Below are 72,089 nucleotides of genomic sequence, written 5' to 3' on the forward strand. Positions count from 1 at the left end.
GTCAGAAACGATGTTCTCCGGAATGCCATTTAACGAACCACATGCTGGAAGAACAATGGCACCAAATCAGAGGAGGAAGGCAATTTAGACAAGGGTACCAAATGGACCATCTTCGAGAAGCGATCACAAACAACCCAAATGACCGACATTTTTTGAGAGACGGGGAGATCCGAAATAAAATCCATAGAGATATGTGTCCAGGGCCTCTTCGGGACTGGCAAGGGCAAAAGCAACCCACTGGCACGAGAACAGCAGGGCTTAGCCCGAGCACAAATCCCACAGGACTGCACAAACGAACGCACATCCCGCGACAGAGACGGCCACCAAAAGGATCTAGCCACCAAATCTCTGGTACCAAAGATTCCAGGATGACCAGCCAACACCGAACAATGAACCTCAGAGATAACTCTACTCGTCCATTTATCAGGGACAAACAGTTTCTCCGCTGGGCAACGGTCAGGTCTATTAGCCTGAAATTTTTGCAGCACCCGCCACAAACCAGGGGAGATGGCAGACAAAATTACCCCCTCTTTGAGAATACTCGCCGGCTCAGACAAACCCCGAGAGTCGGGCACAAAACTCCTAGATAGGGCATCCGCCTTCACATTTTTAGAGCCCGGAAGGTACGAAACCACAAAGTCAAAACGGGAGAAAAACAGGGACCAACGAGCCTGTCTAGGATTCAACCGTTTGGCAGACTCGAGATAAGTCAAGTTCTTGTGATCAGTCAAGACCACCACGCGATGCTTGGCTCCTTCAAGCCAATGACGCCACTCCTCGAATGCCCACTTCATGGCTAGCAACTCTCGATTGCCAACATCATAATTACGCTCAGCAGTCGAAAACTTCCTGGAAAAGAAGGCGCATGGTTTCATCACCGAGCCATCAGAACTTCTTTGCGACAAAACAGCCCCTGCTCCAATCTCAGAAGCATCAACCTCGACCTGGAACGGGAGCGAAACATCTGATTGACACAACACAGGGGCAGAAGAAAAACGACGCTTCAACTCTTGAAAAGCTTCCACAGCAGCAGAAGACCAATTGACCACATCAGCACCCTTCTTGGTTAAATCAGTCAACGGTTTAGCAGTACTAGAAAAATTATTGATGAAGTGACGATAAAAATTAGCAAAGTCCAGGAACTTTTGCAGACTCTTCAGAGATGTCGGCTGAGTCCAATCATAAATGGCCTGAACTTTAACAGGGTCCTGTTGTGAATTCTGTGGCCAAGCTCCCTCCGGTCATTGTTGCGGAGATACGTGGCACCTGTGGTTCCATCTATTGATCCTACTGCTCCGGTTTTGGTTGAAGGGGAATTGGAGTATATAGTGGAGAAGATTTTGGATTCTCGTGTTTTGAGACGGAAACTCCAGTATCTGGTTAAGTGGAAGGGTTATGGTCAGGAGGATAATTCCTGGGTCTTTGCCTCTGATGTCCATGCTGCCGATCTGGTTCGTGCCTTTCATGTGGCTCATCCTGGTCGGCCTGAGGGCTCTGGTGAGGGTTCGGTGACCCCTCCTCAAGGGGGGGGGTACTGTTGTGAATTCTGTGGCCAAGCTCCCTCCTGTGGTCGAGAGTGGTACTGCGGCTTCTGAGTTTCCTTCCTCAGGTGATGAGGTTAAGTCGTTAGGTGCTGCTCTATTTAACTCCACCTGGTGCTTTGATCCTGGCCTCCAGTCAATGTTCTAGTATTTTTCTTGCTTCCTCCTGGATCGTTCCTGTGGCCTGTCTATCCTGCATAAGCTAAGTTTTGCTTGTGTTATTTTTTGTTTGCTATTTTTTCTGTCCAGCTTGCTATGTTGGTTTTTCTTGCTTGCTGGAAGCTCTGAGACGCAGAGGGAGCACCTCCGTACCGTTAGTCGGTGCGGATGGTCTTTTTGCCCCTCTGCGTGGTTGTTTGTAGGTTTTTGTGTTGACCGCAAAGCTATCTTTCCTATCCTCAGTCTATTCAGTAAGTCGGGCCTCACTTTGCTAAAATCTATTTCATTTCTGTGTTTGTATTTTCATCTTACTCACAGTCATTATATGTGGGGGGCTGCCTTTTCCTTTGGGGAATTTCTCTGAGGCAAGGTAGGCTTATTTTTCTGTCTTCAGGGCTAGTTAGTTTCTCAGGCTGTGCCGAGTTGCATAGGGAGCATTAGGCGCAATCCACGGCTACCTCTAGTGTGGTGTGTTAGGATTAGGGATTGCGGTCAGCAGAGTTCCCACGTCTCAGAGCTCGTCCTTAATTTTTGGTAATTGTCAGGTCACTTGTGTGCTCTGTACTTCTATGTCCATTGCGGTTCTGAATTATCTGTTCATAACAGTACTGGAGGCCAAAAGTACTAATGCTTCTCAATAGAGGGAAAAGAGAACTTTTGAGACCATTTTTTTTTCTTTGCACTGTGTTCTGTCTCTCTTTTCCCCTTTACATCAGGGTGGTTCAGAACACAGGTGTGGACATGGACATTCAAGGTCTGTTCTCTTTGATGGATAATCTCGCTATAAATGTACAGAATATTCAAGATTTAGTGGTTCAGAATCCTATGTTAGAACCTAAGATTCCTATTCCTGAGTTATTTTCTGGCGATAGAGCAAAGTTTTTGAATTTTAAAAATAATTGTAAACTATTTCTGGCTTTGAAACCCCGCTCCTCTGGTGACCCAGTTCAACAAATTAAGATCATTATTTCTTTATTACGTGGCGACCCTCAAGACTGGGCATTTTCCCTTGCGCCAGGAGATCCTGCATTATGTAATATTGATGCATTTTTTCTGGTGCTCGGATTGCTGCACGACGAACCCAATTCAGTGGATCAGGCAGAGAAATATTTCCTGGCTCTGTGTCAGGGTCAGGATGAGATAGAGATTTATTGTCAGAAGTTTAGAAAGTGGTCCGTGCTCACTCACTCTAATCAGTTTTTATGAAGAGGTAAGCTATAGGCTGGACCACGGTGAGTCATTGGACGTGGTATATCTCGATTTTTCCAAAGCGTTTGATACCGTGCCGCACAAGAGGTTGGTACACAAAATGAGAATGCTTGGTCTGGGGGAAAATGTGTGTAAATGGGTTAGTAACTGGCTTAGTGATAGAAAGCAGAGGGTGGTTATAAATGGTATAGTCTCTAACTGGGTCGCTGTGACCAGTGGGGTACCGCAGGGGTCAGTATTGGGACCTGTTCTCTTCAACATATTCATTAATGATCTGGTAGAAGGTTTACACAGTAAAATATCGATATTTGCAGATGATACAAAACTATGTAAAGCAGTTAATACAAGAGAAGATAGTATTCTGCTACAGATGGATCTGGATAAGTTGGAAACTTGGGCTGAAAGGTGGCAGATGAGGTTTAACAATGATAAATGTAAGGTGTAAGGTTATACACATGGGAAGAAGGAATCAATATCACCATTACACACTGAATGGGAAACCACTGGGTAAATCTGACAGGGAGAAGGACTTGGGGATCCTAGTTAATGATAAACTTACCTGGAGCAGCCAGTGCCAGGCAGCAGCTGCCAAGGCAAACAGGATCATGGGGTGCATTAAAAGAGGTCTGGATACACATGATGAGAGCATTATACTGCCTCTGTACAAATCCCTAGTTAGACCGCACATGGAGTACTGTGTCCAGTTTTGGGCACCGGTGCTCAGGAAGGATATAATGGAACTAGAGAGAGTACAAAGGAGGGCAACAAAATTAATAAAGGGGATGGGAGAACTACAGTACCCAGATAGATTAGCGAAATTAGGATTATTTAGTCTAGAAAAAAGACTGAGGGGCGATCTAATAACCATGTATAAGTATATAAGGGGACAATACAAATATCTCGCTGAGGATCTGTTTATACCAAGGAAGGTGACGGGCACAAGGGGGCATTCTTTGCGTCTGGAGGAGAGAAGGTTTTTCCACCAACATAGAAGAGGATTCTTTACTGTTAGGGCAGTGAGAATCTGGAATTGCTTGCCTGAGGAGGTGGTGATGGCGAACTCAGTCGAGGGGTTCAAGAGAGGCCTGGATGTCTTCCTGGAGCAGAACAATATTGTATCATACAAATATTAGGTTCTGTAGAAGGACGTAGATCTGGGGATTTATTATGATGGAATATAGGCTGAACTGGATGGACAAATGTCTTTTTTCGGCCTTACTAACTATGTTACTATGTAATGTGCACTGGCAGCTATTTTCAGAAAGGGTCTCTCTGAAGCCCTTAAGGATGTCATGGTGGGATTTCCTATGCCTGCTGGTCTGAATGAGTCTATGTCTTTGGCCATTCAGATCGGTCGACGCTTGCGCGAGCGTAAATCTGTGCACCATTTGGCGGTATTATCTGAGCATGAACCTGAGCCTATGCAGTGCGATAGGACTTTGACCAGAGCTGAAAGGCAAGAACACAGACGTCAGAATGGGCTGTGTTTCTACTGTGGTGATTCCACTCATGCTATCTCCGATTGTCCTAAGCACACTAAGCGGTTCGCTAGGTCTGCCACCATTGGTACGGTACAGTCGAAATTTCTTTTGTCCGTTACTTTGATCTGCTCTTTGTCTTCCTATTCTGTCATGGCATTTGTGGATTCAGGCGCTGCCCTGAATTTGATGGACTTGGAGTATGCTAGGCGCTGTGGGTTTGTCTTGGAGCCCTTGCAGTGTCCTATTCCATTGAGAGGAATTGATGCTACGCCTTTGGCCAAGAATAAGCCTCAGTATTGGACCCAGCTGACCATGTGCATGGCTCCTGCGCACCAGGAGGATATTCGCTTTCTGGTGTTGCATAATCTGCATGATGTGGTCGTGTTGGGGTTGCCATGGCTACAAGTCCATAACCCAGTATTAGATTGGAAATCAATGTCTGTGTCCAGCTGGGGTTGTCAGGGGGTACATGGAGATGCTCCATTTCTGTCTATCTCATCATCCACCCCTTCTGAGGTCCCAGAGTCCTTGTCTGATCACCGGGATGTATTTGATGAGCCCAAGTCCAATGCCCTACCTCCGCATAGGGATTGTGATTGTGCTATCGATTTGATTCCTGGTAGTAAGTTTCCTAAGGGTCGACTGTTTAATTTATCTGTACCTGAGCACGCCGCTATGCGGAGTTACATGAAGGAGTCTTTGGAGAAGGGTCATATTTGCCCGTCATCGTCGCCATTGGGAGCGGGGTTCTTTTTTGTGGCCAAGAAGGATGGTTCACTGAGACCTTGTATTGATTACCGCCTTCTAAATAAAATTACGGTCAAATTTCAGTACCCCTTGCCGCTGCTATCTGATTTGTTTGCTCGGATTAAGGGGGCTAGTTGGTTCACCAAGATAGATCTTCGTGGTGCATATAATCTTGTGCGTATTAAACGGGGCGATGAATGGAAAACAGCATTTAATGCACCCGAAGGCCATTTTGAGTACCTGGTTATGCCATTCGGACTTTCTAATGCTCCATCAGTGTTTCAGTCCTTTATGCATGACATCTTCCAAGAGTACCTGGATAAATTCCTGATTGTATACTTGGATGATATTTTGGTCTTCTCGGATGATTGGGAGTCTCATGTGAAGCAGATCAGAATGGTGTTCCAGGTCCTGCGTGCTAATTCTTTGTTTGTGAAGGGGTCAAAGTGTCTCTTTGGTGTTCAGAAGATTTCATTTTTGGGGTTCATTTTTTCTCCTTCTACTATCGAGATGGACCCTGTTAAAGTTCAGGCCATTTATGATTGGACTCAGCCAACATCTCTGAAGAGTCTGCAGAAGTTCCTGGGCTTTGCTAATTTTTATCGTCGCTTCATCGCTAATTTTTCTAGCATTGCTAAACCGTTGACTGATTTAACCAAGAAGGGTGCTGATGTGGTCAATTGGTCTTCTGCTGCTGTGGAAGCTTTTCAGGAGTTGAAGCGTCGTTTTTCTTCTGCCCCTGTGTTGTGCCAACCAGATGTTTCGCTTCCGTTCCAGGTCGAGGTTGATGCTTCCGAAATTGGAGCAGGGGCTGTTTTGTCACAGAGAAGTTCTGATTGCTCGGTGATGAAACCATGCGCCTTCTTTTCCAGGAAATTTTTGCCTGCTGAGCGAAATTATGATGTTGGCAATCGAGAGTTGCTAGCCATGAAGTGGGCATTCGAGGAGTGGCGTCATTGGCTTGAAGGAGCTAAGCATCGCGTGGTGGTCTTGACTGATCACAAAAACTTGACTTATCTCGAGTCTGCCAAACGGTTGAATCCTAGACAGGCTCATTGGTCGCTGTTTTTCTTCCCTTTTGACTTTGTGGTTTCGTACCTTCCGGGCTCTAAAAAAGTGAAGGCGGAAGCCCTGTCTAGGAGTTTTGTGCCCGATTCTCCGGGTTTGCCTGAGCCGGCGGGTATTCTCAAAGAGGGGGTAATTTTGTCTGCCATCTCCCCTGATTTGCGGCGGGTGCTGCAAAAATTTCAGGCTAATAAACCTGACCGTTGCCCAGCGAAGAAACTGTTTGTCCCGGATAGGTGGACGAATAAAGTTATCTCTGAGGTTCTTTGTTCGGTGTTGGCTGGTCATCCTGGAATCTTTGGTACCAGAGATTTGGTGGCTAGATCCTTTTGGTGGCCGTCTCTGTCGCGGGATGTGCGTTCTTTTGTGCAGTCCTGTGGGATTTGTGCTCGGGCTAAGCCCTGCTGTTCTCGTGCCAGTGGGTTGCTTTTGCCCTTGCCGGTCCCGAAGAGGCCTTGGACACATATCTCTATGGATTTTATTTCGGATCTCCCCGTCTCTCAAAGAATGTCGGTCATTTGGGTGGTTTGTGATCGCTTCTCTAAGATGGTCCATTTGGTGCCCTTGTCTAAATTGCCTTCCTCCTCTGATTTGGTGCCGTTGTTTTTCCAGCATGTGGTTTGTTTACATGGCATTCCAGAGAACATCGTTTCTGACAGAGGTTCCCAGTTTGTTTCGAGATTTTGGCGAGCCTTTTGTGCTAGGATGGGCATTGATTTGTCTTTTTCCTCGGCTTTCCATCCTCAGACAAATGGCCAGACTGAACGAACCAATCAGACCTTGGAAACATATCTGAGATGTTTTGTTTCTGCTGATCAGGATGATTGGGTGTCCTTTTTGCCTTTGGCTGAGTTTGCCCTTAATAATCGGGCCAGCTCGGCTACTTTGGTTTCGCCGTTTTTCTGCAATTCTGGGTTCCACCCTCGTTTCTCTTCAGGGCAGGTTGAGTCTTCGCACTGTCCTGGTGTGGATACTGTGGTGGATAGGTTGCAGCAGATTTGGACTCATGTAGTGGACAATCTGACTTTGTCCCAGGAGAAGGCTCAACGTTTTGCTAACCGCAGGCGCTGTGTGGGTCCCCGACTTCGTGTTGGGGATTAGGTTTGGTTGTCATCTCGTTATATTCCTATGAAGGTTTCCTCTCCTAAATTTAAACCTCATTTCATTGGTCCATATAGGATTTCTGAGGTTCTTAATCCTGTGTCTTTTTGTTTGACTCTTCCAGCTTCTTTTTCCATCCATAACGTGTTCCATCGGTCATTGTTGCGGAGATACGTGGCACCTGTGGTTCCATCTATTGATCCTCCTGCTCCGGTTTTGGTTGAAGGGGAATTGGAGTATATAGTGGAGAAGATTTTGAATTCTCGTGTTTTGAGACGGAAACTCCAGTATCTGGTTAAGTGGAAGGGTTATGGTCAGGAGGATAATTCCTGGGTCTTTGCCTCTGATGTCCATGCTGCCGATCTGGTTCGTGCCTTTCATGTGGCTCATCCTGGTCGGCCTGGGGGCTCTGGTGAGGGTTCGGTGACCCCTCCTCAAGGGGGGGGGTACTGTTTTGAATTCTGTGGCCAAGCTCCCTCCTGTGGTCGAGAGTGGTACTGCGGCTTCTGAGTTTCCTTCCTCAGGTGATGAGGTTAAGTCGTTAGGTGCTGCTCTATTTAACTCCACCTGGTGCTTTGATCCTGGCCTCCAGTCAATGTTCTAGTATTGGTCTTGCTTCCTCCTGGATCGTTCCTGTGGCCTGTCTATCCTGCATAAGCTAAGTTTTGCTTGTGTTATTTTTTGTTTGCTATTTTTTCTGTCCAGCTTGCTATGTTGGTTTTTCTTGCTTGCTGAAAGCTCTGAGACGCAGAGGGAGCACCTCCGTACCGTTAGTCGGTGCGGAGGGTCTTTTTGCCCCCTCTGCGTGGTTGTTTGTAGGTTTTTGTGTTGACCGCAAAGCTATCTTTCATATCCTCGGTCTATTCAGTAAGTCGGGCCTCACTTTGCTAAAATCTTTGCCGAGTTGCATAGGGAGCGTTAGGCGCAATCCACGGCTACCTCTAGTGTGGTATGATAGGATTAGGGATTGCGGTCAGCAGAGTTCCCACGTCTCAGAGCTCATCCTATGTTAGTAACTATCAGGTCACTTTGTGTGCTCTTAACCACTAGGTCCATTGTGGTTCTGAATCACCTGTTCATAACAGTACTGGAGGCCCAAAGTACTAATGCTTCTCAATAGAGGGAAAAGAGAAGTCCTGAGACCATTTTTTTTCCTTTGCACTGTGTTTTGTCTTTCTTTTCCCCTTTACATCAGGGTGGTTCAGAACACAGGTGTAGACATGGACATTCAAGGTCTGTCCTCTTTGATGGATAATCTCGCTATAAGTGTTCAGAACATTCAAGATTTAGTGGTTCAGAATCCTATGTTAGAACCTAAAATTCCTATTCCTGAGTTATTTTCTGGAGATAGAGCTAAGTTTGTGAATTTCAAAAATAATTGTAAACTATTTCTGGCTTTGAAACCCCGCTCCTCTGGTGACCCAGTTCAACAAGTAAAGATCATTATTTCTTTATTACGTGGCGACCCTCAAGACTGGGCATTTTCCTTTGCGCCAGGAGATCCTGTATTATGTGATATTGATGCGTTTTTTCTGGCGCTCGGGTTGCTTTATGATGAACCTAATTCAGTGGATCAGGCAGAGAAAATCTTGCTGGCTCTGTGTCAGGGTCAGGATGAGGTAGAGATATATTGTCAGAAATTTAGGAAGTGGTCTGTGCTCACTCAATGGAATGAATGTGCTCTGGCAGCAATTTTCAGAAAGGGTCTCTCTGAAGCCCTTAAGGATGTCATGGTGGGATTTCCTATGCCTGCTGGTCTGAATGAGTCTATGTCTTTGGCCATTCAGATCGATCGACGCTTACGTGAGCGTAAAACTGTGCACCATTTGGCGGTATTATCTGGGCATAAACCTGAGCCTATGCAATGCAATAGGATTTTGACCAGAGCTGAACGGCAAGAACACAGACGACGGAATGGGCAAGAAAAACCAATATAGCAAGCTGGACAGAAAATATAGCAAACAAAAGTAACACAAGCAGAACTTAGTTTATGCAGGGCAGACAGGCCACAAGAACGATCCAGGAGAGAGCCAGACCAATACTGGAACATTGACTGGAGGCCAGGAACAAAGAACTAGGTGGAGTTAAATAGAGCAGCACCTAACGACTTAGCCTCATCACCTGAGGAAGGAAACTCAGAAGCCGCAGCCCCACTCACATCCACCAGCGAAAGCTCATAGACAGAACCAGTCGAAGTACCACTCATGACCACAGGAGGGAGCTTGATCACAGAATTCACAACAGCGTCCGCCCTGCCCGACCCAATGCCCCTCGTTGTCTTATTTATTTTGACTTCGAGGGTGCGATTGATGGGCACGAGCACGAGCATATCTTCGCCTGTCTTCACTCCCCTCCTTCCGCCTTCTTCAGACTGTGCGGCATGCGATAAGGGATCAGCTGAGGCCATCCAGTCTGAAGCAGGTGTAAGGACATGTGTGAGGGGCGAACATATTTACTGCACAAGGCCACGAATCCCAGCCCCGCAGTGTGACTTTATGAAAAGACACTGTTTGTCTGGGATTCATGGCCATCGCAAACCGCACCGGCCAACATGAAATGAGGTCAGAAGACGGGCAGCGCTAACAGGGCATGGCCAAGGGATAACACAAGAGCGCAGACTCCTGTACAGCAAATAACGATGCTCAGGAGGATGCGCCCAGCACCAAGGCGTTATTTTGGACACCTGTGCTGCGTCTCCTTAAAAAGACAAGTCACGCCTCCAATACAGTTTTACTGTATAATGGGCTAAATTGTGTACGTGTTTCATTCAGCGTGTGCAATGAGCAAAATTTAAAGAGCAACCTTTCACTTGTGCAGCATTACTGCTGCACAAGGTGTGGCTCTTCTAGATTGTAACACCTGAGGGTGGGTTAAAGGTTACCTTTGAAATTGGTTCAATTAGGCTTCGGCCTACACTCTGCTCCTCCTGCAGACCCTGGGCTCTAACACCGCCAGTTGGGGCCCGGAAGTGCTGGCTGCACAGAGAAAAACACCCGCCATTGTGTCAGTGGGGTTCAGCAACGCCAGCTGTTCCCCTGCTGTGTAGCCGGCAACGTGTCCTGCAAGCGCAACGCAGACACAAAGCTGCCTCCAGTGCAGGCTTCGGTCTACACTCTGCTCCCCCTGCTTTCCCTTTGCTCCAACACTGCCAGTTGGGGCTCTAGGAAGACAATCTTCAATAGGCCCACATCCGGGTTCCAGCACCGTCAGCTGGTTCTTGGCAGTGTCTTTGTCACGAGTACTCCCTCCTGCCCAGCCTGGGTCCAGCACTGTTAGCTGGTTCCGGGTAGTGTCAAGGTCACTTAGACTCCAATACGTTGTCCCGTCGTGTTGCGGTCGGGTTAGCCAACTCCATGGTACCTCCAGTTTAGGAACTTCCTATGTGGGCTGTGGGAATTGGCAATCAAGGCTGGTTCTGTAGTGCCAGTAGGCGAAGCTCCCCCTGTAGGACTGTTGGTGTTCGGTAACTGCGACAGCCTCGCGGCCTAGCTGTTCTCTCCTCTCCTGTGGACCTTCTGGTCCACATCCTGGTTCCAGCACCGTCAGCTGGTTCCGGGCAGAGCCTTTGGCTTAGGTGCCTCCTTCTGGGTATCCGAGTTCCGCCAACGCCAGGCGGTCCTTGGTAGTGCTTTTAAGCGCGGGTACCTACAGCTTTGTAACCATGTTCCAGCACCGTCAGTTGGTCCTCGGTCCTGCCATTGGCTCTTGCACAGTTGGCCACGCATCTGGGTTCCAGCACCGTCAGCTGGTTCTCGGGAGTGTCTTTGTCACGGGTACTCCCTCCTGCCCAGCCTGGTTCCAGCACCGTCAGCTGGTTCCGGGTAGTGTCAAGGTCACTAAGACTCCAATACGTTGTCCCGTCGTGTTGCGGTCGGGTAAGCCAACTCCATGGTGCTTCCAGTTTAGGAGCTTCCTATGTGGGCTGCGGGAATTGGTAATCTAGGCTGGTTCTGTAGTGCCAGTAGGCCAAGCTCCCCCTGTAGGACTGTTGGTGTTCGGTAACTGCGGCAGCCTCGCGGCCTAGCTATTCTCTCCTCTCCTCTCCTGTGGACCTTCTGGTCCACATCCTGGTTCCAGCACTGTCAGCTGGTTCCGGGCAGAGCCTTTGGCTTAGGTGCCTCCTTCTGGGTATCCGAGTTCCGCCAACGCCAAGCGGTCCTTGGTAGTGCTTTTAAGCGCGGGTACATCCTCCTTAGTAACCATGTTCCAGCACCGTCAGCTGGTCCTCGCGGTCGTGCCATTGGCTCTTGCACAGTTGGCCAACGCATCCGGGTTCCAGTACCGTCAGCTGGTTCTCGGCAGTGTCTTTTGCTCTTTTACCTTCTGCTCCCCATCCTGGTTCCAGTACCGTCAGCTGGTTCCGGGCAGAGCCTTTGGCTTAGGTGCCTCCTTCTGGGTATCCAAGTTCCACCAACGTCAGGTGGTCCCAGGTAGTGCTTTCAGGCACGGGTACCTCCTGCTTAGTAACCGGGTTCCAGTAACGTCAGCTGGTCCTCGGTAGTTCCATTGGCTCATTGGAGACGACGACCCTGAAGACCACCCCGATGACGACGGCGGAGACGACGACCCTGGAGACGACGACCCTGGAGACGACGACATGGAAGACCGAGAAGCAGAAGAACAAGAGGCTGCAGAACAAAGAGCAGAAGAACATTAAGCATAACACTTAATATCAGAGCAAAAGATATTATCTAAATTATATGCAGAAGAAGACTAAGCAGTGTATGGGGTGAGTCCGTTCCTCCTCGTGGTGCCCCTGGATAAAGCCTGATGCTGCAGGCCAAACTGAACGCGGACAAATGTAACTTTTGTGACAGGCAGAACGGAAGGTGTAATCTTCAAACTTTTATAGATAACAACTACGGGAATGCCTGTCACAAATGAGAATATGATGAAGAAGTAGAATAGGAACAATAATAATAGTTGAAGAAAATGAATATGAAGAATGTCATTAAAAAAAATAGGTAGAAGATGAAGAAGAAGATGAATAAGGTGAAGAAGAAGTTGATGTCAAAGATGCTGATGATGATGAAGATGAAAGTGTGGGAAAAGTAAAAAAAAAGGTGAAGGGCATGGAATAGTGAAACATCAATATCTGACAAAATAAAAAAAATCTTAACATAGTCAATATCTTTGTAACTCCGAACGTCTTAAAAAAAAATTAAAATTCCTGCTATTCTATTTGATTGGGCTAAACCTCTATGCCTTTAATGTCTCCGCCACCTCCCCAAATACATCCTGCATTATTCTTAGTTGTTTTCCTTTATGTAGAATGAACCTACAAGGAAAGAAAGGGTTTATTTTAATTCCGATATTTTGGTCCCATTGACTTGCATTGGGATCGGGGATCTGTATCGGCGATATCCAATATTTTTTGAATATCGGCCGATCCAATCCGATACCGATACTTTCCGATATCAGAAGGTATCGCTCAACACTAGTGATGTCCTGTTTGAGACTCCTCCCAAATGAAATGTCACAGGAAGAGCAGTAAAAAAAATAAGTATAGGGATCAGCTAGGTAAGGAGACGTGAAGGACATTTTATAAAAAAAAGCTAATGCTAAAAGTGGATAGGGTGTAAAGATAGATATTTAGAAAGCTATTATTAGGTAGTGGACTACCCCTTTAAGTTACACCCCCAACTGGTACATCAGACTAGGGCTTTGTGCACAGTGTTGTTTTTTTTCAGGCAAATTCTGCCTGGAAACCACTTGAAAATTTGCTAAAAAAAAACATATGCTAAAATTGCTAAAAAAGAACATGTGCAGTGAAAACAACTTGCTTTACATATGTTCTGTCTTTTGTAACTTCTTTTAACCGCTTCAGGCTTCTAAAGCCTTGAAGCAGCTAAAAGAAGTGACAAGTTCATTTTCTGTTTTATATGGAATAAAAAAATATAGCAAAAGAAACGATTCTTCAGGGAAAACACCGCCAGTGTTTTCCCGAAACGTCTTCTGCTTCAAAAATGATACAAGGACACTGATATCTAAATGATGTTATGTTTACATACCCTGTGGGTATGTGTATACAATTTTTTTTTAGGCAGGTCTGCTCCAAAGCCTGACCAAAAAAGTGCCAAATAAGTAAAAAAAAAGAATGAACATATGAACAGAAAAATAAAAACGACTTGCTGGGCATGTGTTCAGTCTTTTGAGCTTCTTTTAACCACTTCAGGTTTCAAAAGACGCAAAGCAGATAAAAGAAGTGAACAGTTGATTCTTCAGGTGGCTTTTGCTAGTTATAAGCAATCAAAAAACATGCAAGAAAAAAATGCTTCTGAATAAAAGATGTCATAATGTCTTGAAGCGTAATCCACCTGAAAAATTTGCTGGGTTCGCAGAAATACAAAAGATGTTACGTGGACATACCACAAAAGTGCGTATAGCTTTTAAATAGTGGTTAATGCCCCCATACACATTAGTCTAACTGCCAAATTACACATATCAACAGGTTTTGTCGACAGTTTAATATGTATGGGTTACTCTGATGATGTCAGAGGAGATACATAATCTGGCATGTCCGGTATTGGACTGAATAAAGATGGTTTTGTCAGAGATATTAAGCAGTGGTTCTCCATTGGAAACCCAGAAGCACTTAGCAGTTTCTGGGAGGTAGGGCAAGAGTTGTGCATGAGGGCTGCCAGCCTAAAAATCAAGCAGCTATTTAAATTGTATGTGCTTTTTAGTCAACCACTAAGGCCGGGGTCACACTAGCGTATTGCATCCGATGCGAGAGCATCGGATGCAATATGCTAATGACACTCGGCTCCTGCTCGCAGCAGAGCAGGAGCTGAGTGTCATGCGTCTGTGCTCCGATTCTCTCCCACAGGGAGGATCGGAGCACAGCTGCGGAGGAGGCGGAGAAATGAATTTCTCCATCTCCTCCATTGCTGGGGTCCGCTTATAGCGCACATCACTCGGATGATATCCGAGTGGTGTGCGCTGTCTCACTCGCACCCATAGGTTTATATGGGTGCGAGTGAGCCGAGAGTTTTCCTCGGTCCGAGACAATCGCAGCATGCTGCGATTGTCTCGGACCGAGGAAAATGGCCGACAAAAAGTCGGCTGCTGGGAGCGGCCCCATATATTAACATTGGTCTGAGTGCAATGCGATTTTTTATCGCATTGCATTCGGCCGTATTACGGTCTAGTGTGACCCCGGCCTTATTCAGATTATATATATGGCCTCGCTCAGATGGCTATATTTACACATGTGTGGCCCATAGCAAATTGACCTTAAAATGATCTAGTATCAATAAAATAGATTACTGCAATCTACATTAATACAGAATCAGAACCACTATCACAACATGCATACATCATCAGACCCACCATCGCCATTACATGAATTCAGCACTGGAATCATCATGAATAAATAAATGCATTATCAGTACAATCGTCAGTACATGAATGCATCACCAAAACCATCATTAGTACATGAATGCTTCACCAGAATTATCATCAGTACATGAATACATCACCAGTAGTGTTGAGCGATACCTTCCGATATCGGAAAGTATCGGTATCGGATAGGATCGGCCCATATTCAAAAAATATCGGATATCGCCGATACCGATACCCGATCCCAATGCAAGTCAATGGGACCAAAATATCGGAATTAAAATAAACCCTTTCTTTCCTTGTAGGTTCATTCTACATGAAGGAAAACAACTAAGAATAATGCAGGATGTATTTGGGGAGGTGGCGGAGACATTAAAGTCATAGAGGTTTAGCCCAATCAAATAGAATAGCATGTTTTTTTTTTTGTTTTTTTAAGACGTTCGGAGTGACAAAGATATTGACTATGTAAATATTTTTTTTATTTTGTCAGATATTGATGTTTCACTATTCCACGCCCTTCCCCTTCTTTTTTTTTTTACTTTTCCCACACTTTCATCTTCATCATCATCAGCATCTTTGACATCAACTTCTTCTTCACCTTATTCATCTTCTTCTTCATCCTTTACCTTTTTTTTTTTTATTACATTCTTCATATTCATTTTATTCAACTATTATTATTCTTCCTATTCTACATATTCATTTTATTCAACTGTATTATTCTTCCTATTCTACTTCTTCATCATATTCTCATTTGTGACAGGCATTCCTGTAGTTGTTATCTATAAAAGTTGGAAGATTACACCTTCCGTTCTGCCAGTCACAAAAGTTACATTTGTCCGCGTTCAGTTTGGCCTGCAGCATCAGGCTTTATCCAGGGGCACCACGAGGAGGAATGGACTCACCCCCATACACTGCTTAGTCTTCTTCTGCATATAATTGAGATAATATCTTTTGCTCTGATATTAAGTGTTATGCTTAATGTTCTTCTGCTCTTTGTTCTGCAGCCTCTTGTTCTTCTGCTTCTCGGTCTTCCATGTCGTCGCCTCCAGTGTCGTCATCTCCGCCGTCGTCGTCTCCGCCGTCGTCGTCGTCGTCATCGGGGTGGTCTTCTGGGTTGTCGTCGTCGTCATCGGGGTGGTCTTCCGGGTCGTCGACTTTAGGGTCTTCAACTTGGAAATGTAGCAGGAGGTACAAGAAGGCTGAGAAAATGCCAAGAACCTGATGATGGAACTGGAACTCGGATGGCTACCCGAAGGTTCAAGAGCCTATGGAACTACCGAGGACCAGCTGACGTTACTGGAACCCAGTTACTAAGCAGGAGGTACCAGTGCTAAAAAGCACTACCAAGGACCGCCTGACGTTGGCGGAACTCGGATACCCAGAAGGAGGCACCTAAGCCAAAGGCTCTGCCCGGAACCAGCTGACGGTACTGGAACCAGGATGGGGAGCAGAAGGTACAAGAGCAAAAGACACTGCCGAGAACCAGCTGACGGTACTGGAACCCGGATGGGTAGCCGAAGGTCCAAGAGCCAATGGAACTACCGAGGACCAGCTGACGTTACTGGAACCCGGTTACTAAGCAGGAGGTACCCGTGCCTGAAAGCACTACCAAGGACCACCTGACGTTGGTGGAACTTGGATACCCAGAAGGAGGCACCTAAGCCAAAGGCTCTGCACAGAACCAGCTGACGGTACTGGAACCAGGATGGGGAGCAGAAGGTACAAGAGCAAAAGAAACTGCCGAGATCCAGCTGACGGTGCTGGAACCAGGTGGTGAACCCGAAGGCCCACAGGAGAGGAGAGAACAGCTAGGCCGCGAGGCAGCCGCAGTTACCGAACCCCAACAGTCCTACAGGGGGAGCTGGGCCTACTGGCACTACAGAACCAGCCTTGACTACCAGTTCACGCAGCCCACATAGGAAGCTCCTAAACTGGAGGCACCCTGGAGTTGGCTAACACGACCGCACCACGACGGGGCAAGCATAGGCGTCTCAGTGAGCTTGACACAACCCGGAAACAGCTGACGGTGCTGAAACCAGGTTTGGCACGAGGGAGTACCTGTGACAAAAACACTGCCGAGAACCAGCTGGCGGTGCTGGAACCCAGATGCGTTGCCCCAGTGTGCAAGAGCCAATGGCACGACCGAGGACCAGCTGACGGTGCTGGAACCCGGTTACTAAGCTGTAGGTGCCCGCGCTTAAAAGCACTACCAAGGACCGCCTGACGTTGGCGTAACTCGGATACCCAGGAGGAGGCACCTAAGCCAAAGGCTCGGCCCGGAACCAACTGACGGTGCTGGAACCAGGTGATGGACCCCAAGGCCCACAGGAGAGGAGAGAACAGCTAGGCCGCGAGGCAGCTGCAGTTACCGAACCCCAACAGTCCTACAGGGGAGCTGGGCCTACTGGCACTACAGAACCAGCCTTGACTACCAGTTCACGCAGCCCACATAGGAAGCTCCTAAACTGGAGGCACCCTGGAGTTGGCTAACACGACCGCACAACGACGGGGCAAGCATAGGCGTCTCAGTGAGCTTGACACAACCCGGAAACAGCTGACGGTGCTGAAACCAGGTTTGGCACGAGGGAGTACCTGTGACAAAAACACTGCCGAGAAACAGCTGGCGGTGCTGGAACCCAGATGCGTTGCCCCAGTGTGCAAGAGCCAATGGCACGACCGAGGACCAGCTGACGGTGCTGGAACCCGGTTACTAAGCTGTAGGTGCCCGCGCTTAAAAGCACTACCAAGGACCGCCTGACGTTGGCGGAACTCGGATACCCAGGAGGAGGCACCTAAGCCAAAGGCTCGGCCCGGAACCAGCTGACGGTGCTGGAACCAGGTGGTGGACCCCAAGGCCCACAGGAGAGGAGAGAACAGCTAGGCCGCGAGGCAGCCGCAGTTACCGAACCCCAACAGTCCTACAGGGGGAGCTGGGCATACTGGCACTACAGAACCAGCCTTGACTACCAGTTCACGCAGCCCACATAGTAAGCTCCTAAACTGGAGGCACACTGGAGTTGGCTAACCCGACCGCACCACGACGGGGCAAGCATAGGCGTCTCAGTGAGCTTGACACAACCCGGAAACAGCTGACGGTGCTGAAACCAGGTTTGGCACGAGGGAGTACCTGTGACAAAAACACTGCCGAGAACCAGCTGGCGGTGCTGGAACCCAGATGCGTTGCCCCAGTGTGCAAGAGCCAATGGCACGACCGAGGACTAGCTGACGGTGCTGGAACCCGGTTACTAAGCTGTAGGTGCCCGCGCTTAAAAGCACTACCAAGGACCGCCTGACGTTGGCGGAACTCGGATACCCAGGAGGAGGCACCTAAGCCAAAGGCTCGGCCCGGAACCAGCTGACGGTGCTGGAACCAGGTGGTGGACCCCAAGGCCCACAGGAGAGGAGAGAACAGCTAGGCCGCGAGGCAGCCGCAGTTACTGAACCCCAACAGTCCTACAGGGGGACCTGGGCCTACTGGCACTACAGAACCAGCCTTGACTACCAGTTCACGCAGCCCACATAGGAAGCTCCTAAACTGGAGGCACCCTGGAGTTGGCTAACCCGACCGCACCACGACGGGGCAAGCATTGGCGCCTCAGTGAGCTTGACACAACCCGGAAACAGCTGACGGTGCTGAAACCAGGTTTGGCACGAGGGAGTACCTGTGACAAAAACACTGCCGAGAACCAGCTGGCGGTGCTGGAACCCAGATGCGTTGCCCCAGTGTGCAAGAGGCAATGGCACGACCGAGGACCAGCTGACGGTGCTGGAACCCGGTTACTAAGCTGTAGGTGCCCGCGCTTAACAGCACTACCAAGGACCGCCTGACGTTGGCAGAACTCGGATACCCAGGAGGAGGCACCTAAGCCAAAGGCTCGGCCCGGAACCAGCTGACGGTGCTGGAACCAGGTGGTGGACCCCAAGGCCCACAGGAGAGGAGAGAACAGCTAGGCCGCGAGTCAGCCGCAGTTACTGAACCCCAACAGTCCTACAGGGGGAGCTGGGCCTACTGGCACTACAGAACCAGCCTTGACTACCAGTTCACGCAGCCCACATAGGAAGCTCCTAAACTGGAGGCACCCTGGAGTTGGCTAACCCGACCGCACCACGACGGGGCAAGCATAGGCGTCTCAGTGAGCTTGACACAACCCGGAAACAGCTGACGGTGCTGAAACCAGGTTTGGCACGAGGGAGTACCTGTGACAAAAACACTGCCGAGAACCAGCTGGCGGTGCTGGAACCCAGATGCGTTGCCCCAGTGTGCAAGAGCCAATGGCACGACCGAGGACTAGCTGACGGTGCTGGAACCCGGTTACTAAGCTGTAGGTGCCCGCGCTTAAAAGCACTACCAAGGACCGCCTGACGTTGGCGGAACTCGGATACCCAGGAGGAGGCACCTAAGCCAAAGGCTCGGCCCGGAACCAGCTGACGGTGCTGGAACCAGGTGGTGGACCCCAAGGCCCACAGGAGAGGAGAGAACAGCTAGGCCGCGAGGCAGCCGCAGTTACTGAACCCCAACAGTCCTACAGGGGGACCTGGGCCTACTGGCACTACAGAACCAGCCTTGACTACCAGTTCACGCAGCCCACATAGGAAGCTCCTAAACTGGAGGCACCCTGGAGTTGGCTAACCCGACCGCACCACGACGGGGCAAGCATTGGCGCCTCAGTGAGCTTGACACAACCCGGAAACAGCTGACGGTGCTGAAACCAGGTTTGGCACGAGGGAGTACCTGTGACAAAAACACTGCCGAGAACCAGCTGGCGGTGCTGGAACCCAGATGCGTTGCCCCAGTGTGCAAGAGCCAATGGCACGACCGAGGACCAGCTGACGGTGCTGGAACCCGGTTACTAAGCTGTAGGTGCCCGCGCTTAAAAGCACTACCAAGGACCGCCTGACGTTGGCAGAACTCGGATACCCAGGAGGAGGCACCTAAGCCAAAGGCTCGGCCCGGAACCAGCTGACGGTGCTGGAACCAGGTGGTGGACCCCAAGGCACACACGAGAGGAGAGAACAGCTAGGCCGCGAGGCAGCCGCAGTTACCGAACCCCAACAGTCCTACAGGGGGAGCTGGGCCTACTGGCACTACAGAACCAGCCTTGACTACCAGTTCACGCAGCCCACATAGGAAGCTCCTAAACTGGAGGCACCCTGGAATTGGCTAACCCGACCGCACAACGACGGGGCAAGCATAGGCGTCTCAGTGAGCTTGACACAACCCGGAAACAGCTGACGGTGCTGAAACCAGGTTTGGCATGAGGGAGTACCTGTGACAAAAACACTGCCGAGAACCAGCTGGCGGTGCTGGAACCCAGATGCGTTGCCCCAGTGTGCAAGAGCCAATGGCACGACCGAGGACCAGCTGACGGTGCTGGAACCCGGTTACTAAGCTGTAGGTGCCCGCGCTTAAAAGCACTACCAAGGACCGCCTGACGTTGGCGGAACTCGGATACCCAGGAGGAGGCACCTAAGCCAAAGGCTCGGCCCGGAACCAGCTGACGGTGCTGGAACCAGGTGGTGGACCCCAAGGCCCACAGGAGAGGAGAGAACAGCTAGGCCGCGAGGCAGCCGCAGTTACCGAACCCCAACAGTCCTACAGGGGGAGCTGGGCCTACTGGCACTACAGAACCAGCCTTGACTACCAGTTCACGCAGCCCACATTGGAAGCTCCTAAACTGGAGGCACCCTGGAGTTGGCTAACCCGACCGCACCACGACGGGGCAAGCATAGGCGTCTCAGTGAGCTTGACACAACCCGGAAACAGCTGACGGTGCTGAAACCAGGTTTGGCACGAGGGAGTACCTGTGACAAAAACACTGCCGAGAACCAGCTGGCGGTGCTGGAACCCAGATGCTTTGGCCCAGTGTGCAAGAGCCAATGGCACGACCGAGGACCAGCTGACGGTGCTGGAACCCGGTTACTAAGCTGTAGGTGCCCGCGCTTAAAAGCACTACCAAGGACCGCCTGACGTTGGCGGAACTCGGATACCCAGGAGGAGGCACCTAAGCCAAAGGCTCGGCACGGAACCAGCTGACGGTGCTGGAACCAGGTGCTGGACCCCAAGGCCCACAGGAGAGGAGAGAACAGCTAGGCCGCGAGGCAGCCGCAGTTACCGAACCCCAACAGTCCTACAGGGGGAGCTGGGCCTACTGGCACTACAGAACCAGCCTTGACTACCAGTTCACGCAGCCCACATAGGAAGCTCCTAAACTGGAGGCACCCTGGAGTTGGCTAACCCGACCGCACCACGACGGGGCAAGCATAGGCGTCTCAGTGAGCTTGACACAACCCGGAAACAGCTGACGGTGCTGAAACCAGGTTTGGCACGAGGGAGTACCTGTGACAAAAACACTGCCGAGAACCAGCTGGCGGTGCTGGAACCCAGATGCGTTGCCCCAGTGTGCAAGAGCCAATGGCACGACCGAGGACCAGCTGACGGTGCTGGAACCCGGTTACTGAGCTGTAGGTGCCCGCGCTTAAAAGCACTACCAAGGACCGCCTGACGTTGGCGGAACTCGGATACCCAGGAGGAGGCACCTAAGCCAAAGGCTCGGCCCGGAACCAGCTGACGGTGCTGGAACCAGGTGGTGGACCCCAAGGCCCACAGGAGAGGAGAGAACAGCTAGGCCGCGAGGCAGCCGCACTTACCGAAACCCAACAGTCCTACAGGGGGAGCTGGGCCTACTGGCACTACAGAACCAGCCTTGACTACCAGTTCATGCAGCCCACATAGGAAGCTCCTAAACTGGAGGCACCCTGGAGTTGGCTAACCCGACCGCACCACGACGGGGCAAGCATAGGCGTCTCAGTGAGCTTGACACAACCCGGAAACAGCTGACGGTGCTGAAACCAGGTTTGGCACGAGGGAGTACCTGTGACAAAAACACTGCCGAGAACCAGCTGGCGGTGCTGGAACCCAGATGCGTTGCCCCAGTGTGCAAGAGCCAATGGCACGACCGAGGACCAGCTGACGGTGCTGGAACCCGGTTACTAAGCTGTAGGTGCCCGCGCTTAAAAGCACTACCAAGGACCGCCTGACGTTGGCAGAACTCGGATACCCAGGAGGAGGCACCTAAGCCAAAGGCTCGGCCCGGAACCAACTGACGTTGCTGGAACCAGGTGGTGGACCCCAAGGCCCACAGAAGAGGAGAGAACAGCTAGGCCGCGAGGCAGCCGCAGTTACCGAACCCCAACAGTCCTACAGGGGGAGCTGGGCCTACTGGCACTACAGAACCAGCCTTGACTACCAGTTCACACAGCCCACTTAGGAAGATCCTAAACTGGAGGCACCCTGGAGTTGGCTAACCCGACCGCACCACGACGGGGCAAGCATAGGCGTCTCAGTGAGCTTGACACAGCCCGGAAACAGCTGACGGTGCTGAAACCAGGTTTGGCACGAGGGAGTACCTGTGACAAAAACACTGCCGAGAACCAGCTGGCGGTGCTGGAACCCAGATGCGTTGCCCCAGTGTGCAAGAGCCAATGGCACGACCGAGGACCAGTTGACGGTGCTGGAACCCGGTTACTAAGCTGTAGGTGCCCGCGCTTAAAAGCACTACCAAGGACCGCCTGACGTTGGCGGAACTCGGATACCCAGGAGGAGGCACCTAAGCCAAAGGCTCGGCCCGGAACCAGCTGACGGTGCTGGAACCAGGTGGTGGACCCCAAGGCCCACAGGAGAGGAGAGAACAGCTAGGCCGCGAGGCAGCCGCAGTTACCGAACCCCAACAGTCCTACAGGGGGAGCTGGGCCTACTGGCACTACAGAACCAGCCTTGACTACCAGTTCACGCAGCCCACATAGGAAGCTCCTAAACTGGAGGCACACTGGAGTTGGCTAACCCGACCGCACCACGACGGGGCAAGCATAGGCGTCTCAGTGAGCTTGACACAACCCGGAAACAGCTGACGGTGCTGAAACCAGGTTTGGCACGAGAGAGAACCTGTGACAAAAACACTGCCGAGAACCAGCTGGCGGTGCTGGAACCCAGATGCGTTGCCCCAGTGTGCAAGAGCCAATGGCACGACCGAGGACCAGCTGACGGTGCTGGAACCCGGTTACTAAGCTGTAGGTGCCCGCGCTTAAAAGCACTACCAAGGACCGCCTGACGTTGGCGGAACTCGGATACCCAGGAGGAGGCACCTAAGCCAAAGGCTCGGCCCGGAACCAGCTGACGGTGCTGGAACCAGGTGGTGGACCCCAAGGCCCACAGGAGAGGAGAGAACAGCTAGGCCGCGAGGCAGCCGCAGTTACCGAACCCCAACAGTCCTACAGGGGGAGCTGGGCCTACTGGCACTACAGAACCAGCCTTGACTACCAGTTCACGCAGCCCACATAGGAAGCTCCTAAACTGAAGGCACCCTGGAATTGGCTAACCCGACCGCACAACGACGGGGCAAGCATAGGCGTCTCAGTGAGCTTGACACAACCCGGAAACAACTGACGGTGCTGAAACCAGGTTTGGCACGAGGGAGTACCTGTGACAAAAACACTGCCGAGAACCAGCTGGCGGTGCTGGAACCCAGATGCGTTGCCCCAGTGTGCAAGAGCCAATGGCACGACCGAGGACCAGCTGACGGTGCTGGAACCCGGTTACTAAGCTGTAGGTGCCCGCGCTTAAAAGCACTACCAAGGACCGCCTGACGTTGGCGGAACTCGGATACCCAGGAGGAGGCACCTAAGCCAAAGGCTCGGCCCGGAACCAGCTGACGGTGCTGGAACCAGGTGGTGGACCCCAAGGCCCACAGGAGAGGAGAGAACAGCTAGGCCGCGAGGCAGCCGCAGTTACTGAACCCCAACAGTCCTACAGGGGGAGCTGGGCCTACTGGCACTACAGAACCAGCCTTGACTACCAGTTCACGCAGCCCACATAGGAAGCTCCTAAACTGGAGGCACCCTGGAGTTGGCTAACCCGACCGCACCACGACGGGGCAAGCATAGGCGTCTCAGTGAGCTTGACACAACCCGGAAACAGCTGACGGTGCTGAAACCAGGTTTGGCACGAGGGAGTACCTGTGACAAAAACACTGCCGAGAACCAGCTGGCGGTGCTGGAACCCAGATGCGTTGCCCCAGTGTGCAAGAGCCAATGGCACGACCGAGGACCAACTGACGGTGCTGGAACCCGGTTACTAAGCTGTAGGTGCCCGTGCTTAAAAGCACTACCAAGGACCGCCTGACGTTGGCGGAACTCGGATACCCAGGAGGAGGCACCTAAGCCAAAGGCTCGGCCCGGAACCAGCTGACGGTGCTGGAACCAGGTGGTGGACCCCAAGGCCCACAGGAGAGGAGAGAACAGCTAGGCCGCGAGGCAGCCGCAGTTACCGAACCCCAACAGTCCTACAGGGGGAGCTGGGCCTACTGGCACTAAAGAACCAGCCTTGACTACCAGTTCACGCAGCCCACATAGGAAGCTCCTAAACTGGAGGCACCCTGGAGTTGGCTAACCCGACCGCACCACGACGGGGCAAGCATAGGCGTCTCAGTGAGCTTGACACAACCCGGAAACAGCTGACGGTGCTGAAACCAGGTTTGGCACGAGGGAGTACCTGTGACAAAAACACTGCCGAGAACCAGCTGGCGGTGCTGGAACCCAGATGCATTGCCCCAGTGTGCTAGAGCCAATGGCACGACCGAGGACCAGCTGACGGTGCTGGAACCCGGTTACTAAGCTGTAGGTGCCCGCGCTTAAAAGCACTACCAAGGACCGCCTGACGTTGGCGGAACTCGGATACCCAGGAGGAGGCACCTAAGCCAAAGGCTCGGCCCGGAACCAGCTGATGGTGCTGGAACCAGGTGGTGGACCCCAAGGCCCACAGGAGAGGAGAGAACAGCTAGGCCGCGAGGCAGCCGCAGTTACCGAACCCCAACAGTCCTACAGGGGGAGCTGGGCCTACTGGCACTACAGAACCAGCCTTGACTACCAGTTCACGCAGCCCACATAGGAAGCTCCTAAACTGGAGGCACCCTGGAGTTGGCTACCCCGACCGCACCACGACGGGGCAAGCATAGGCGTCTCAGCGAGTTTGACACAACCCGGAAACAGCTGACGGTGCTGAAACCAGGTTTGGCACGAGGGAGTACCTGTGACAAAAACACTGCCGAGAACCAGCTGGCGGTGCTGGAACCCGGATGCGTTGCCTATCAAAGATTGTCTTCCTACAGCCCCAACTAGCGGTGTTGGAGCAAAGGGTATGCATGGGGAGCAGAGTGTAGGCCGAAGCCTGCACTGGAGTCAGCTTTGTGTCTGCGTTGCGTTTGCAGGACACTTTGCCGGCTACACAGTGGGGGAACAGCAGGCGGTGCTGAACCCCACTAACACATTGGCTGGTGTTTTTCTCTGTGCAGCTAGCACTTCCGGGCAAAAACTAGCGGTGTTATAGGGGTCAGCAGGAGGAGGAGAGGAGCAGAGTGTAGGCCGAAGCCTAGTTGAACCAATTTCAAAGGTAACCTTTAACCCCCCTCAGGTGTTACAAAGTACAAGAGCCACACCTTGTGCAGCATTAATGCTGCACAAGTAAAAGGTTGCTCTATTAATTTTTCTACTTGCACACGCTGAATGCAACACGTACACAATTTAGCCCATTCTACAGTCAAACTGTAGTTGAGGCGTGACTTGTATTTTTAAGGAGACGCAGCATAGGTGTCCCAAATAACGCCTTTGTGCTTGGCGCTGCTTCCTGAGCGTTGTTTTTTGCTGTTCAGGAGTCTGCGCTCTTGTGTTATCCCTTGGCAATGCCCTGTTAGCGCTGCCCGTCTTATGACCTCATTTCATGTTGGCCGCTGCGGTTAACGATGGCCATAAATCCCAGACCCACAGTGCCTTTTCATAAAGTCACACTGCGGTGCTGGGATTCGTGGCCTTGAGCAGTAAATATTTTCGACGCTCACACACGTCCTTACACCTGCTTCAGACTGGGCGGCCTCTGCTGATCCCTTTTCGCATGCCGCGGCCATGAGGCCTCACAGTCTGAAGAAGGCGGAAGGAGATGAGTGACGACAGGCGAACATATGCACTGCTCGTGCCCATAAACCACACCCTCGCTGACAAAATAAATAAGACAACGAGGGGCGTTGTTTCACGCAGGGCGGATGCACAGGCGCAGCCAGCTAACCATGATGTCAAAAGACGGGAAGCGCTACCAAGGGGGGTGCTGCGTATCATTAGAAAGGAAAGTCACACCTCAGGGACAGTGGAATGGTCTCAATGAGACACATTTTGTACGTGTTGAGTTCCACGTGGGCAAGGAGAAAAAGTCAGCCACCTTGTACAAATGCAGCAGTACTGCTGAACAAGGTGGCTGTTATACATAGAAACACCTGGGGGTGGGGGGCAGGCTCCCTTCAATTTCAGTTCATGTGCCTGCATGGCGTTTGCAGGGCACGTTGCCGGCTACACAGCTGGGGAACAGCTGGCGGTGCTGAACCCCACTGACACATTGGCTGGTGTTTTTCTCTGTGCAGCTAGCACTTCCAGGCTAAAACTGGCGGTGTTATAGCCCAGGGTCAGCAGGAGGAGGAGAGGAGCAGAGTGTAGGCCGAAGCCTAGTTGAACCAATTTCAAAGGTAACCTTTAACCCCCCTCAGGTGTTGCAAGGTACAAGAGCCACACCTTGTGCAGCATTAATGCTGCACAAGTAAAAGGTTGCTCTATTTAGTTTGCTCCTTGTACACGCTGAATAAAACACGTACACTATTTAGCCCATTATACTGTCAAACAGTAGTGGAGGCGTGACTTGTCTTTTTAAGGAGATGCAGCACAGGTGTCAAAATTTACACCTAGGTGCTGGGCGCAGATTCCTGAGCGTTGTTATTTGCTGTACAGGAGTCTGCGCTCTTGTTATCCCTTGGCCATGCGCTGTGAGCGATGCCTGTCTTCTCACCTCATTTCATGTTGGCCGGTGCGGTTAGCGATGGCCATGAAACCCAGACCCGCAGTGTCTTTTAATAAAGTCACGCTGCAGACCTGGGATTCGTGACCTTGCGCAGTAAATTTTGTCGCCTGTCCCTCATGTCCTTACACCTGCATCAGACTGGGCGGCCTCATCTGATCCCTTCTCGCATGCCGCGGCCATGAGGCCGCACATTCTGAAGAAGGCGGAAGGAGATGAGTAAAGACAGGCGAAGATATCCACTGCTCGTGCCCATCAATCACACCCTCGCAGTCAAAATAAGTAAGACAACGAGGAGCGTGGTTTCAGGCAGGGCGGACGCACAGCCGCAGCCAGCCAACCAAAGATGTCAGAAGACGGGCAGCGCTAACAAGGGGGGTGCTGCGTGTCATTAAAAAGGAAAGTCACACCTCAGGGACATTGTAATGGTCTGTAATGAGACACATTTTTTACGTGTTTAATTAAACGTGGGCAAGTAGACAAAGTCAGCCACCTTGTACAAATGCAGCAGTACTGCTGTACAAGGTGGCTGTTATACATAGAAACACCTTGGGGTGGGTGGCAGGGTCCCTTTAATTTCAGTTCATGTGCCTGCGTGGCGTTTGCAGGTCACGTTGCCGGCTACACAGCAGGGGAACAGCTGGCGTTGCTGAACCCCACTAACACATGGGCTGGTGTTTTTCTCTGTGCAGCTAGCACTTCCAGGCTAAAACTGGCGGTGTTATGAGCCCAGGGTCAGCAGGAGGAGGAGAGGAGCAGAGTGTAGGCCGAAGCCTGCACTGGTGGCAGCTTTTGTTCTGTTGTGCCTGCGTGGCGTTTGCAGGTCACGTTGCCGGCTACACAGCTGGGGAACAGCTGGCGGTGCTGAACCCCACTAACACATTGGCTGGTGTTTTTCTCTGTGCAGCTAGCACGTCCGGGCAAAAACTGGCGGTGTTAGAGCCCAGGGTCAGCAGGAGGAGGAGAGGAGCAGAGTGTAGGCCAAAGCCTAGTTGAACCAATTTCAAAGGTAACCTTTAACCCCCCTCAGGTGTTGCAAGGTACAAGAGCCACACCTCGTGCAGCATTAATGCTGCACAAGTAAAAGGTTGCTCTCTTAATTTTTCTCCTTGCACACGCTGAATAAAACACGTACACTATTTAGCCCATTCTACTGTAAAACAGTAGTGGAGGCGTGACTTGTCTTTTTAAAGAAAAGCAGCCCAGGTGTCGAAAATAACACCTTGGTGCATGGGCGCAGCTTCCTGAGCGTTGTTATTTGCTGTACAGGAGTCTGCGCTCTTGTTATCCCTTGGCCATGCGCTGTGAGCGCTTCCTGTCTTCTGACCTCATTTCATGTTGGCCGATGCGGTTAGCGGTGGACATGAATCCCAGACCCACAGTGTGTTTGGAAAAAATCACACTGCGTTGCTGGGATTCGTGCCCTTGTGCAGTTAATATGTTTGCCGCTCACACATGTCCTTACACCTGCTTCAGACTGGGCGGCCTCATCAGATCCCTTATCGCATGCCGCGGCCATGAGGCCGCACAGTCTGAAGAAGGCGGAAGGAGATGAGTTAAGACAGGCGAACATATGCACTGCACATGCCCATCAATAACACCCTCGCAGCCAAAATATATGAGACAACGAGGGGCGTTGTGTTGGGCAGGGCGGACGCACAGGCACAGGCAGCCAACTAATGATGTCAGAAGACGGGCAGCGCTACCAAGGGTGGTGCTGCGTATCATTAGAAAGGAAAGTCACACCTCAGGGACAGTTGAATGGTCTCAATGAGACACATTTTGTACGTGTTGAGTTCCACGTGGGCAAGGAGAAAAAGTCAGCCACCTTGTACAAATGCAGCAGTACTGCTGTACAAGGTGGCTATTATACATAGAAACACCTGGGGGTGGGGGGCAAGCTCCCTTCAATTTCAGTTCATGTGCCTGCGTGGCGTTTGCAGGTCACGTTGCAAGCTACACAGCAGGGGAACAGCTGGCGGTGCTGAACCCCACTAACACATTGGCTGGTGTTTTTCTCTGTGCAGCTAGCAATTCCGGGCAAAAACTAGCGGTGTTAGAGCCCAGGGTCAGCAGGAGGAGGAGATGAGCAGAGTGTAGGCCGAAGCCTCCACTGGTGGCAGCTTTTGGTCGGTTGTGCCAGCGTGGCTTTTGCTGGACACGATGCCGGCTACACAGCAGGGGAACAGCTGGCGGTGCTGAACCCCACTAACACATTGGCTGGTGTTTTTCTCTGTGCAGCTAGCACTTCAGGGCAAAAACTAGCGGTGTTAGAGCCCAGGGTCAGCAGGAGGAGGAGAGAAGCAAAGTGTAGGCCGAAGCCTAGTTGAACCAATTACAAAGGTAACCTTTAACCCCCCCTCAGGTGTTGCAAGGTACAAGAGCAACACCTTGAACAGCATTAATGCTGCACAAGTCAAAGGTTGCTCTCTTCATTTTGCTCCTTGCACACGCTGAATAAAACACGTACACTATTTAGCCCATTATACTGTCAAACAGTAGTGGAGGCGTGACTTTTCTTTTGAAGAAGACGCAGCACAGGTGTCAAAATTTACACCTAGGTGCTTGGCGCAGACTCCTTTCCGTTGTTATTTGCAGTACAGGAGAGTGCACTCTTGTGTTATCCCTTGGCAATACCCTGTTAGTGCAGGCCGTCTTATGACCTCATTTCATGTTGGCCGGTGCGGTTAACGATGGCCATAAATCCCAGACCCACAGTGCCTTTCCATAAAGTCACACTGCTGTGCTGGGATTCGTGGCCTTGTGCAGTAAATATGTTCACCGCTCACACATGTCCTTACACCTGCTTCAGACTGGGCGGCCTCAGCTGATCCCTTATTGCCTGCCACGGCCATGAGGCAGCACAGTCTGAAGAAGGTGGAAGGAGGGGAGTGAAGACAGGCGAACATATGCACTGCTCGTGCCCATCAATCACACCGTCGCAGTCAAAATATATGAGACAACGAGGGGCGTTGTGTCGGGCAGGGCGGACGCACAGGCACAGCCAGCCAACCAATGATGTCTGAAGACGGGCAGCGCTAACAATGGGGGTGCTGCGTGTCATTAAAAAGGAAAGTCACACCTCAGGGACATTGTAATGGTCTCTAATGAGACACATTTTGTACGTGTTGAGTTCCACGTGGGCAAGGAGAAAAAGTCAGCCACCTTGTACAAATGCAGCAGTACTGCTGTACAAGGTGGCTGTTATACATAGAAACACCTGGGGATGGGGGGCAGGCTCACTTCAATTTCAGTTCATGTGCCTGCGTGGCGTTTGCAGGTCACATTGCCGGCTACACAGCAGGGGAACAGCTGGCGGTGCTGAACCCCACTAACACATTGGCTGGTGTTTTTCTCTGTGCAGCTAGCAATTCCGGGCAAAAACTAGCGTTGTTAGAGCCCAGGGTCAGCAGGAGGAGGAGAGGAGCAGAGTGTAGGCCGAAGCCAGCACTGGTGGCAGCTTTTGGTCAGTTGTGCCAGCGTGGCTTTTGCTGGACACAATGCAGGCTACACAGCAGGGGAACAGCTGGCGGTGCTGAACCCCACTAACACATTGGCTGTTTTTTTTCTCTGTGCAGCTAGCAATTCCGGGCAAAAACTAGCGTTGTTAGAGCCCAGGGTCAGCAGGAGGAGGAGAGGAGCAGAGTGTAGGCCGAAGCCAGCACTGGTGGCAGCTTTTGGTCAGTTGTGCCAGCGTGGCTTTTGCTGGACACGATGCAGGCTACACAGCAGGGGAACAGCTGGCGGTGCTGAACCCCACTAACACATTGGCTGTTTTTTTTCTCTGTGCAGCTCGCATTTCCGGGCAAAAACTAGCGGTGTTTGAGCCCAGGGGCAGCAGGAGGAGGAGAGGAGCAGAGTGTAGGCCGAAGCCTGCACTGGTGGCAGCTTTTGGTCAGTTGTGCCAGCGTGGCTTGTGCTGGACACGATGCCGGCTACACAGCAGGGGAACAGCTGGCGGTGCTGAACCCCACTAACACATTGGTGGGTGTTTTTCTCTGTGCACCTAGCACTTCCAGGCTACAACTGGCGGTGTTATAGCCCAGGGTCAGCAGAAGGAGGAGAGGAGCAGAGTGTAGGCCGAAGCCTAGTTGAACCAATTTCAAAGGTAACCTTTAACCCCCCCCTCAGGTGTTGCAAGGTACAAGAGCCACACCTTGTGCAGCATTAATGCTGCACAAGTAAAAGGTTGCTCTCTTAATTTTTCTCCTTGCACACGCTGAATAAAACACGTACACTATTTAGCCCATTCTACTGTAAAACAGTAGTGGAGGCGTGACTTTTCTTTTTAAGGAGACGCAGCACAGGTGTCGAAAATAACACCTTGGTGCATGGGCGCAGCTTCCTGAGCGTTGTTATTTGCTGTACAGGAGTCTGCGCTCTTGTTATCCCTTGGCCATGCGCTGTGAGCGCTTCCTGTCTTCTGACCTCATTTCATGTCGGCCGTTGCGGTTTGCGATGGACATGAATCCCAGACCCACAGTGTGTTTTCAAAAAATCACACTGCGTGGCTGGGATTCGTGGCCTTGTGCAGTAAATATGTTTGCCGCTCACACATGTCCTTACACCTGCTTCAGACTGGGCGGCCTCATCTGATCCCTTATCGCATGCCGCGGTCATGAGGCCACCCAGTCTGAAGAAGGCGGAAGGAGATGAGTGAACACAGGCAAACATATGCACTGCACATGCCCATCAATCACACCCTCGCTGTCCAAAAAAATATGACACCGAGGGGCGTTGTTTCGAGCAGGGCAGACGTACAGGCGCAGCCAGCTAACCAATGATGTCAAAAGACGGGCAGCGCTAACAAGGGTGGTGCTGCGTATCATTAGAAAGGAAAGTCACACCTCAGGGACAGTGGAATGGTCTCAATGAGACACATTTAGTACGTGTTTAATTAAACGTGGGCAAGGAGAAAAAGTCAGCCACCTTGTACAAATGCAGCAGTACTGCTGTACAAGGTGGCTGTTATACATAGAAACACCTGGGGGTGGGGGGCAGGCTTCCTTCAATTTCAGTTCATGTGCCTGCGTGGCGTTTGCAGGACACGTTGCCAGCTACACAGCAGGGGAACAGCTGGCGTTGCTGAACCCCACTGACACATTGACTGGTGTTTTTCTCTGTGCAGCTCGCATGTCCGGGCAAAAACTGGCGGTGTTAGAGCCCAGGGTCAGCAGGAGGAGGAGAGGAGCAAAGTGTAGGCCGAAGCCTGCACTGGTGGCAGCTTTTGGTCGGTTGTGCCAGCGTGGCTTGTGCTGGACACGATGCCGGCTACACAGCAGGGGAACAGCTGGTGATGCTGAATCCCACTAACACATTGGCTGTTGTTTTTCTCTGTGAAGCTCGCATTTCCGGGCAAAAACTAGTGGTGTTAGAGCCCAGGGTCAGCAGGAGGAGGAGAGGAGCAGAGTGTAGGCCGAAGCCTAGATGAACCAATTTCAAAGGTAACCTTTAACCCCCCCTCAGGTGTTGCAAGGTACAAGAGCCACACCTTGTGCAGCACTAATGCTGCACAAGTAAAAGGTTGCTCTATTTAGTTTGCTCCTTGCACACGCTGAATAAAACACGTACACTATTTAGCCCATTATACTGTCAAACAGTAGTGGAGGCGTGACTTGTCTTTTTAAGGAGACGCAGCACAGGTGTCAAAATTTACACCTAGGTGCTGGGCGCAGATTCCTGAGCGTTGTTATTAGCTGTACAGGAGTCTGCGCTATTGTGATCCCTTGGCCATGCACTGTGAGCGCTGCCTGTCTTCTCACCTCATTTCATGTTGGCCGTTGCGGTTAGCAATGGATATGAATCCCAGGCCCGCAGTGTGTTTTCAAAAAATCACACTGCGTGGCTGGGATTCGTGGCCTTGTGCAGTAAATATGTTTGCCGCTCACACATGTCCTTACACCTGCTTCAGACTGGGCGGCCTCAGCTGATCCCTTATCGCCTACCACGGCCAGGAGGCCGCACAGTCTGAAGAAGGCGGAAGGAGATGAGTTAAGACAGGCGAACATATGCACTGCACATGCCCATCAATCACACCCTCGCAGCCAAAATATATGAAACGAGGGGGGTTGTGTCGGGCAGGGCGGACGCACAGGCACAGGCAGCCAACCAATGATGTCAGAAGACGGGCAGCGCTACCAAGGGGGGTGGTGCGTGTCATTAAAAAGGAAAGTCACACCTCAGGGACATTGTAATGGTCTGTAATGAGACACATATTTTACGTGTTTAATTCTACGTGGGCAAGGATAAAAAAATCAGCCACCTTGTACAAAAGCAGCAGTACTGCTGTACTAGGTGGCTGTTATACATAGAAACACCTGGGGGGGTGGGGCCAGGTTCCCTTTAATTTCAGTTCATGTGCCTGCGTGGCGTTTGCAGGTCACGTTGCCGGCTACACAGCAGGGGAACAGCTGGCGTTGCTGAACCCCACTAACACATTGGCTGGTGTTTTTCTCTGTGCAGCTAGCACTTACGGGCAAAAACTAGCGGTGTTTAAGCCCAGGGTCAGCAGGAGGAGGAGAGGAGCAGATTGTAGGCCGAAGCCTGCACTGGTGGCAGCTTTTGTTCTGTTGTGCCAGCGTGGCTTGTGCTGGACACGTTGCCGACTACAACAGCAGGGGAACAGCTGGCGGTGCTGAACCCCACTGACACATCACCTAGTGTTTTTTCTGTGTAGACAACACTTCCAAGTGGCAACTGACAGTGTTGAAACCCAGGGAATCAAAGAGGAGCAGAGTGTAGGCCGAAGACTGCAGTGGAGCAAGTTGAAAGGGAACCTTTAACCCCCCCCCCCAGGCATTTGTTGCTGAAAGAGCCATCTTGTACAGCAGTAATACTGCACATGGAAAATGGTGGCTCTGAAAATTATGCTCCTTGCAAACGCTGAAGTACACACTCATATAATGTGTCCCCTCACACTGTCAAACCGTCCCGGAAGTGGGACTTTCCTTTGTAATGTGACACAGCAAAGCCGTCATTCCAACCCCCTTGGTGCCATGCGCCACCTCCTCAACGTTGTTTGGTTCTGTCACGGAGCCCGCGCTGTAATGTTATCCCTTGGCCATGCACAGTTAGCGGTGCCCGTCTTCTGACATCATGTAGGTGTCAGGCTGGCAGTGCCTGTGCGTCCAAGCTGCCCGAGATCCAACCTTGCAGTGTCATCTAATGTAGTCCCACTGCGGGCCAGGGATCCATGGGCATGCGCAGTGCATATCATCGCCTCTCAATCACCTCCTTCCTGCTTCTTCAGACTGTGCGGCGTCATGGCCGTGGCATGCTATTAGGGATCAGCTGACGCCACCTAGTCTGAAGAAGCGTGAAGAAGGGGAGTGAGAGGCTAGTATATGCACTGCGCATGGCCATGGATACCAGGCCCACTGTGGGATCACATTAGACGACACTGCGAGGTGGGATTTCGGGCAGCGTGGACGCACAGGCGCAGCCAGGACGACAACAAATGATGTCAGAGGACGGGCAGCGCAAACTGTGCATGGCCAAGGGATAACATAACAGTGCAGGGTCCATGACGGAATCAAACAACGCTAAGTTGCCAGCGCACGGTGGCAAGGGGGTAGCAATGACGGCTGTGCTGCGTCACATTACAAAGGAAAGTCCCACCTCCGGGACGGTTGGACGGTGTGAGGGGACACATTACATGAGTGTGTAGTTCAGCGTTTGCAAGGAGCATAATTTCAAGAGCGACCTTTCCCTTGTGCAGTATTAGTGCTGCACATGGTGGCTCTTTCAGTAACAAACGCCTAGGGGGGGGGGACAGGTCCCCTTACATTTTAGTTGTGCCAGCATGGCGGTCGCATGACAAGTTGCCGGATACACAGCTGGGGATCAGCTGACGTTACTGAACCCCAATAACAGAGGAGCGACTGTTGACTGTGCAGACAGCACTTCCAGGCACCAACTGGCGGTGTTAGAGCCCAGGGACAGCAGGAGGAGCAGATTGGAGGTATTGCCGCACACACAGCTGGGGATCAGCTGACGTTACTGAACCCCAATAACAGAGGAGCGACTGTTAACTGTGCACACAGCACTTCCAGGCACCAACTGGCGGTGTTAGAGCCAAGGGACAGCAGGAGGAGCAGATTGGAGGTATTGCCGCACACACAGCTGGGGATCAGCTGACGTTACTGAACCCCAATAAAAGAGGAGCGACTGTTAACTGTGCACACAGCACTTCCAGGCACCAACTGGCGGTGTTAGAGCCCAGGGACAGCAGGAGGAGCAGATTGGAGGTATTGCCGCACACACAGCTGGGGATCAGCTGACATTACTGAACCCCAATAACAGAGGAGCGACTGTTAACTGTGCACACAGCACTTCCAGGCACCAACTGGTGGTGTTAGAGCCCAGGGTCAGCAGGAGGAGCAGAGGAACAGAGTGTAGGCCGAAGCCTGATTGGAGCAAGTTGAAAGGGAACCTTTAACCCCCCCCAATATGTTTGTAGCTGAAAGAGCCATCTTGTGCAGCACTAAGGATGCAAAAGGAAAAGGTTGCTCTTTTAATTATGCTCCTTGCAAACACTGAAGTAAACACTAAAAATGTGTCCCCTTATACCGTTCAACCGTCCCGGAGGTGCGAATTTCCTTCGTAATGGGACACAGCACAGCTGTCATTTCTATCCCCTTGGTGCCGTGCGCTGCCTCCTCAGCGTTGTTTTAAGCTGTCACGGAGCCTGCGCTGTTCTGTTAGCCCTTGGCCATGCCCAATTAGCGCTGCCTGTCTTCTGACATAATTTGGTGTCAGGCTGTCAGTGCCTGTGCGTCCACGCTGCTCCAGATCCCACCTCGCAGTCTCGTCTAACGTAATCCCACTGCGGGCCTTGGATCCATGGGCATGCACAGTGCATATACTCGACTCTCACTCCCCTCCTTCCCTCTTCTTCAGACTGTGCGGTGTCATGGCCGTGGCATGCTATTAGGGATCAGCTGACGGCGCACAGTCTAAAGAAGGTGGAGGGAAATGAGCGAGAGCCCGAGGGGAAGATATGCACTGCGCATGCCCATGGATCCCAGGCCCGCAGTGTGACTCAATCAGAAGACACTGCGAGGCGGGATCTCGGGCAGCGCGGCCGCACAGGCGCAGCCAGCCTGACACCAAATTATGTCAGAAGACAGGCAGCGCAAATAGGGCATGCCCAAGGGATAACAGAACAGCGCAGGCTCCGTGACAGCTTAAAACAACGCTGAGGAGGCAGCGCATGGCACCAAGGGGGTAGGAATGACGGCTGTGCTGCATCACATTACGAAGGAAAGTCCCAGCTCCGGGACGGTATAACGGTATCAGTGAACACATTTTATAAGTGTTAAGTTCTGCGTGTGCAAGGAGCTAAACCAAAAGAGCTACCTTTTCCTTGTGCAGCATTACTGCTGCACAAGATGGCTCTTTCAGTAACAAACGACGGGGGGGGGGGGGGTGAACAGGTTCCCTTACATTTAGGTTGTTGTGCCAGCGTGGCGGTCGCAGGACACATTGCCGGCTACACAGCTGGGGATCAGCTGACGTTACTGAAACCCAATAACACTGGGTCGTATGTTTTTACTGTGCAGCCTGCACTTCTGAGCCGCAACTGGCGGTGTTGGAGCCCAGGAATAGCAGTTCAGGTGGTAGAAAGATGAACACAGCAGGAGACCTGGATGACACCCAATTACTTAATCAGGCAGAGGAGTGGCAAATTCCTGCGAGATCCAGGCCTGGTTCATTTTCAGGAAAGTAAGCCGGTCAACGTTATCGGAGGACAGTCGCATGCGACGGTCTGTTAGTACACCACCTGCGGCACTAAAGACACGTTCCGATAAGACACTAGCCGCAGGGCAAGCCAGCACCTCCAATGCATACTGGCTTAGCTCTGGCCATGTATCCAGCTTAGAGACCCAAAACTTGAACGGGGAAGAGACGTCTGGGAGTACAGTAAGAGGGCAAGCCATGTAGTCTGTCACCATCTGACGGAACCGTTGCCTCCTGCTGACTGGAGCCGCCGGTGATGGTGTAGACATTTGGGACGGGCACACAAAAGTGTGCCAGAGTTGTGCCATACTGGGTTTGCCTTGGGCAGAGGCACTGCTTCTGCTCCCTCTTTGGGCAGAGCCTCCCCCACTGCCTCGACGCACTGAGCTGCTTTGTAAAGCACTAGCAGCACTCCTCTCACTTGGACAGGAGAAGATGATGGAATTCACCAGTGTGTCGTGGTACTCCCGCAATTTACGCTCCCGGGTCAACGCTGGGATGAGGTTTTGGACGTTGTCCCGGTAGCGAGGATCGAGGAGGGTGAACACCCAATAATCAGGCATGTTGAGAATGTGGTCGATGCGGCGGTCATTTCTCAGGCACTGCAGCATGAAATCCACCATGTGCTGCAGAGTGCCAACTGGCCCAGAAACGCTGTCCCCTGCTTGAGACATGATCTCTGCCCGCTCGTCATCACCCCACCCTCGCTGTACACACTGACCACTGGACAATTGTGTCGCTCCCTCCTCTGGACGGAGCTCTTCCTCCTCCATTGACTCCTCCTCATCCTCCTCACAAATTGGCCCCTGCGTACCCCTTTGTGAGGAACCACGTGGCGCTGACTCTCCAGAAGCTGATGGAAAAGGTGACTCCTAATCCTCCACCTCTTCCACAACATCATCCCTTAACCCTTGCAAAGTTTGCTGAAGCAGGCAGATAAGGGGGACAGTCATGCTGACTAGTGCATCATCTGCACTTGCCATCCGCGTGGAATAATCAAAAGGATGCAAAACCTGGCAGACGTCCTTCATAGTGGCCCACTCTGTGGTTGTGAAGTCTGATCGGCGCTGACTGCGACTTCTTTGCGCCTGATGCAGCTGGTACTCCATAACTGCTTGCTGCTGCTCACACAACCGCTCCAACATATGTAACGTGGAATTCTACCGGGTAGGTAGGTCACATATGATGCGGTGTTCCGGAAGGCGGAATCGGCGCTGCAGAGCAGCAATGCGGGATCTGGCCAAGCTGTAACGCCGCAAGTGAGCACACTCTAGGCGGACCTTGTGGAGCAGGGCATCAAGATCCGGATAGTCCCTCAGAAAACTCTGCACAACCAAATTGAGCACATGTGCCAGACATGGGATGTGAGTGAGGTTGCCAAGGGCCAAAGCTGCCACCAGATTTCGGCCATTGTCACACACTACCATGCCTGGCTGGAGATTTGCTGGCAGTAACCACACATCGCTCTCCTGCTTGATGGCATTCCAGAGCTCCTGCGCTGTGTGGCTTCGATTCCCCAATGAAACTAGTTTCAAGACGGCCTGCTGACGTTTGGCCACGGCTGTGCTCATGTCGGTCATAGGTAAACGTTCACGGGTCCATGTGGAGGTGGACTGTGACGGCTCCTGCAGAGTTGATTCTGAGGAACTTGTGTAAGAGGAGGAGTCAATGCGTACAGACTGGATTCCTGCAATCCTTGGAGTGGGCAGGACACGTCCTGTGTTGTGAGTTCTGTTTTTGGGCTCCCTCTGGTGGTTACTGATGGTACTGGGTGACTTGTCTTTCCTGGGTTTCTGGGTTCCACCTGTTCCATCAGCATATGGGAGTTTCCTATTTAACCTGGCTTTGCTGGCATTTCCTCGCCGGTTATCAATGTATCCAGTGTGTCTTGTTACCTCTGCTCCCTGCTCCTAGAACCTTCTGGACAAGCTAAGTTTGGATTTTCCTGTTTTGTGTTTTGCTTAATTTGGTTTTTAGTCCAGCCTGCAGATATGTGATTCTCTGCTGCTGGTTGCTCTAGTGGGCTGAAATTGCTTTTCATGTACCATGAGTTGGCACATGAGTTCAAGTAATTTCAGGATGGTTTTTTGAAGGGTTTTTCGCTGACCGCGCAGTTCACTTTTGTATCCTCTGCTATCTAGCTTTAGCGGGCCTCATTTTGCTGACACTGTTTTCATACTACGTATGTGCTTTCCTCTCATTTCACCGTCATTATATGTGGGGGGCTGCTATTTGCTGTGGGGTATTTCTCTGGAGGCAAGAGAGGTCTGTGTTTCTTCTGATAGGGGAAGTTAGATCTTCGGCTGGAGCGAGACGTCTAGGATCATCGTAGGCACGTTCCCCGGCTACTTTTATTTGTGTGTTAGGTTCAGGGTCGCGGTCAGCTCAGGTTCCATCGCCCTAGAGCTTGTTTGTATCTGTGCTTGTCATTTTTGTGATCCCCTGCCATTGGGATCATGACAGTATAACCGGCCCACAAAGTGTTAATTGTATTGGCTGAAGTAGGAGGATAAGTAGTCTGAGGAAGTTTTTTTTTTTTTTTTTTTCTCTTTCCCCTTTCCCTCAGAGTTTGCTGCCTAGCCTTATTGCAGCCTGGCTACTTCCTCCTCCTCTTAATCTTTGAATGGCTCTGATCTCAGCTGTTTATCATGGACGTCCAGAGTTTGGCTTCCAGCCTGAATAATCTTGCCGCTAAGGTTCAAAATATACAGGATTTTGTTGTACATGCTCCTATGTCTGAACCTAGAATTCCTGTCCCAGAGTTTTTTTCTGGAGATAGATCTCGTTTTCTGAATTTTAGGAACAATTGCAAGTTGTTTCTTTCTTTGAAATCTCGCTCCTCTGGAGACCCTGCTCAGCAAGTCAAGATAATTATATCTTTCCTGCGGGGTGACCCTCAGGATTGGGCATTTGCATTGGCACCAGGGGACCCTGCGTTGCTTAATGCGGATGCATTTTTTCTGGTATTGGGTTTGCTCTATGAGGAACCTAACCAAGAGATTCAGGCTGAAAAAGCTTTGTTGGCCCTCTCTCAGGGGCATGATGAAGCAGAAATTTATTGTCAAAAATTTCGGAAGTCGTCGGTGCTTACTCAGTGGAATGAGTGCGCTCTTGCTGCAAAGTTTAGAGATGGCCTTTCTGAGGCCATTAAAGATGTTATGGTGGGGTTCCCTGCGCCTGCTGGTCTGAATGAGTCTATGACTATGGCTGTTCAGATTGATCGGCGTTTACGGGAGCGCAAACCTGTGCATCATTTGGCGGTGTCGTCTGAACCGTCACCTGAGATAATGCAATGTGATAGAATTCAGTCCAGAAGTGAACGGCAAAAGTATAGGCGGAAAAAAGGGTTGTGCTTTTATTGTGGTGATTCAGCTCATGTTATATCAGCATGCTCTAAACGCACAAAAAAGGTTGATAAGTCTGTTGCCATTAGTACTTTACAGTCTAAGTTCAATCTGTCAGTGCCAGAGCATACTGCTATGCGGGATTATGTTAAGGAGTCCTTGGAAAAGGGACATATCCGTCCATCTTTGTCCCCTTTGGGAGCAGGTTTTTTTTTCGTGGCCAAAAAAGATGGTTCCTTGAGGCCTTGTATAGATTATCGTCTTTTGAATAAGATTACCGTAAAATATCAGTATCCTTTGCCATTGTTGACTGATTTGTTTGCTCGCATTAAGGGGGCTAAATGGTTCACTAAGATTGATCTTCGGGGTGCGTATAATCTTATACGAATAAAGCAAGGTGATGAGTGGAAAACCGCATTTAATACGCCTGAGGGCCATTTTGAGTATTTGGTAATGCCTTTTGGACTTTCTAATGCTCCTTCAGTCTTCCAGTCCTTTATGCACGATATTTTCCGTGAATATCTGGATAAATTTATGATTGTGTATTTGGATGATATTTTGGTTTTTTCTGATGACTGGGAGTCTCATGTTCAGCAGGTCAGGAAGGTGTTTCAGGTCCTGCGGGCCAATTCCTTGTTTGTAAAAGGCTCAAAGTGTCTCTTTGGAGTCCAGAAGATTTCTTTCTTGGGGTATATTTTTTCCCCTTCTACTATTGAGATGGATCCCGTCAAGGTTCAGGCTATTTGTGACTGGACGCAGCCTACATCTCTTAAGAGTCTACAGAAGTTCTTGGGCTTTGCTAATTTCTATCGTCGTTTTATAACTAATTTTTCTAGTGTTGTTAAGCCTTTGACGGATTTGACTAAGAAGGGTGCTGATGTTGCTAATTGGTCTCCTGCGGCTGTGGAGGCCTTTCAGGAACTTAAGCGCCGGTTTTCTTCTGCTCCTGTGTTGCGTCAGCCAGATGTTTCGCTCCCTTTTCAGGTTGAGGTTGATGCTTCCGAGATTGGAGCGGGGGCGGTTTTGTCACAGAGAAGCTCCGATGGCTCAGTGATGAAGCCATGCGCGTTTTTTTCTAGAAAGTTTTCGCCGGCTGAGCGGAATTATGATGTTGGTAATCGGGAACTTTTGGCCATGAAGTGGGCATTTGAGGAGTGGCGTCATTGGCTAGAGGGTGCTAGACATCGTGTGGTGGTCTTGACTGATCACAAAAATTTGATTTACCTTGAGTCTGCCAGGCGTCTGAATCCTAGACAGGCTCGTTGGTCACTGTTTTTCTCTCGTTTCAATTTTGTGGTTTCATACCTGCCAGGTTCAAAGAATGTGAAGGCGGATGCTCTTTCTAGGAGTTTTGTGCCTGACTCCCTTGGAAATTTTGAGCCCTCTGGTATCCTTAGGGATGGGGTGATTTTGTCTGCTGTCTCCCCAGACTTGCGACGTGCTTTGCAGGAGTTTCAGGCGGGTAAACCTGATCGTTGTCCGCCTGAGAGACTGTTTGTTCCGGATAATTGGACCAGTAGAGTCATCTCCGAGGTCCATTCTTCTGCGTTGGCAGGTCATCCTGGAATATTTGGTACTAGAGACTTGGTGGCCAGGTCTTTTTGGTGGCCTTCCTTGTCGAGGGATGTGCGTTCTTTTGTGCAGTCTTGTGAGGTTTGCGCTCGGGCTAAGCCTTGCTGTTCTCGGGCCAGTGGATTGTTGTCACCTTTGCCTATCCCGAAGAGGCCTTGGACGCACATTTCCATGGACTTTATTTCGGATCTCCCTGTCTCTCAAAAAATGTCCGTCATCTGGGTTGTGTGTGATCGCTTTTCTAAAATGGTTCATCTGGTACCCTTGCCTAAGTTGCCTTCCTCCTCTGAGTTGGTCCCTCTGTTTTTTCAGAATGTGGTTCGTTTGCATGGGATTCCTGAGAATATCGTTTCTGACAGGGGATCCCAGTTTGTGTCTAGATTTTGGCGGACGTTCTGTGCTAAGATGGGCATTGATTTGTCCTTTTCGTCTGCATTCCATCCTCAGACGAATGGCCAGACTGAACGAACTAATCAGACCTTGGAAACTTATTTAAGGTGTTTTGTTTCTGCTGATCAGGATGACTGGGTTACCTTTTTGCCGCTGGCCGAGTTTGCCCTTAATAATCGGGCTAGTTCTGCTACCTTGGTTTCTCCTTTCTTTTGTAATTCGGGGTTTCATCCTCGTTTTTCCTCTGGTCAGGTGGAACCTTCTGATTGTCCTGGAGTGGACATGGTGGTGGATAGGTTGCATCGGATTTGGAGTCATGTGGTGGACAATTTGAAGTTGTCCCAGGAGAAGGCTCAGCAGTTTGCTAATCGCCGTCGCCGCGTGGGTCCTCGACTTCTTGTTGGTGACTTGGTGTGGTTGTCTTCTCCTCTTTGTTCCTATGAAGGTCTCTTCTCCTAAGTTCAAGCCTCGGTTCATCGGTCCCTATAGGATCTTGGAAATTCTTAACCCTGTGTCGTTTCGTTTGGATCTCCCGGCATCGTTTGCTATTCATAATGTGTTCCATCGGTCGTTGTTGCGAAAGTATGAGGTACCTGTTGTTCCTTCGCTTGAGCCTCCTGCTCCAGTGCTGGTGGAGGGAGAATTGGAGTATGTTGTGGAGAAGATCTTGGATTCTCGTGTTTCCAGACGGAAACTCCAGTATTTGGTCAAGTGGAAGGGTTATGGTCAGGAGGATAATTCTTGGGTGGTTGCCTCGGATGTTCATGCTGATGATTTGGTTCGCGCTTTTCATAGGGCTCATCCTGGTCGCCCTGGTGGTTCTCGTGAGGGTTCGGTGACCCCTCCTCAAGGGGGGAGTACTGTTGTGAGTTCTGTTTTTGGGCTCCCTCTGGTGGTTACTGATGGTACTGGGTGACTTGTCTTTCCTGGGTTTCTGGGTTCCACCTGTTCCATCAGCATATGGGAGTTTCCTATTTAACCTGGCTTTGCTGGCATTTCCTCGCCGGTTATCAATGTATCCAGTGTGTCTTGTTACCTCTGCTCCCTGCTCCTAGAACCTTCTGGACAAGCTAAGTTTGGATTTTCCTGTTTTGTGTTTTGCTTAATTTGGTTTTTAATCCAGCCTGCAGATATGTGATTCTCTGCTGCTGGTTGCTCTAGTGGGCTGAAATTGCTTTTCATGTACCATGAGTTGGCACATGAGTTCAAGTAATTTCAGGATGGTTTTTTGAAGGGTTTTTCGCTGACCGCGCAGTTCACTTTTGTATCCTCTGCTATCTAGCTTTAGCGGGCCTCATTTTGCTGACACTGTTTTCATACTACGTATGTGCTTTCCTCTCATTTCACCATCATTATATGTGGGGGGCTGCTATTTGCTGTGGGGTATTTCTCTGGAGGCAAGAGAGGTCTGTGTTTCTTCTGATAGGGGAAGTTAGATCTTCGGCTGGAGCGAGACGTCTAGGATCATCGTAGGCACGTTCCCCGGCTACTTTTATTTGTGTGTTAGGTTCAGGGTCGCGGTCAGCTCAGGTTCCATCGCCCTAGAGCTTGTTTGTATCTGTGCTTGTCATTTTTGTGATCCCCTGCCATTGGGATCATGACAGTCCTGCGCCACTCGCACGATCTGTACCTGGCTCAACAACATTAACCCAATGGGCAGTGAGGGAAACGTATCGCCCCTGTCCATGCTGACTGGTCCACGCATCGGTGGTGAGGTGGACCTTGCTACTGACGGCGTTCAGTAGCGCATGTTTTATGTTTCCCTCAACATGCCTGTGCAGGGCAGGGACAGCTTGCCTGCTGAAGTAAAAGCGGCTGGGCACCTTGTACTGTGGGACTGCCAATGCCATCAAGTCACGGAAGCTGTCAGTCTCCACCAGCCTGAACGAGAGCATTTCCAGGGACAACAGTTTGGCAATGCCTGCATTCAGAGCCTGTGCTCGGGGGTGGTTGGCCGAGAATGCCCGCCTTTTCTCTCAAGCCTGCACTACCGATGGCTGTAGAGTAGACTGGGAGTTTGAGGATGACTGGGAAGGTGGTGCTGTGGGTGGAATTACACAAGGTCTCTGGACAACAGTGCCAGAGGTTCTTCCTGTTATGAAAGGCAATTCAGAATCACAATGGACATGGAGGTCAGATCACATACAGTGATCTGACAATAACCCAAAATAATAGAACGAGCTCTGAGACGTGGGAACTCTGCAGACCGCAATCCCTAATCCTATCAAACCACACTAAAGGTAGCCGTGGAGCGCTCCTGACCAGAACCTAGGCGCCTCGTCACAGCCTGAGAAACTAGCTAGTCCTGAAGATAGAAAAATAAGCCTACCTTGCCTCAGAGAAATTCCCCAAAGGAAAAGGCAGCCCCCCACATATAATGACTGTGAGTAAGATGAAAACACAAACATAGAGATGAAACAGATTTAGCAAAGTGAGGCCCGACTAGCTGAACAGAACGAGGATAGGGAAGATAACTTTGCGGTCAGCACAAAAACCTATAAATAACCACGCAGAGGGGACAAAAAGACCCTCCGCACCGACTAACGGTACGGAGGTGGTCCCTCTGCGTCTCAGAGCTTCCAGCAGGCGAGAAAAACCAATAAAGCAAGCTGGACTGAAAAATAGCAACAAAATAACATAAGCAAAACTTAGCTTTGCAGAGCAGCAGGCCACAGGAATGATCCAGGGAAAAAACAAGTCCAACACTGGAACATTGACAGGGGGCATGGATCAAAGCATCAGGTGGAGTTAAGTAGAGAAGAAGCTAACGAGCTCACCAGATCACCTGAGGGAGGAAACTCAGAAGCTGCAGTACCACTTTCCTCCACAAACGGAAGATCCCAGAGAGAATCAGCCGAAGTACCACTTGTGACCACAGGAGTGAACTCTGCCACAGAATTCACAACAGTCCCCCCCCCTTGAGGAGGGGTCACCGAACCCTCACCAGAGCCCCCAGGCCGACCAGGATGAGCCACATGAAAGGCACGAACAAGATCGGGAGCATGGACATCAGAGGCAAAAACGCAGGAATTATCTTCCTGAGCATAACCCTTCCATTTAACCAGATACTGGAGTTTCCGTCTTGAAACACGAGAATCCAAAATCTTCTCCACAATATACTCCAATTCCCCCTCCACCAAAACCGGGGCAGGAGGCTCAACAGATGGAACCATAGGTGCCACGTATCTCCGCAACAATGACCTATGGAATACGTTATGTATGGAAAAAGAATCTGGAAGGGTCAGACGAAAAGACACAGGATTGAGAACCTCAGAAATCCTATACGGACCAATAAAACGAGGTTTAAACTTAGGAGAGGAAACCTTCATAGGAATATGACGAGAAGATAACCAAACCAGATCCCCAACACGAAGTCGGGGACCCACACGGCGTCTGCGATTAGCGAAAAGTTGAGCCTTCTCCTGGGACAAAGTCAAATTGTCCACTACCTGAGTCCAAATCTGCTGCAACCTGTCCACCACAGTATCCACACCTGTCCAGAAGAGAAACGAGGATGGAACCCAGAATTGCAGAAAAACGGTGAAACCAAGGTAGCCGAGCTGGCAAAGCACCTCAGATATGTTTCCAAGGTCTGATTGGTTCGCTCGGTCTGGCCATTAGTCTGAGGATGGAAAGCCGAGGAAAAAGACAAGTCAATGCCCATCCTACCACAAAAGGCTCGCCAAAACCTCGAAACAAACTGGGAATCTCTGTCAGAAACAATATTCTCTGGAATGCCATGCAAACGAACCACATGCTGGAAGAACAAAGGCACCAAATCAGAGGAGGAAGGCAATTTAGACAAGGGTACCAGATGGACCATCTTAGAAAAGCGATCACAGACCACCCAAATGACTGACATCTTTTGAGAAACGGGAAGGTCAGAAATAAAATCCATAGAGATATGTGTCCAAGGCCTCTTCGGGACCGGCAAGGGCAAAAGCAACCCACTGGCACGAGAACAGCAGGGCTTAGCCCGAGCACAAATCCCACAGGACTGCACAAAAGTACGCACATCCCGCGACAGAGAGGGCCACCAAAAGGATCTAGCCACTAACTCTCTGGTACCAATGATTCCAGGATGACCAGCCAACACCGAACAATGAAGTTCAGAGATAACTCTATTCGTCCACCTATCAGGGACAAACAGTTTCTCCGCTGGGCAATGATCAGGTTTATTAGCCTGAAATTTTTGCAGCACCCGCCGCAAATCAGGGGAGATGGCAGACACAATTACTCCTTCCTTGAGGATACCCGCCGGCTCAGAGAGAGAGTCGGGTACAAAACTCCTAGACAGAGCATCCGCCTTCACATTTTTAGAGCCCGGAAGGTACGAAATCACAAAGTCAAAACGGGCAAAAAACAACGATCAACGAGCTTGTCTAGGATTCAAGCGCTTGGCAGACTCGAGATAAGTCAAGTTCTTATGATCAGTCAATACCACCACGCGATGCTTAGCTCCTTCAAGCCAATGACGCTACTCCTCGAATGCCCACTTCATGGCCAGCAACTCTCGGTTGCCCACATCATAATTTCGCTCAGCAGGCGAAAACTTCCTGGAAAAGAAAGCGCATGGTTTCATCACTGAGCAACCAGAACCTCTCTGTGACAAAACAGCCCCTGCTCCAATCTCAGAAGCATCAACCTCGACCTGGAACGGAAGAGAAACATCTGGTTGACACAACACAGGGGCAGAAGAAAAACGACGCTTCAACTCTTGAAAAGCTTCCACAGCAGCAGAAGACCAATTGACCACATCAGCACCCTTCTTGGTCAAATCGGTCAATGGTTTAGCAATACTAGAAAAATTGCAGATGAAGCGACGATAAAAATTAGCAAAGCCCAGGAACTTTTGCAGACTTTTCAGAGATGTCGGCTGAGTCCAATCATGGATGGCTTGGACCTTAACAGGATCCATCTCGATAGTAGAAGGGGAAAAGATGAACCCCAAAAATGAAACCTTCTGCACACCAAAGAGACACTTTGATCCCTTCACAAACAAAGAATTAGCATGCAGGACCTGAAAAACCGTTCTGACCTGCTTCACATGAGACTCCCAATCATCCGAGAAGATCAAAATGTCATCCAAGTACACAATCAGGAATTTATCCAGGTACTCTCGGAAGATGTCATGCATAAAGGACTGAAACACTGATGGAGCATTGGCAAGTCCGAACGGCATCACGAGATACTCAAAATGACCCTCGGGCGTATTAAATGCAGTTTTCCATTCATCGCCTTGCTTAATTCGCACCAGATTATACGCACCACGAAGATCTATCTTTGTGAACCAACTAGCCCCCTTAATCCGAGCAAACAGATCAGATAACAATGGCAAGGGGTACTGAAATTTAACCGTGATCTTATTAAGAAGGCGGTAATCTATACAAGGTCTCAGCGAACCATCCTTCTTGGCTACAAAAAAGAACCATGCTCCTAATGGCGACGATGACGGGCGAATATGCCCCTTCTCCAGGGATTCCTTCACATAACTGCGCATAGCGGTGTGCTCAGGCACGGACAAATTAAACAATCGACCTTTTGGAAATTTACTACCAGGAATCAAATTGATAGCACAAACACAATCCCTATGCGGAGGTAGGGTATTGGACTTGGGCTCATCAAATACATTCCGGTAATCAGACAAGAACTCTGGGACCTCAGAAGGGGTGGATGACGAAATTGACAGAAATGGAACATCACCATGTACCCCCTGACAACACCAGCTGGACACCGACATGGATTTCCAATCTAATACTGGATTATGGGCTTGTAGCCATGGCAACCCCAACTCGACTACATCATGCAGATTATGCAACACCAGAAAGCGAATAACCTCCTGATGTGCAGGAGCCATGCACATGGTCAGCTGGGTCCAGTATTGAGGCTTATTCTAGGCCAAAGGCGTAGCATCAATTCCTCTCAATGGAATAGGACACTGCAAGGGCTCCAAGAAAAACCCACAACGCTTAGCATATTCCAAGTCCATCAAATTCAGGGCAGCGCCTGAATCCACAAATGCCATGACAGAATACGATGACAAAGAGCAGATCAAGGTAACGGACAGAAGAAATTTTGACTGTACAGTACCAATGGTGGCAGACCTAGCGAACCGCTTAGTGCGCTTAGGACAATCAGAGATAGCATGAGTGGAATCACCACAGTAGAAACACAGACCATTCAGACGTCTATGTTCTTGCCGTTCAACGCTGGTCAAGGTCCTATCACACTGCATAGGCTCAGGTTTAAGCTCAGGTAATACCGCCAAATGGTGCACAGATTTACGCTCACGCAAGCGTCGACTGATCTGAATGGCCAAAGACATAGACTCATTCAAACCAGCAGGCATAGGAAATCCCACCATGACATCCTTAAGGGCTTCAGAGAGACCCTTTCTGAATATTGCTGCCAGCGCAGATTCATTCCATTGAGTGAGCACTGACCACTTTCTAAATTTCTGACAATATACCTCTATCTCATCCTGAGCCTGACAAAGAGCCAGCAATTTTTTTTCTGCCTGATCCACTGAATTAGGCTCATCGTACAGCAACCCAAGCACCAGGAAAAACGCATCGATATTACTCAATGCAGGATCTCCTGACGCAAGAGAAAACGCCCAGTCCTGAGGGTCGCCGCGCAAAAAAGAAATGACGATCCTAACCTGTTGAATTGGGTCACCAGAAGAGCGAGGTTTCAAAGACAGAAATAGTTTACAATTATTTTTGAAACTCAGAAATTTAGTTCTATCTCCAAAAAACAAATCTGGAATAGGAATTCTCGGTTCTAGCAAAGAATTCTGAACCACAAAATCTTGAATATTTTGAACTCTTGCCGTGAGCTGATCCACACATGAAGACAGACCTTTAATGTCCATTGCTACACCTGTGTCCTGAACCACCCAAATGTCTAGGGGAAAAAAAAGACAAAACACAGTGCAAAGAAAAAAAAATGGTCTCAGAACTTCTTTTTTCCCTCTATTGAGAATCATTAGCACTTTTGGCTTCCTGTACTGTTATGAAAGGCAATTCAGAATCACAATGGACATGGAGGTCAGAGCACATACAGTGATCTGACAATAACCCAAAATAATAGAACGAGCTCTGAGACGTGGGAACCCTCCAGACCGCAATCCCTAATCCTATCAAACCACACTAAAGGTAGCCGTGGAGCGCTCCTGACCAGAACCTAGGCGCCTCGTCACAGCCTGAGAAACTAGCTAGTCCTGAAGATAGAAAAATAAGCCTACCTTGCCTCAGAGAAATTCCCCAAAGGAAAAGGCAGCCCCCCACATATAATGACTGTGAGTAAGATGAAAACACAAACATAGAGATGAAACAGATTTAGCAAAGTGAGGCCCGACTAGCTGAACAGAACGAGGATAGGGAAGATAACTTTGCGGTCAGCACAAAAACCTATAAATAACCACGCAGAGGGGACAAAAAGACCCTCCGCACCGACTAACGGTACGGAGGTGGTCCCTCTGCGTCTCAGAGCTTCCAGCAGGCGAGAAAAACCAATAAAGCAAGCTGGACAGAAAAATAGCAACAAAATAACATAAGCAAAACTTAGCTTTGCAGAGCAGCAGGCCACCAGGAATGATCCAGGGAAAAAACAAGTTCAACACTGGAACATTGACAGGGAGCATGGATCAAAGCATCAGGTGGAGTTAAGTAGAGAAGAAGCTAACGAGCTCACCAGATCACCTGAGGGAGGAAACTCAGAAGCTGCAGTACCACTTTCCTCCACAAACGGAAGATCCCAGAGAGAATCAGCCGAAGTACCACTTGTGACCACAGGAGTGAACTCTGCCACAGAATTCACAACACTTCCATGGCGATCCTGGGAGGAAGCCAAACCAGCTGTGCATGAGCTGGAGGAAGAGGCAACACGAGCTGAATAGGTGGTAGCTGCCGCTGTTGGTTGGCCTACATCTTCAGTCTGTTTCTGTAACTCCACCGCGTGCCTGGTCCGCACATGTTTCCACATATTTGTGGTATTGAGGTTGCTGACATTTTTCCCTCTTTTTACTTTCTGATGACACAGCTTGCATTTGACAAAACAAATGTCATCTGCAACTGTGTCAAAAAAGGACCAGGCACTGCAAGTCTTGGGAGCGCCCTTTTTGGCTTTGGAAAGAGACAGGCTCCTAACGGGTGCGAAAGTGGAGGCTACAGGCTCCGCAGTCTTCCCCCTCCCTCTCCCTCTTTGGCCCGTAAGGGGAATCTCTTCCTCAGAGCTGCTCCCACCACCTTCCTGTTCCTCACGCCACGATGGGTCAACGACCTCATCATCTCCACTACCCTCTGCCACCAACTGCTCCTCCTGGGTAGTCTCGGCAGCACAGTACGCACCAGAAAGCGGCACCTGAGTTTCATCGTCAGATGCATACTGCGCTGTGGTCACCGGAGGCACTGGCCCACCCGCCTCTTCAGAGTCAGAGAGACAAAGCTGTTGGGCATCACTGCACACTGCCTCTTCTTCCATTTCTCCAATGCTGCTTGGCTGGCCCCCTGTTTCCAAGCCAAGAGATTCAGAGAACAGAAGTAGAGACGGCTCCTGTCCTGGGCTCTCTGACTGCCTGGCCAATTTGGCAGGTGGTGAAGAGACAGATGGCTGCTCTCCAGTGGTCTGTGCCTGAGAGGATGTGGCACTAACTGAAGTCGATGCCGAGGCGTTAGCTGCCATCCACCCGACAACGGCTTCAATTTGGTCTTCACGCAGCAGCGGTGCACGGCGCTCTCCGACAAAGCTGCGCATGAAGGACTGTTCCCTGCTGAAACTGAGTGACGACGAGTCACCGGCGCCCGCAGCAGGCACAGAATCACCACGTCCTCTCCCTGTTCCTCTCCCTGCTCCGCGCCCACGCCCACGTGCCTTACTCCCTGCCCTCTTCATCTTGGTTGACAGATAAAGATAAGCAGAAAAGTACTAAGGCCTTAGTGTGCTTATTCCTGAAATGCTCCTCCTAACAGGTGTAAGAAACACTAATGTTGTAAAGTGTGGACTAAACTTTATTATTTTTCAAATGTGGCCTACACAAGTGTTAAGTTGTGTTTGGTGAACTTTACTTTTTTTTTTTTTTGCAGATCGGGCTACAGAGCTAGTTTAAATCACACGGTGTAATGAGATTATGCTATTGTTCTATGGAGACCGATGACGTGAGTCAGAATGATGACAAACACGGTATATCAGTTCAAGATATATATATATATATATTGTAGGAAGATGAACTTCAGATAACTGATGAAAACTGCAGCTTTACAGATAAGCAATTGAACAGTCTCAAGAATATGCAGATATTAGAAGTACAGACCGAGGGTGCAAGTACAAGTCCAGCAATGCAGTATCCAGAGGTCAGAGTCCAGGCTGGCTCCCAGCTGAGGGGCAGACCGTAGCAGAGGTGGGTGCAGAGCAGGTGAAGAGTAACAGAGTCTTTCCGGTGGTACGTAGATCCAGAAGCAAGCGGGGTATCCCGAGGAGTAGAAGAACAAGCAGGTTGCAAGTCCTTGAGCTTGGCAGCAAGTGAGATACAAGATACACAAGCAAGGTATAGTGTGCAGAGTTCCTTTATATATGCAGCAGACAGGAAACAAGGAGTATCAGACAAGAAACAAGATGGCCCCCATGAAGCCAGCCACTCCATCTTGGGTAAGGGCAGAATCCAACAGAACTAAGGGCAAGAACAGACAAAAACAGGTATGCAGTCTCAGTCCTTACATTACTCTCCTCTTTAAAGATGTCCTCTGGACGTTCTTATATCTGGTTTATTGGGATATCTGCTGTGGAACTCTCTGATCAGATGAGGAGCGTGAATATTTTCTAGAGGTTCCCAGGAATTCTCCTCAGATGAATATCCTTGCCACTTTACCAGATACTGAAGTCGTCGCCTATGAATCCGAGAATCGATGATCTTCTCCACGATGAATTCCTCCTGCCCATCTATGAGAATTGGATCAGGAGGAGCAGATGTGCGCCCGGAGAAAGGATTTGCCACTACCGGTTTAAGCAGGGAAACATGAAAGACAGGATGTATTTTTAAAGAATTAGGCAACTTGAGTCGGCATGCTACAGAACTCACTATGCTACTGATCTTGTACGGACCAACATATTTTTGCCCCAATTTAGATGTTGGAACCCTGAGTTTCAAGTTCTTTGTTGAGAGCCAGACCATGTCTCCTACCTTGTATGTGGGTACTGGTTTACGGAATCTGTCTGCTGCCTTCTTGTATCTTTCTTGTGCTGTGGTCAGCGTCTGCTTTAGAACTTCCAGATTCTGCTGCAGAGACGAAATGCGGTCGGCTACCGCAGGTGCAGACATGTCTATCGGAAGTCTAGGAAGAATGCTGGGATGATATCCCTTATTAGCAAAAAATGGAGACATTTTGGTGGATGCACTCTGTGAGTTATTGTATGTGAATTCAGCCAGCGGAAGCAGATTCACCCAGTCATCCTGTAAGTGACAGACATAGCAACGCAGATATTGCTCCAAAGTTTGATTGGTCCGTTCAGTTTGGCCATTAGACTGCGGATGGAAAGCAGATGACAAATTTACCTTGATGTCCAGAGCAGCACAAAAACTTTGCCAAAATTTTGAAGTAAATTGGACCCCTCGATCAGATATTACTTCATCCGGGACTCCATGTAATCGAAAAATATTTTGTACGATAAGATCCGCAGTCTGTTTGGCCGTCGGTAACCCGGTACAAGGAATGAAATGAGCAGCTTTGGTTAATCGGTCAACTACTACTAGAATCGTGCTCTTCCCTTGAGATGTAGGCAACTCTACGATAAAGTCCATAGATATAGATCCCCAGGGACGAGATGGAATAGGAAGAGGTTGCAATAGTCCAGTAGGCGAGGAGCGAGGAACTTTTGATCTGGCACATACCTCACATGATGACACGTACAGTCGCACGTCTTTTTGGAAAGTTGGCCACCAAAAGAAACGAGACACAAATTCTTGAGTTTTCTGAACTCCTCTATGACCGGCAATCTTAGAGTCATGCATCAGTTTCAGTACTCTTAATTTCATTGTTTCCGGGACATACAGACGTTGTCCCTGAAGCCAAACGCCATTTTTCAAGGTTAAATTTACCTGATTAGGTGGTTGAATTAGAAGTGAATCTGTGGCGTAGGCCTCCTTAATATCCTTTAATAGATCTTGATTATGCAGCATACTTACAAAGTTTCGTTCTGATAGTATGGTCCTTGAAGGTGAAGCTGAGGTTGCGTCATCCGAATGAATCCTGGATAGAGCGTCGGCCTTCCCATTGCGAGAGCCTGGTCTATAGGAAATAATGAAATCAAATTGGTTAAGAAACAGATTCCACCGAGCTTGTCTGGGTTTTAGACACCTTGCCGACCTCATGAATTCAAGATTTCGGTGATCCGTGAGCACAACAGTCTGTTGGGATGCTCCCTGTAGCAGATGCCTCCATTCTTTGAATGCAGCTATAATCGCCAACAACTCTTTATTCCCAACGTCGTAATTCTTTTCTGCAGGTGACAACTTTTGGGAGAGAAAAGCACAAGGGTGTAGAAGATCTTTCTCACCTGTTCTCTGCGAGAGTATGGCCCCTATAGCACAGTCCGAGGCATCGACTTCCACTATGAAGGCCCGATCTGGGTCTGGATGCACGAGAATAGGGGCCGAAGTAAATTTAGCCTTCAATTTAGAAAATGCTAGTTGTGCCTGTGGTGACCAAACAAACGGCGTCTTCTTCCGAGTCAATTGAGTGATGGGTGCGACGATCTCCGAAAAGTTTTTAATGAACCGCCTGTAAAAATTGGCGAATCCAATGAATCGTTGAACCTCCTTCACAGAACTGGGAATTGGCCACTCTTGAATAGCTTGTGTCTTGCTCGCATCCATGCTGAGGCCCTGGGGAGAAATAACATAGCCCAGAAATTGTATTTCCGTTTTGTGAAACTCACATTTCTCCAGTTTGATGTATAAATGGTTTTGCCTTAAACGATCCAGAACCATTCTCACATGCCGCTGGTGATCCTCGATATTGCTGGAAAAAATTAAAATGTCATCCAAATAAATCACAACAAAAATATCGAGTATGTCTCTAAAAATATCATTTGCCAGATGTTGGAATGTAGCCGGTGCATTGCGCAAACCAAAAGACATAACGAGATACTCAAAATGTCCATAACGTGACCGGAAAGCTGTTTTCCACTCGTCCCCGGGTCGAATCCGTACTAAATTGTAGGCACCACGGAGATCTAATTTTGTGAAGATCTTGGCGTGTCGCACCCTCTCGAGTAATTTGGGAATTAGTGGAAGTGGATAAGAGTTTCTAATAGTAACCTTGTTAAGTTCACGGTAGTCAATACACGGGCGGAGAGAGCCATCCTTCTTTTTGACAAAGAAGATTGGGGCACCTGCTGGGGAGGAAGATGGTCGTATAAATCCCTTTGCCAAGTTCTCGTCAATATACTCTTTCAGAGCTGTTAATTCAGGTCCAGACAAGGGATAAATATTCCCAAATGGAATCGCGGCACCAGGGAGTAGTTCTACAGGGCAGTCGTATGGTCGGTGCGGTGGCAATTTGTCTGCATTTTTTTTATCGCATACATCCGCAAAATCTTGATATTCAATTGGTAATTTTAACTCAACTGTAATTGCTGACCTGACTGAAGTTAATTCTCCAGATGATGTCTGTTTACTTGGAAACTGCAATTCTTTCGTCTTCCAATCAATAGTGGGATTTTGCCGCTGTAACCATGGTAACCCTAGAATTATAGGGAAGTGAGGAGAGGAAATTAACAAAAACGACAGTTTTTCAGAATGATCTGCTCCCATACGAATTTTCAGAGGTGTTGTTTGAAAGTCTACTGGCCCAGATACCAACGGAGACCCATCTACGGTCTCCATTAACACCGGTGAGCGTCTCTTCTGCGAGTGTATACCATGTTTTTTAGCGAATGCAATGTCCATGCAATTGCCGCTAGCCCCAGAGTCAATCATGGCTGTACTAGTAACCCAACAGGATTGCACCCAGATCTTAATGGGAATAGTACAAAGTGAGTCTTTTCTGACATCGTCTGAGATTGACGTAGCAGAACTTATTGAAAATACATCCCCACCCACAGGTGACGATGCTACTGAACTACAATCAGGAAAGTCTGGATTTTCATCTGACATCACTTTTGCGCAAGAAATTGACTGAGAGCATACAGAAGAGACATCAGAAAAGTCACATTCGATTACCGCAGCTGCGGACTTGCGATTTTTTCCCGGACAGACCGAAATGTAGTGACCTGATTTTCCACAGTAGAAACATAAATTTTCTTTGAAGCGATGTTCCTTGCGTGCGTCGATGGTACTCCTCCGAACCGCATCAACCTGCATAGGTTCAGGCTCTGCTGGAGAAGACGACCTGTTTTGAGTTTCCCTGGAGGAGGATGGGAGGAATATAGGGTTATTACGGTTGGCCTCCGCCCACTTCTCTTGCCGGCGATCGGTGAGACGAATATCTATCCGGATACAATGATTTATAAAGTCAGTCAGATTAGTAGGTGATTCACCCCGAGCCAATTCATCCTTAATAGTAGCAGACAAACCCCTTCTGAATACTGCATATTTTGCTGAGTCACACCATGTAGTGTTCAGCACCCACCTCCGAAATTCCATAGCATATTCCACGACAGGACGCTTTCCTTGACGAAGTGTTAATAAAGCAGCCTCTGCAGTAAGGTTTCGGTTGGGATCGTCGAACATCTGACACATTGCAGTAATAAAGTCATTCAGAGAATTTAGACATGCATCATTGGTTTCAATCAGAGGATTAGCCCAGGCTAAGGCTTTGTTTGTCAGCAACATTATCATGGTTAACACCTTGTCCCGTTCAGTTGAGAACGGAGCTGCACGTGCTGAAAAATATAACTGACACTGATTCAGAAACCCACGGAATTTCTCTCTTTCTCCACCAAACCTGAATGGTGGGAGTTTGGGAAAAACCGGACCCGGAGCTGGACTTGGAACTGGGGCTGGAACCGCAGCTACAGCTGTAGTCTCCACATGTGAGAGGCGAGTGGCTAGAGACTGGATAGATGTATCAGCCACATTTGCATTATGATTAGTTTGAGACTCCAATGCCCCCAGCTGTGTCTTAATTGCCTGAAGCTCTGCATGCAGTCCTGTGACAAATGAGCACAGCTTTTTCACCCGTGCCTCCATAGAATCTGACCCAGTGATCTCCATTTTCTTTGAGGCTTGTGTATTCTGTAATGAGATTATGCTATTGTTCTATGGAGACCGATGACGTGAGTCAGAATGATGACAAACACGGTATATCAGTTCAAGATATATATATATATATATTGTAGGAAGATGAACTTCAGATAACTGATGAAAACTGCAGCTTTACAGATAAGCAATTAAACAGTCTCAAGAATATGCAGATATTAGAAGTACAGACCGAGGGTGCAAGTACAAGTCCAGCAATGCAGTATCCAGAGGTCAGAGTCCAGGCTGGCTCCCAGCTGAGGGGCAGACCGTAGCAGAGGTGGGTGCAGAGCAGGTGAAGAGTAACAGAGTCTTTCCGGTGGTACGTAGATCCAGAAGCAAGCGGGGTATCCCGAGGAGTAGAAGAACAAGCAGGTTGCAAGTCCTTGAGCTTGGCAGCAAGTGAGATACAAGATACACAAGCAAGGTATAGTGTGCAGAGTTCCTTTATATATGCAGCAGACAGGAAACAAGGAGTATCAGACAGGAAACAAGATGGCCCCCATGAAGCCAGCCACTCCATCTTGGGTAAGGGCAGAATCCAACAGAACTAAGGGCAAGAACAGACAAAAACAGGTATGCAGTCTCAGTCCTTACACACGGAGACCGTGCAGACAGCCGTAAACGGCGCTGCAAGGCCCAAAAAACCTCCTCTAGGTTATCCTATTTAGTGTTTTTCCACTATTTAGCTGGAGACGGGTGGAAAGACACTAATAGGGAATTTTTTTTTTAAATTTTAAACAGGCTGCACTATTTGAAAAAAAGGAATTTTTTTTTCAAGGTATGAGGCAGTAACGCACCCTGAGCTGAATCCAACCGGCTATGGCTACACACAGACTACAGGGCGAGCTGCGCTCACACAGAGACCGTGCAGACAGCCGTAAACGGCGCTGCAAGGCCCAATAAACACCCTCTAGGTTATCCTATGTAGTGTTTTTCCACTATTTAGCTGGAGACGGGTGGAAAAACACTAATAGGAAATTTGAGAAAAAATGTGCAGCAGGCTGCACTATGAGCAAAAAAGGACAACTGTGTGAGGCAGTGTGAACCCCCCCTGAGCTGAATACAACCGGGTATATGGCTGCACACAGACTACAGAGTGAGCTGCACACACACACACACACACACAGAGACCTTGCAGAACGCTGTTAAAACAGCGCTGCAAGGCAAGAGCAAGGTGAACAGTGAAGAACACACAGCGTTTTGCTAAATTAGCCTTTGGAAAGGAAAATAAAGCAATTAGCTATCTCAACTGGCCCTCAGTTAGAACACAGAGTCCTGTCCCTAACTGAAATCACAGCAGAGTGAGCGCAAAATGGCGGCAGCGTTTTTTATAGTGCAGAGTGACATCATTTCAGCAGCCAATCACAGCCTTGCCAGTACTTACATGCCCACCATGATAAACAGGATGTGCCCACACTTCCAATCATTCCTCATTGGCTGCTGCGTTCAGTTTGAATTCTGGGAACTTCCGATTCCGGTATCCGATACGCGGGAAGTATCGGAATTCGGTATCGGAATTCCGATACCGCAAATATCGGCCGATACCCGATACTTGCGGTATCGGAATGCTCAACACTAATCACCAGAACTATCATCGTTAGTGTTGAGCAATACCTTCCGATACCCAGAAGTATCGGTATCGGATTGGATCGGCCGATATCCAAAAGATATCGGATATCGCCAATACCATTACCCGATACCAATGCAAGTCAATGGGACACAAATATCGGAATGTAAATAAGCCCTTTCTGTCCTTAACCCCTTAACGACCGCCGATACGCCTTTTAACGGCGGCAGTTAAGGGTACTTAAACCACAGCGCCATTAATTAACGGCGCTGTGGAAAAAGTAAATAGCGCCCCCCTGAGTCCGATTTTCTCCAGGGACTCGGCTGCTAGGGGTAGCCGAGACCCCAGAGAACATGATTCAGGGTTTTTTTTTACCGACTCCGCTTTTGCAATCGCTGGTAATTAACCGTTTACCGGCGATCGCAAAAAAAACAAAACGCGATTTCCCTTTTAATTTCTCTGTCCTCCAATGTGATCGCACATCAGAGAACAGAGAAAAGGGGTCCCCGATAGCCCCCTGATACTCACCTGTCTCCCCCGGTGCTCCTCGTTGCTCCCGATGGGTGCCGCCATCTTTTTACGGCAAAAAAATGGCGGGAGGATCTTTGGGGTCTCGGCTTCCAGGGGTAGCCGAGACCCCAAAGAACATGATCGGGGTCGGTTATATGTTTTGCGATCGCCGGTAATTAACTGTTTACCGGTGATCGCAAAAAAATCACATCAGAGGACAGAGAAATAGGGGGATTCGGGGACCCTATTATACTCACCGATGTCCCTGGGTCCTCCTGCTTCTCCTGGCTGCTGGCGTCTTCTTTGGGAAAAAAAATGCCGGCCGGCAGGAGAAAGCAGTTGGGGCTAATATTAGGGTCAGGGTTAGGGTTGAGGCTAAATTTAGGGTTAGGGTTGGGGCTAAATTTAGGGTTAGGGTTAGGGTTGGGGCTAAATTTAGGGTTGGGTCTAAATTTAGGGTTAGGGTTGGGGCTAAATATAGGGTTAGGGTTGGGGCTAAATTTAGGGCTAGGCTTCTTTCACACGTGCGTCGGTACAGGGCCATCGCAATGCATCGGCCCGACATACCGACGCACGTTGTGAAAATTGTGCACAACATGGGCAGCGGATGCAGTTTTTCAACGCATCCGCTGCCCAATCTATGTCCTGAGGAGGAGGGGGCGGAGCTACGGTCACGCATGCGCGGTCGGAAATGGCGGACGCGACGTACAAAAAAAGTTACATTGAACTTTTTTGTGCCGACGGTCCGCCAAAACACAACTGATCCAGTGCAAATCGCGATCTGTCGGCAATACAAGTCTATGGGCAAAAAACGCATCCTGCGGGCACATTTGCAGGATCCGTTTTTTGTCCAAAACGATGGATTGTGACGGATGCCAAATGATGCAAGTGTGAAAGTAGCCTTAGGGCTAGGGTTAGGGTTGGGGCTAAAGTTAGGGCTAGGGTTAGGGTTGGAGCTAAAGTTAGGGTTAGGGTTGGGGCTAAATTTAGGGCTAAGGTTGGGGCTAAAGTTAGGGCTAGGATTGCGGCTAAAGTTAGGGCTAGGGTTGCGGCTAAAGTTAGGGATAGAGTTGGGATTAGGGTTAGGGTTTTGATTAGGGTTGGTATTAGGGTTAGGGTTGGCATTAGGGTTACGCTTGGGATTAGGGATAGGTTTGGGATTAGGGTTAAGGTCAGGGTTAGGGGTGTGTTGGATTTAGGGTTTTGATTAGGGTTATGGTTAGGGTTGACATTAGGGTTGTTTTGGGGTAAGGGTTGTGATTATCGTTAGGGTTGTGATTAGGATTATGGATCGGGTTGCGATTAGGGTTAGGGGTGTGTTGGGGTTAGAGTTGGAGTTACAATTGGGGGGGTTCCACTGTTTAGGTACATCAGGGGATCTCCAAACACGACAGCCAATTTTGCGCTCAAAAAGTCAAATGGTGCTCCCTCCCTTCTGAGTTCTGCCGTGCGCCCAAACAGTGGTTTACTCAGGGGCTCTGCAAATGCAACATAACGCCCACAGACCATTCTATCTAAGTCTGCATTCCAAAACGGCGCTCCTTCCCTTCCGAGCTCTGCCGTGCGCCCAAACAGGGGTTTACCCCCACATATGGGGCAGCAGCGTATTCGGTATAAATTGGACAACAACTTTAGTGGTCCAATTTCTCCTGTTACCCTTGTGAAAATAAAAACTTGGGGGCTGCAAAATCTTTTTTGTGGAAAAAAAAATATTTTTTATTTTCACGGCTCTGCATTCTAAACTTCTGTGAAGCACTTGGGCATTCAAAGTTTTCACCACACATCTAGATAAGTTGCTTGGGGGGTCACTTGTGGGGGGTTACTACTGTTTAGGTACATCAGGGGCTCAGCAAACCCAACATAACGCCCACAGACCATTCTATCTAAGTCTGCATTCCAAAATGGCGCTCCTTCCTTCCGAGCTCTGCCGTGCGCCCAAACAGTGGTTTACCCCCATATATTGGGCATCAGCGTACTCGGGATAAATTGGACAACAATTATAGTGGTCCAATTTCTACAGTTATCCTTGTGAAAATAAAAACTTGGGGGCAACAAAATCTTTTTTGTGGAAAAAAAATATTTTTTATTTTCACGACTCTGCATTCTAAACTTCTGTGAAGCACTTGGGCATTCAAAGTTCTCACCACACATCTAGATAAGTTACTTGGGGGGTCTAGTTTCCAAAATGGGGTCACTTGTGGAGGGTTACTACTGTTTAGGTACATCAGGGGCTCTGCAAATGCAACATAATGCCCACAGACCATTCTATCTAAGTCTGCATTCCAAAACGGTGCTCCTTCCCTTCCGAGCTCTGCCGTGCGCCCAAACAGTGGTTTACCCCCACATATGAGGCATCAGCATACTCGGGATAAATTGGACAACAACTATAGTGGCCCAATTTCTCCTGTTATCCTTGTGAAAATAAAAACTTGGGGGCTACAAAATCTTTTTTGTGGAAATAAAATATGTTTTTTTTTTCACGACTCTGCATTCTAAACTTCTGTGAAGCACTTGGGCATTCAAAGTTCTCACCACACATCTAGAAAAGTTCCTTGGGGGGTCTAGTTTCCAAAATGGGGTCACTTGTGGGGGGTTACTACAGTTTAGGTACATCAGGGGTTCTGCAATCACAACATAACGCCCACAGACCATTCTATCAAAGTCTGCATTCCAAAACGGCGCTCCTTCCTTTCCGAGCTCTGCTGTGCACCCAAACAGTGGTTTACCCCCACATATAGTGCATCAGCATACTCGGGATAAATTGGACAATATCTATTGCGGTCCAATTTCTCCTGTTACCCTTGTGAAAATAAAAACTTGGGGGCTACAATATCTTTTTTGTGGAAGAAAAAAATATTTTTTATTTTCACGACTGTGCATTCTAAACTTCTGTGAAGCACCTGGGCATTCAAAGTTCTCACCACACATCTAGATAAGTTCCATGGGTGGTCTAGTTTTCAAAATGGGGTCATTTGTGGAGGGTATCTACTGTTTAGGCACATCAGGGTCTCTCCAAACGCGACATGGCGTTCGATCTCAATTCCAGCCAATTCTACATTGAAAAAGTAAAACGGCACTCCTTCTCTTCCAAGCTCTGCGGTGTGCCCAAACAGTGGTTTACCCCCACATATGGGGTATTGATGTACTCAGGAGAAATTGCACAACAACTTTAGTGGTCTAATTTCTCCTGTTACCCTTGTGAAAATAAAAATTTGGGGGCAAAAAATCATTTTTGTAGAAAAAATGCGATTTTTTATTTTCATGGCTCTACGTTACAAACTTCTGTGAAGCACCTGGGGGTTTAAAGTGCTCACCACACATCTAAATAAGTTCCTTAAGGGGTCTAGTTTACAAAATGAGGTCACTTGTGGGGGGTTTCCACTGTTTAGGCACATCAGGGGCTCTCCAAACGCGACATGGCGTCCGATCTCAATTCCAGCCAATTCTACATTGAAATAGTAAAACTGCACTCCTTCTCTTCCAAGCTCTGTGGTGCGCCCAAAAAGTGGTTTACCCCCACATATGGGGTATTGACATACTCAGGAGAAATTGCACAACAACTTTAGTGGTCTAATTTCTCCTGTTACCCTTGTGAAAATAAAAATTTCGGGGCAAAATGATCATTTTTGTAGAAAAAATGTGATTTTTTATTTTCACGGCTCTACGTTATAAACTTCTGTGAAGCACTTGGGGGTTTAAAGTGCTCACCACATATTTAGATAAGCTATCTGTAAAAAGTAGATAGGGGGGCACTGCCTTTAAAACGAGGACTCCAACCAAGTGATATATTCACACTTCAGTGCTTCATGGGTTAACCAATGCTGCCACATCACACACTTCGGGTGCTCCTCGACAGAAAAGAAAACAAATCTAACTGCATAGTCCACATCAAAGAGAAGGAAAAACGAGGGCACTCACCAGTCTTCTTTTGGTGCAAAAAATCACTTTATTCACATGACATCTAAAAGTCCAAGGTCGGGCAATGACGGAGCCGAAGCTCAAGTGAGCAGGGGGGAGCGGAGACGACGGCCATTTCGCGCTGTGCTTGCGCTTCTACGGGTCAGTGCCCATAGAAGCGCAAGCACAGCGTGAAACGGCCGTCGTCTCCACTCCCCCTGCTCACTTGAGCTTCGGCTCCGTCGTTGCCCGACCTTGGACTTTTAGATGTCATGTGAATAAAGTGATTTTTTGCACCAAAAGAAGACTGGTGAGTGCCCTCGTTTTTCCTTCTCTTTGATGTGGACACATCTAGATAAGTTCCATAAGGGGTCTAGTTTCCAAAATGGTGTCACTTGTGGGGAGTTTCCACTGTTTAGGCACATCAGGGCTCTCTAAACGTGACATGGCATCCGATTTCAATTCCAGCCAATTCTGCATTGAAAAAGTCAAAAGGCGCTCCTTCACTTCCAAGCTCTGCGGTGCGCCCAAAAAGTGGTTTACCTCCACATATGGGGTATCGACGTATTCAGGAGAAATTGCACAACAACGATTGTGGTCTAATTTCTCCTGTTACCCTTGTGAAAATAAGAATTTGTGGGCGAAAATATAATTTTTGTGTAAACAAATGCGATTTTTTATTTTCACGGCTCCACGTTATAAACTTCTGTGAAGCACTTGGGGGCTTAAAGTGCTCACCACACATCTAGATAAGTTCCTTAAGGGGTCTAGTTTCCAAAATGGTGTCACTTGTTGGCGGTTTCCACTGTTTAGGCACATCAGGGGCTCTCTAAACGTGACATGGCGTCCGATCTCAATTCCAGCAAATTCTGCATTGAAAAAGTCAGACGGCGCTCCTTCACTTCCAAGCTCTGCGGTGCGCCCAAAAAGTGGTTTACCCCCACATATGGGGTATTGGCGTATTCAGGAGAAATTGCATAACAAAATTTATGGTTACATTTCTGTTTTTACACATGTGAAGATAAAAAAATGGTTCTGAATTAAAATGTTTGCAAAGAAAAGTTAAATGCCCATTTTTTCCTTCCACATTGTTTTAGTTCCTGTGAAGCACATAAAGGGTTAATAAACTTCTTGAATGTGGTTTTGAGAACCTTGAGGGGTGCAGTTTTTAGAATGGTGTCACACTTTGTTATTTTCTATCATATAGACCCCTCAAAATGACTTCAAATGTGATGTGGTCCCTAAAAAAAAATGGTGTTGTAAAAATGAGAAATTGCTGGTCAAATTTTAACCCTTATAACTCCCTAACAAAAAAAAATAGTTTCCAAAATTGTGCTGATGTAAAGTAGACATGTGGGATATGTTATTTATTAACTATTTTTCATGACATATCTCTCTGATTTAAGGGCATAAAAATACAAAATTTGAAAATTGCAAAATTTTAAAAATTTTCGCCATATTTCAGTTTTTTCATAAATAATCGCAAGTAATATCGAAGAAATGTTACCACTAACATGCAGTACAACATGTCATGAAAAAACAATCTCAGAATCAGCGGGATCCGTTAAAGCGTTCTAGAGTTATAACCTCATAAATTGACAGTGGTCAGAATTGTAAAAATTGGTTCGGTCATTAAGTACCAAATTGGCTCTGTCACTAAGGGGTTAAACATCCTGTTCCGGAGGGGCGAAGAGTGTGGGCGGTGCTTGGGCGGACACTGTGAGTGTCTGTGCAGGCGGGGTCTGTGCGGGCCTGCCAGGGATGTGTACCTGCCTACTGGGGCTCTCTTGGGTCTGTGCGGTGGGCGGGGTGTCTCTGTGGGGTGTGCGGGGTGTCTCTGTGGTGGGTGGGGTCTCTGTGCAGCGGGCGTGGTCTCTGTGTGGTGGGCGGGGTCTCTGCAGGGCATGCGGGGGTCTCTGCGGGGCGTGCGTGGTGTCTCTATGGCAGGTGGGGTCTCTTTGCAGTGGGTGTGGTCTCTGTGTGGTGGGCGGGGTCTCTGCGGGGCATGCGGGGGTCTCTGCAGGGTGTGCGGGGGTCCCTGCGGGGCGTGCAGGGGTGTCTGCGGGGTGTGCGGGGGTCTCTGCGGGGCATGCAGGGTGTCTGCGGCAGGTGGGGTCTCTGCAGCAGGCGTGGTCTCAGTGGCGGGCGGGGTCTCTGTGGGGCATGCGGGGGTCTCTGCGGGGCGTGCAGGGGTCTCTGCGGGGCGTGCGGGGGTCTCTGCGGGGCGTGCAGTGGTCTCTGCGGGGCGTGCGGGGTGTCTCTGCAGGGCATGTGAGGTGTCTGTGCGGGGTCTCTGCGGCATGCGGCGTGTCTCTGTGCGGGGTGTCTCATTGTGTCCCATCGGACAATGCCTACTACACTGACAGTGATTGACACATTAGTCAATGATGGGACATACTCCATACATACTCCATACAGTACATTCATACATTACATACATGACATAGAGTACATTAAACATAGAGTTCATACTCACCATTACTTGTCATTTTGATCCCTGAAGCCAGTGTCATCTGTAAAAAGGTGAAAAAAACAAACAACCAATATACTCCCTGTCTGCAGAAATCCACGAGTGTCCCACGACAATCTCCTGTGGAGAACAGCAGCAACAGCTGTTGCAACCGCTCTCCAGGGGCCCCAGAAACACAATGACGGGAGGAAGGGATTCCTCCGCCGCTGGAAAAAAAATAGTCCCAAGCCTCACTTATGACATTGCTGCATGAGAATTTTTCCCACGCAGCAATTGCCATAAAGTAAGACTTTGAACTTTAGTAACCTTAGTGATACACTGCAGGAGCCATTATCTCCTGTCAGTGTGTCACTGAGGGTCCTATAGAACAGTGACATCACCCGATGTCACTGTTCTATAGGGGAGATCGTCGTGGGACACTCATTATTAATTGGACTACGGCGGACAGGTAGTATACGGTTTATTATTTTACTTTTTTTGCAGGCGCTGAAGTATGGTAAGTATGGTTAAATGAAGAATATTAAAATACTTTTTTCCGAATGTGTGCGTGTTTTATTAACCCTTTCTTACTATTGGATTAATAATGGATAGGCGTCTTATTGATGCCTCTCCGTTATTAACCCGGCTTAATGTCACCTTACAATAGCAAGGTGACATTAACCCCTTATTACCCCATATCCCACCGCTACACCGGAGTGGGAGGAAAGGGGCTAAGTGCTGGAATTGGCACATCTTACAGATGCGCCATTTCTGGGGCGTCTGCCGACTGGTTTTTGTAGCCGGGGGGGGAGCAATATCCATGGCCCCTCTCTAGGCTATGAATATCAGCCCGCAGCTGTCTGCGTAGCCTTTTTGGCTATAAAATATAGGGGGACCCCACGTCATTTTTTTTCGGGGGGTCCCCCTATTTTAATAGCCAGTAAAGGCTACGCAGACAGCTGCGGGCTGGTATTCATAGCATGCTACAAATATTGGCCCCCAGCCGTCGGCTTTCCCCCTCTGGTGCAGAAAATTGCGCGGGAGCCCACACCGTTTTTTTCCGCTTTTTTTTAAAATTCAACGCTCATGAAGGCCTGTTTCACTCTTGCGTCGGTACAGATCCGTCGCTATGCGTCGGGCCGACGTACCGACACACGTTGAGAAATTTGTGAACGACGTGGGCAGCGGATGCAGTTTTACAATGCATCCGCTGCCCATTCTGAAGTACGGGGAAGAGGGGGTGGAGTTTCTGCTGCGCATGCGCAGTAGAAAATGGCGGGCGCAACGATCAAAAAAGCGTTCACTTGAACGTTTTTCGTGCCGATGGTGCGCCAAAACACGACGGATCCGTTGCACGACTGATGCGACTTGTGGCCATCCGTCGCGATCCGTCGCTAATACAAGTCTATGGGTAAAACGCATCCTTCGAGCACATTTGCAGGATCCATTTTTTTCACCGGATCGTTTTTTTTCCACCGGATCCGTTTTTTCCACCGGATCGTTGCCCACACTGAGACACGCCACATGCCGCAGAGACCCCGCACAGACACCCCGCATGCCCCGCAGAGACACCCCGCACGCCCCGCAGAGACCCTCGCACGCCCCGCAGAGACCCCGCCTGCCGCACAGAGACCACGCCCACCGCACAGAGACCCCGCCCACCGCAGAGACACCCCACCCGCCGCAGAGACACCCCGCCCGCCACACAGAGACCATGCACGCCGCACAGAGACCCCGCACGCCGCATAGAGCCCCAACACACATGCAGAGAGTCCCACGGTCACGCACAGACACCGCACACACACACCCAGTCTCCACCCAGGCACCGCCCACACACCGCCCACACTCCATTATATTGCATCATTGCACTATAGGAACTTCCAATTTCCGATATCGCAAAAAATATCGGAACTCGGCATCGGCATTCCGATACAGCGAATATCGGCCGATACCCAATATTTGCAGTATCGGAATGCTCAACACTAATCATCGTACATCAAAACATCAGAACCACCATTAATTTGTGAATTCATTACCAGAGCCACTCTCAGTACATGAAAACAATACCATAACCCATATCAGTACATAAATATGTCCCCAAATCATTATAAGTACATAAATACATCACCAGACCCATCTTCAGTACATGAATATAGCAGAAAACCAGCAATAATTTATAAATTCATTGCCAGAATCACCAACAGCAGAACCGCCAACAATACATGAATAGTTCACTAAGCTTAGTGTAGCAATCAATTGCAATGTTAGGCCTGCCCTTCCATATGCAATGGTATTCCGAGTATATCCTTGACAATGGTAATAATGAGATGACGGTAGTTTTTATTTCCAGCAATCATCAGACTGCTAACTGAACAGGAACTACAGTACTGATTACACACAGAGACAGGTCCATTATTAAACATTTAAATGGAAACTTAAGTTTTGGGAGATATGTCATATGTTTTAGTACCTTTAAAAATGAGCATATTGGTGTGATTCTGGGTCCTGAGACCCCCATTATTGCTCAAAAGACCTCTACTGCGACCACTCTAGGCTGTGTGTGTGCACTCTTGTCCACTGAGATGCACACTTTCAAGTTGTGTTTTGAGCGATTGGTGATTGTCTCAGGATTGGGCTCCCTGTTAATCTACTCTGAATTGTGAATGTTCCCAGCTCTCCCTGGATCCTGAATGTCTCTGTATATTGCATTGATTTTCTATGGTATGCACTGAATGTCCCCAGCTCTGCCTGGATCCTGAATGTCTCTGTATATTGCATTGATTTTCTATGGTATGCACTGAATGTCCCCAGCTCTCCCTGGATCTTGAATGTCTGTATATTGCATTTATCTTCTATGGTATGCACTGAATGTCCCCAGCTCTCCCTGGATCCTGAATGTCTCTGTATATTGCATTGATTTTCTATCCTTTCCCTGGCATCTGAGTGTCTATGTGCAGCACATCTAATCTTTTTCTAGTATGCTTTCTTACCCATCATCTTGTTTCCATGACCTGTTTCATGTGTCTCATTATGTTATTCTGGCATATCTTTGAGTGGTCAGTCCAACCGCTTCCTCTCTTTATGACCTTTGCTTAACTCTCTACATCTGGTCTCCCATACCCAGCCACCTCATCATTCACACCGGATTGCCCTTAGCTGGGGATATATTCAGACCCAGGAGTCTGACCCAGACGTAGTCTGAACCATGCATTTTTCACATTCCATTTTTCAAATTACAGATTTTTAATTACTTTGATATAGACTGAATTGGACTGGAATTGACTGGAAGGTAACGGAATACCAAACCACTACAATGTTTCTGTTTCTTTTCTCTTTCACCCCCATACTACTTTTCTTCTTACAATCTCCTGCAATCCCTCCACCTAGTAAAGAAATACTCATTTTTTTATCCATCTTCCCCAGTCATCTCACCTTCTCAGAACTGTTCCTCCACATACAATCCTTTCTCTCCAGACACACACTGCCCCATCATGTCCTATCCTGCTCCCACCTTCTAACTCTCTGTCTGCTACTCCTCTTCTCTGGTGACGCATCCCCAAATCCCGGCCCTCCTCAACACATCCCCACACTCATTTCTAACCCCCTGCCACAATCCTCTGCACTTTTTCCCAACCATGATAACCTCATACCCATTCATCCAGGCCCCACTCCCCCAGCTACCCTACCTGGAGCACTATGGAACGCACGCTCTGTCTGCAACAAACTGACATTTATCCATGCCTCTTCATCACCAACAAACTCTCCTTCCTTGGCATCACTGAAACCTGGCTCACCCCCTCTTACTCAGCCTCTCCAGCTGCGCTTTCCTATGGCCGATTAAACCTCTCTCACACCCCTCGCCCCAGCAGCAAACGTGGTGAAGGGGGTTGGTTTTCTCCAGTCTGTCACCTGCTCCTTTGCTTCAATCCCGCTTCCACCCTCCGCTACTCTTCTTTCATTTGAGGTGCAGGAATCTCTCACACACCTGTTAGTTTTTCTTTAAGAAGCCGTCCTACTTTGCACTCATTAACTGTATTAAGTGCAACTGTTTGAATTTGTTAACTGTATGAAAGACACCTGTCCACACACTCAATCAATCACACTCCAACCTCACCACCATGGCCAAGACCAAAGAGCTGTCTAAGGACACCATGGAAAAAATTGTAGAAGTGCACAAGGCTGGGATAGGCAGCAGGACAACAGGCAAGCAGCTTTGTGAGAAGGCAGCAACTGTTGGCACAATTATTAGAAAATGGAATGAACACAAGATGACTGTCAATCTTCCTTGGTCAGGGACTCCATGCAAGATCTTGCCTCGTGGGGTAAGGATGATTCTGAGAAAGGTCAGGAATCAGCCCAGAGCGACACAGGAGGAACTGATCAATGACGTGAAGAAAGGTGGGACCACAGTCTCAAAAATTGCCATTAGTACTGTATATACTCGAGCATAAGCCGACTTGAGTATAAGCCAAGGCACCTACTTTTGCCACGGAAAACTGGGTAAGCTTATTGACTCGAGTATAAGCCAGGTATGCATTTTCCTCTCATCCCTTACCTGCTATGTGTGGCTCCCCTCATTGCTGTCCTGATATGAATGCCTCCTCATCCCTGTCTGCATGCCTCCACTGTCCCTGTCATTGTATGTATGCCTCTCACTTCCTTGTCCTGGTATGAATGCCTCCCCGTCCCTGCCCCTGTCTGCATGCCTCCCCCATTCTGTCCCTTTATTCATGCCTCTCCCTTCCCTGTCCTGATATGAATGCCTCCCCTGTTCCATCCCTGTATGCATGCCTCCCCAATTGCGTCCCTGTATGCATGCCTTCTCCTTTTCTGTCCTGGTATGAATGCCTCCCCCAGTCTGTCCCTGTATGCATGCCTCCCTCGTTCCATCCCTGTATGCATTCTTCCTTATCCCATCCCTGTGTGCATGTTTCCTATTAAAAAAGACACCATACTCTGTGCTGGCACTGCATCTCGTTCGCCAATGGGAGTGGAGATGCGTCCATATTCATCACCTTAAAGAGCGGTACCATGTGACCGCTGAGCACAGGAAGAGCCACAGACAGGCACCAGTGGCTGGAACAATATGCAGTGCCACCACCGAGGGCATGCAGATAGGTGTGTATGATGTGTGCTCTGGCTCCTGGCACCAGCTGCTCCGCCGCCCCCCTCCTCCGCCGGCTTTCTGTACCGAGACTCGTGTATAAGCCGAGGGGGGCATTTTCAGCACAAAAAAAGTGCTGAAAAACTCGGCTTACATATGAGTATATACGGTAAGTACGCCATCACAGATTAAAATTTTGTAGGGCAATCAAGGTTCCCCTGCTTATGCCAAAACATATCCAGGCCCGTTTGAAGTTGATCAATGACCATCTAAATGATAAAGAGGAGGAATGGGAGAAGGTCATGTGGTCAGATGAGACCAAAATTGAACTTCTTAGTATCAACTCCACTCGCTGTGTTTGGAGGAAGAAGAAAGATGAGTACAACCCCAAGAGCACCGTCCTAACCCTGAAGCATTTTGGGGAAAACATAAATTGGGGTTGTTTCTCTGAAAAAAGGGACAGGACAACTGCTCCTTTTGAAGGGAGAATGGATGGGCCCTGTATTGTGAGATTTTGGCCAATAACCTTCTTCCCTCAGTAAGAGCATTGATGATGGGTTGTTTTTGGGTCTTCCAGCATGACAGTGACCCAAAACACACAGCCAGGACAACTAAGGAGTGGCTCCTCAAGAAGTATTTCAAGATCCTGGAGTTGCCAGCCAGTCTCTAGACCTGAAACCAATAGAAGATCTTTGAAGGGAGCTGAAACTCAATGTTGCTCAGTGACAGCCCTGAAATCTAAAAGATCTAAAGAACATCTGTATAGAGGAGTGGGCCAAAATCCATGCTGCAGTGTGTGCAAACTTGTTCAAGAACTACAGGAAAGTTTGACCTCTGTAATTGCAATCAAAAGTTTCTCTACCAAATATTAGGTTCTGTTTCTCTTTTGTATCAAATGCTTATGGTATTTTATAAAATGCAAATTAATTTTGTAAAAATCATGCAATGTGATTTTCTGGATTGTTTTAAGGAAAATTGAATCATAGTGTTTTTTATATTACTACTGTTTTCTGGTTTAATGATGCATAACTTACCTGTGTTACTCTGTTTCTGTAACTTCTAGTCACTGCTACAAAACGTTAACTTTGAAATTGCAACACCGAGAAGTCATTGAATTATGGAAATTGCAGGATTGATAGACGTGGGAATGATATGCAAATGTTTACCAAAAGAATAGCAATTTATTTAGTATTGAGCATGTACGCCATGTGCAGAAAAAGGCGCACTTATGAGTGTGTATCGTTCTATCAATGAGGCTAAGAATAATTATTTTAGGAATATTCCACCACGGTCAATGCAGTTGAACATATAAATCAGCAAGATCCACTACAGGCAGCTCCATTTCGAACAACTCGCCAATGATGTCCCAGATGTGTTCAATAGAAGGTAAGACCAGGAGACGCTGCAAGTCATGGTATCTCATTCAGGCCATGCAGGCTGCATGTTGCTCACAGTAGCACAAACAAAATAGACATGGATATGGTTCCACCAAATCAATGTAATGCCTAGCTATTAGTGTACTTGGAATGAAGACTAGAGGGATCTGGCTCTTGTAGATTTTGCCTCCTCGTACCATAATCCTAACTAAGTGTTGGACAAGTGTGATGTTTTAATGTCAAGTCAACGTGGCCTGGTTTTGTGGTGTTGAAAAAGAGGTAAAAATAGCCAGACATTTATTCACTCGAATAGGAAATTAAAATCTCCATCTGTTATTAAGCAAGTGAATTGCTCAAAGATGTTATGGGGTTGTTGTTTTGCAGCCTCTGACACTGGGTGCCTTGACAGTGTGCAAGGCATCAAAAAATCTGAAGATTACCAAAGGATTTTGTTTCTCAATGTAATGCCGCGTCAGAAAGCTGGATTTGCCTCCTAGGTTGTAAGTCATAGCCCCAAACACACATCAAGAGGCACCCAAAAATGGATGGAAACAAAGAGCTGAAGTGGCCAATAATGAGTCCGGATCTAAATCCCATTGAACAATCGAGGAAAGATCTTAAAATTGCTGTTGGGAGAAGTCACCCTTCACATATGAGAGACCTGTAGCAGTTTGCAAAAGAAGAGTGGTCCAATATTACAGCTGAGTGGTGTAAGAACATTGTTGGTGGGTATAGGAAGCGACTGAAGTTATTTCTTCCAAAGGGTGTGCAGCAAAATATTAAGTTGAGAGTGCCAACAATTTTGCCCTGACAATTTTTGGGGTTTTGTGTCAAATTATGTCAAATTTTTACTTTTTTTTCTCAAGTGTTTTTGTGTAGACACAAAGGAATTAACATGTGTATAACAAAACATATATAATTGCAAACATTTTCTGGGAGAAATGCTTAATTTTCTGGAACAATTTCAAGTGTGCCAATTCTTTTGACCATGACTATATGTATATATGCTACACACAATTCAACTACCCAGCTGAAAAGTGGCATACAAATGTTGTAGTTCCTGTTAACTACAAATAAAGTTAATTGTAATGTAGCTATTTTACTGTAGATAGGGTTTTGTCTTTGCCTTTGGGAGTTCTTTTGCACCCAGACTTTACATTTTGCTTGTTGTGCTGCTCTGTTTTTCTTCAGATAGGGTTGATTTAAGATACCAAAGAAAATGAAAAATCTCACTTAGGCTACTTTCACACTTCCATTGTTTGGGCTACGGCGCAATGCGTCATTTTGGAGAAAAAACGCATCCTGCAAAGTTGCCCGCAGGATGCGTTTTTTCTCCATAGACTTGCATTAGCGATGCATTGCGACGTAT

The sequence above is a fragment of the Ranitomeya imitator genome, chromosome 4 (genome assembly GCF_032444005.1).
Source record: "Ranitomeya imitator isolate aRanImi1 chromosome 4, aRanImi1.pri, whole genome shotgun sequence".
In the NCBI taxonomy this organism is placed as follows: Eukaryota; Metazoa; Chordata; class Amphibia; order Anura; family Dendrobatidae; genus Ranitomeya; species Ranitomeya imitator.